Below are 62724 nucleotides of genomic sequence, written 5' to 3'. Positions count from 1 at the left end.
CTCCCTTCCTTCAACCTTCCCCTCCCCCTTCCCCCCCTTCCCCTCCACCTTCCTCCCCCATCCCCCCTCCCCTTCCTCCCCTCCTCTTCCCCCACTCCCTCCTCCCCTTCCCCCCTCCCTGCTCCCCTTCCCCTTCTCACTCCCCTTCCCCTTCTCCTTCCCCTTCCCCACCTCCCTCCTCTCCTTCCCTTCCCCTTCCCCCCTCCGCTCCCAGACCCTCCCCCCTCCGCCCCTACCCCCTCCCCTTCCCACTTCCCCTCCCGCTGCCCCCTCCACTTTGCCCCTCCCCCCTCCCCTTCGCCCCCTCCCCATCCCTCATCGCCTTACCCACTCCCCACTCCCCCCATCTCTTCCCCTTCCCCCCTCCCCTTTCCACTCACCTTCCCCCTCACCTCCCCGCTCCCCCACCACCTCCCCATCCCCCCACACACCTCCCCTCTCCCCATCCCACCACCCCCCCTCCTCGCCCCCCTCCCCCTAACCCCGCCCCCCTTTCCATTCCCCTTCTCCCCTCCCCCCTTCCCTTCTCCCCAACCCCTCCCCTACCCCCTTCCCCCCTGCCACCCTTCCCTCCTCCCGTTCCCCTCTCCCCTTCCCACCCTCCCCTTCCGCCTCCCCTTTCCCCCTCCCCCCTCTACTTCCCTCTTCCTCCTCTACTTCCCCCTCCCCCTCTCCCCTTTCCCCATCCACCCTCCCCTCCCACCCGCGCCCTCCCCTTCCCCCCTTCCCCTTCCCTCCTCCCCTGCCCCCAGCCCTTCCCCTCTCCCCATCCACTTCCCCCCTCCACTTCCCCCCTCCCCCCCTTTCCCCTCCACCCTCCCCCCTCCCCGCTGCCCCCTTCCCCCCTCCCACCTTCCCTGCCCCCTCCTCCCCTCGCCGCTCCCCTTCCTCCACCTTCCTCCCCCAACCTCCCCCTTCCTCCCCCTCCCCGTTCCTCCACCCTCCCCCCACCCCCTTCCTCCCCTTCCTCCCCCTCCCCCTTTCCTCCCCCTCCCCCTCCCCGCCCTTCCCCTCCGCCTTCCTCGCCCCGCCCCTCCCCTTCCTCCCCCCTTCTCCTGCCCCATCCTCCCCCTCCCTCCTCCCCTTCTTCCCCCTCCCCCTCCTCTTCCCCCTCCCTCCTCCCCTTCCCCTCCTCCCCTACCCCTCCTCCTCCCCCTCCCTCCTCCCCTTCCCCCCTCCCTCCTCCCCTTCGCCTCCTTCCTCCCCTTCCTTTCATCCCTCCCCTTTCCCTCCTCCCTCTCATTCCCCTCCTCCCTCCTCACGTTCCCCTCCCCCTCCGCTCCCGCTCCTCTCGCAGACCCTCCCACTCCTCACTCCGTTCCTCCCCCTCCCCTTCCCTCCTCCCCTCCCCCCCTCCCCTTCCCCCTCACCTTCACCCTCACTTTCCCCCCTCCCCCTACCACCTCCCCATCCCCCCTCCGACTCCCCTTACCCCCTTCCCCCCCATTTCCCCCTCCCCTTCCCCCCTCTCTCCTTCCCCCAACCCCGCTCTCCTTCCCCCTCCCCCACGTCCCCTTGCCTTCCCCTCCCCTGCCCCCCACCTCCCCTTCCCCATCTCCCCACTCCCCTCCCCCCCCCCGACCGCCTCCACTTCCTCCCCTCCCCCTCTCCCCTTCGCCCCCTCCCCTTCACCCCCTCCACTCCCCTTCCCCCTCACCCACTCCCATTCCCCGTTCCCTTCCCCCTCCACTCCTTCCCCCCTCCCCCTCTCCTTCCCCCTCCCCCTCTCCCCTTCCCCCCTCCACCCTCCCATTCCCCCACCTCCCCTTCCCTGCCCCCTTCTCCCCTCCTCCTCCCCTTCCCCCTCCCACTCTCCCCTTCCCCCCTCCCCCTCTCCACTATCCCCTTCCCCCTCTCCCCTTCCCCCCTCCCCCCTCCCCCTCCCCCTCCCCTCCCCTTCCCCCTCCACTTCCCCCCCGCCTCCCCCTCCCCTTCCCCGCCTCCCAACTCATCTTCCCCTCCCACTCCCCCCTCTCCCCACTGCCCCCTCCCATTCCCCCCTCCCCTTCCCCCTCCCCTCCCCTTCCCCCCTCCACTTTCACACCCGCCTCCCCCTCCCCTTCCCACCTCCCAACTCCCCCGTTCCCTCGCCCTCCCCCTCCCCCTATCTCCCTCCCCACTCCTCCCTCCCCCTCTCCCACTCCCCCTCCCCCTCCCCCTTCCCCCTCCCCCTTCCCCCTCCCACCCTCCCCCCTCCCCCCCTCCCGCCACCGCCTCCCCCTCCCCCATCCCCTCTCCCCCATGCCTCCCCCTCCCCCTCCCTCCTCCCCTTCCCACCATCCCCACCCCCTTCCACCTCCCCTTCCTACCCTCCCCCGCCCCTTCCCCCTCCCCTTCCCCCTCCCCCTCCCCCTTCCCCCTACCCTTCCCCCCTCCCCCTCCCACTCCCCTTCCCCCTTCCCCCTCCCCTTCCTACCCTCCCACGCCCCTTCCCCCTCCACTTCCCCGTCCCCCCTCCCCCTCCCCTTCCCCCTCCCCCTACCCTTCCCCCTCCCCCTCACACTCCCCTTCCCACCCTCCCCATCCCCTTCCCCCTCCCCTTCCTACCCTCCCCCGCCCCTTCCCCCTCCACCTCCCCCTTCCCCGACCCCTCCCCCCTCCCCCTCCCCTTCCCCCTCCCCCCTCCACCTCCCCTTCCCCCTCACCCCTCCCCTTCCCCCCTCACCCCTCCCCTCCCCTCCCCCCTTTTCCCCCCTCACCCCTCCCCTCCCCTCCCCCCCTTCCCCCCTCCCCGTCCCGTTCCCCCTCTCCTTCCCCTTCCCCCTCCCCTTCCCCTCCTCGACCCTCCCCTTCCCCTCCTCCCTCCTCCCCTTCCCCTCCTCCCCCGCCTTCCCCTCCTGCCAGCCTCAAGTTTGCCCCCTCCCCTTCCCCTCCTCCCCTCTCCTGTCCTCTCCTGTTCCCCGCCCTCCCCGGTCCCTCCCCCCACGACAATGTTGGATGGAACGAATCATATTTTTAATCTCTCAAAATTGAACAGGTTTTGACTTTGCTTTGGTTTTTCTGAGCAAATGGAGCAATTTTAGCACCAGGGTAGTGGCAGAAACCATTGGAATAGAGGTTATTAACTACTAAGCTATTTTAGAAATATTGTGGTAGATAAATGGCTGCTTTTACCATCAGATTTTAACCACCAAGCTTCCTCCCCTTGCCCACACATTATGTGGGTATATATAAATATATATAAATCCTTGCGAATTCTGAGAGATTTCAACTTGGAAAGTGTTCCTGGCGTTTGAAGGCCAAAGAGGCGTTAATGTTGGAGTCAAAGTAGAATGGTGGAAGTAAAGCTTTCATTCCTCCTTGAGGTTTTGGGGCCTCGGCTTTCAGTGATTTGGATATAAATCTTTACTGCTTCATCCACATTTGCAGACTAGGTTAGGAGCAACCACAAATTGGGATCATATGATGGAGTTGCAAAGAGGGGACAATCCAGTGAGTGGGCAAAGCTGTGGCAAATGTAGTTCAGTGTGGAGAAGTGTGAGGCCACCCACTTTGGAACTGAGAAAGGCAAATCTAAGTGTTTTCGACAAGACAGATTAGTTGTGGAGGAGCAAAAGAGATTTGAGTTTCCATGTATACAAATAACACGATATTACTGCGCTGTTACAAAAGATAATGGAATATGCTCAGAGGAAGATGGCATTTACCTCAAAATAGATTGGGATGAAAAAATGAGGAAGTTGTACAGAGCCTTGGCCAAACCTCAGCTGGAATACTGCCTTTGGTTCTGGGCAACGAACCTCAGGAAAGTAATATTGGTCTGGCACTGGAATGCTCTCTGGTCTCAGTGTCAGGTTATGAGATCATATGTTCCATAAATTTGGCTTTCATTCCGTTGAGTTTAGAGTATTAAAGAGTGATCGAATTGAGGTGTTTACAATGATTAGGGGATTTGATAGGGTAGATACAGAGACTAATTTCTTTTGAGGGAAATCTGGGTCAAGGGGGCACATCTTAAAATTAAAACAAAGTTAGTTAGGATTGAAAGTGATGGCTATTTCGTTCCACTTGGAGGAAAGGTCTGCCCCAAATGGCTATGGGTGTTAAATTTTCTGAATGGACTTTTTTCTTTGTTGGGTGCACTATCAAGTGATATGAAGCAACAGCAGGCATGATTTAATTGAATAAACAGATGGCTGAGGTTGCATGGCCTACACCTTTTCTCTCCCTTTTTAAAGTTGAAACAGCATCTTAGTCACCAAGTGTTAAATATCCTGCATCCGTATAACAGGCGGGGAATTCCTGTCAACCTTACATTAAAAACAGTGATGTCCTTAAATGTGTCACATCTATGATTGAAGAGTATGTTGACAACTATTGGCACAAAAGATTACACATGTGTAGTTACCAAAATAAATTAAAAAATACTAATATGCTGTGTAATCTACCACGGTCTTGGTAGAGTATTTACATAACAGTAGATTTCAAAGTTTATGTTTGGAATCAACTTTAAATTAAAATAATGGCCTTCTGCATGAATTGCAATTTTGAATCTTAGTTCAATAACATGCTGTACGTAGGGCATGGTGGCACAGTAGTTAGGGTGGCAGTGTGGCAGTGGTTAGCACTGCTGCCCCACAGCGCCAGGGACCCAGGTTCGATTCCCGGCTTGGGTCACTGTCTGTATAGAGTTTGCTCATTCTCCCCGTGTCTGCATGGGTTTCCTCCGGGTGCTCCGGTTTCATCCCGCAGTCCAAAGATTAGGGTTAGGTGAATTGGCCATGCTAAATTGCCCCTTAGTGTCAGGGGAACTAGCGAGGGTAAATGCATGGCATTATGGGGATAGGGTCTGGGTGGGATTGAGGCCGGTGCAGACTCCATGGGCCAAATGGCCTCTTTCTGCACTTTAGGATTCTATGTACTAATCTTCACCACAAAAGTGATGCACAATCCCCAAAATAATTTGTACGGTGCTGTTTATTCTGAAGTGATTGCGGATTTGAAATTGACTGCAGTAACTGCTCTTTTAAAATGGTTTGGAAAGTAAGAGTAACTCCTCGCACAAAACAATTCACTTTTAATTCTTAGCTATTGGCATCGTCGTACGGAACAGGAAGAGGATGAAGAGTTACTGTCAGAAAACAGCAAGACAACCGATGTCTGCACAAGGTTTGAAGAATCCCCATCATGTGTGTAAAGCCATTTTATTCATTATTTCATACATGAGTTAATGTAGCTCAGTTTTCACTACCTTTTCCCAATTGCTTTCACATTTTCAGTCACCATTCATCGATGTGCAGTGTTCAATTTTGTCAAAATTAGACTTGTGGGACATTTGAGACTGTTGTAATTAATCTCCAAAAACAGCACCTCCCGTTCTCCTGGTTTAATTGGCTGTGTTTATTGGCATAAGGGGTATTTTTAATGGAACAATCTACTGATGCTGAAATACACCACGGACTCACTCCAGCCTAACTTGTAACCTGACATAATATTTTCTGACTGGATACTGTCGATATTGAGTATTTTGAGGTTAAATTCAGCATGAATAAAATGCAGGGTAAAGCTGAAAGATTTCCCTCATGCCAGTGTGACATGTGTTTCATATATCAGCCTTTCACCTTGCTCTTTGTTTTGTTCAGCTTTGCCCTCTCAACCAGTGCTCACAAATAACTGAGTTGAAACTGCTCCAACTTATTTTTCATGGGGTCCTAGCAGCCATTTTAACATGTTAGTGTGCGCCACATGAAAAGGAACCATCTGTTTTCATGAGGAATAATTGGATTATCATACAGATTGCGTCCATGTAACATGCTGTCCTTTTGGTGTTGAGAATCATGTATAATCGCTTCCTTACCATATGAAATGGTGAGCTGAATGATCTGTTCTCCCAAATGGCATTTCCCCAATCAAAGAACGAAGGAATGAACAGCACAAGACAGGCCCTCCAGCCCTCCCAGCCTGTGCCAATCATGATGCCCTTACTAAAATAAAGAAAGAACCTTCTGTCCTTATTTGTGTCTGTATCCCTCTATTCGCTCCCTATTCATTTACCCGTTGAGATGCCTCTTAAATGTTGTTAATGTGCCTGCTACCCCCACCTCCCCTGGTAGTGCATTCCAGGCACCCACCACTCTGTGAAAAACTTCCCCCACACATCTCCCTCAAATTTTATCCCTCTCACTTGAACCTGCGCCCCCTTGTAATTAACAGTTCCACCCTTGGAAAAAAGCTTCTGACTATCCACACTGCTTATGCCTCTCATCATTGTGTCCACCTCTATCAGGTCTGTCTTCAGCCTCTGTCTTTCCAATGAAAACAATCCTAGTTTATTCAACCTCTCCTCGTAGCCAACGCCCTTGAGACCAGGCAACATCCTGGTGAACCCTCTTTGCACTCTCTCCAAAGCTTCCACGTCCTTCTGGTAGTGTGATGACCAGAACTGCACGCAAAGCTCCAAATACTCATAACATATTCAAAATCCCCGTAATGTCCATGCAATGATTTCTTACAAAGCAGTCAAAGCCCAGTAAACTGGTTCCTCACCATCATTCCTTCTCTCTGCCCTCCCAATCTTCCTCATACTTGCCTTAGTGAAGTTTAGGTGCTCGGTTTAACAGTTTATGTTTCTGTCTATACTTTGGCCTTGTTTTATTGGTCAATTTAACTGCTATAGAATGGCAGTGGTCGTGGTGAAAATCACCACCTTTGTTTTGGAGCCTGCGTCTGAACGCTGACATTCTTTATGCAAACATTGAGACCCTAATACCAAATGGATTGTACTGCTTGCTTTTTGTTGCCTCAAGCTATCATGGTGCTTTCAGTTCAGTGGTTCCTGAAACAGTAATACTTTTCCTTTTGGTCATGGCATTGATTTCATTTCCCCTTGAGTTGTATTCTGTGCAGACTCTTGCAACGTTTGAAGGCTCTAAATGTTTGGGGTCGCTTCCACAGATGTAAAAGGAGGGAAACTCCGCGACTATCCGATCCGTGGACTGAATTGGCTGATTTATTTATCTGAGAATGGCATTAATGGTATCCTGGCAGATGAAACGGTATGAATACACCTTGATTGTCGCCATAACAATTGTTTGGTGTTGGTATGTGAGATGTTGAGTTTAAAGGATTTAATAAGATAAATGGCTCTGTAGTGTACTGGTTATCACGTTCGCCTAACGTGAAAGGTTCCCGGTTCAAAACGGGGCAAAGCATTCATTATATGTATTCAAGAGGCGGATAGGTAAAGCACTTGGGTTGAATGGGATCAAAGGTTATTGGGGGGGGGGGGAGCAGGATGAGGCTATTGAGTCGGATGATCCGCCATGATCGTAATCAATGGTGGAGCAGGCTCGAAGGGCCAAATGGCCTCCACCTGCTCCTATCTTCGATGTTTCGAAATAGGGAACAAGTATCTTCTCCCGGATGTTCGAGGGTGTACCATTCAAAGATTAGCGAAAACCTGGAACGTTTGTTTTCTCCTCCTTCCTGACAAAACCTAGCTTTTTATTTTATAAAACACTTGAGACATGGTTAGTCTGGACATGTCAAAACTGAGACGAAGGTTTTTGATGGATTAGTGTGAAGGGAAATGTAATCAAGGCAGATAAATGGAGTTACGATGTAGATAAGCTATGATCTAATTAAATTGCAGAACAAACTTGATGGGCCGAATGGTTTCTTCCAGTACATTTCAGAAATGCTTTAGGAAAACACTGATGAAAAAACAGTCTTTGATTCTCAGAGAATTAATTGTTTTCCTTTGTTTAACAGGGTCTCGGGAAGACTTTGCAAACTATTGCTCTTCTTGGGTGTATGAAACATTGTAGAAACATTCCTGGACCTCACATTGTTCTAGTCCCCAAGTTTACGCTGCACAAGTGGATGCTTGAGTTCAAAAGATGGATATCGACTCTTCGAACTATTTGTTTAATAGGTGACAAGGATCAAAGGGTAAGAACTGTGTTTTATGTTCCCAAAAATACTGTTGGAAAATACAGCTGATGCATGGAGTTTAATTTGAAAATGCATTGCACGTTGTGGAAGTAATCCGTGCAGTGCTTGTTGGATCTCCTGCCACATGTTGGCCGACTCCAGTGGGAAAGTACAACTACCCTTGCTGCCCCAGCATCGGAACAAGAAAAAACAGTCCAGGGCTGGAACATCTTGAAGTGGTGGCACAGTGGTTAGCACTGCTGCCTCACAGCAAGAGTTTTAACAACACCAGGTTAAAGTCCAACAGGTTTATTTGGTAGCAAATGCCTTTCGCTTTCGGAGCGCTGCTCCTTCATCAGAAGTCTCACAGTCCAAAGAAGTGCAGGTTAGGTTGATTGGCCATGCTAAATTAACCCTAGTGTCAGGGGGGCTTAAATGGATAAATATGTGGAGTTATGGGAATAGGGCCTGGTTGGGATTGTGGTCAGTGCAGACTCGATGGGCCGAGTGGCCTCCTTCTGCACTGTAGGGATTCTATTCTATTCTATTCTATTCTAACTAATACAGTCCCATAGATCCTGCAGTTAAAATTCTGCATCTATAAGCCACAAGATTCCGATGGACTGAGTCCGCTCCAGTAATAGGAGATCTTCTGGACTACAGAGAGGGAGAGCTGGAGAAAGATCGAGGAGGCCATGAAATAGAAGGAAAGGGAGAGAGGGGGTGAGAGAAAGACAGAGCGAGCTCCAGACAGAGAGGGATTCTATGGTTTGGAGAATAGGGCCTGGGTGGGATTGTGGTCGGTGCAGACTCAATGGGACGAATGGCCTCTTCCTGCACTGTAGGGATTCTATTGTTTGGAGAATGGCCAAGAGCCAATTGCCCTTTGGCCGCTCTCCACCTTTGCCTGTCCTGCCCTTGACGCTGCTCACTGCTGGCGGGGCTGGAAAATCCCAACATCAGTATTTTATTCAGCTAAATTTGTCTGATTAATGCCTGTGATCAGATCTGTTTCTGCTGCATCCCAATTGTATTCTAGAAAAATAACTTTCTGGTGTTTGGAAAACTGAAATGTAACCCACTTCTTACTTTATCAGGCAGCTTTCATCAGAGATGTCCTCCTTCCTGGAGAGTGGGATGTCTGTGTGACGTCGTGTGAAATGCTCATCAGAGAGAAATCTGTTTTCAAAATATTTAATTGGCGATATCTGGTTATAGATGAAGCCGAGAGCATCAAAAATGGGAAATCCAAGGTAACTGTGTTTTCCCTTCATTTTCTCTGCTCTCTTCCCCATCCCGTCCATTACCACCAGAGTTAATGGCTACCATTGTAGTGAATGCTACATTTTCTGCCTCATCGTCAGGTGAATTGGGGAGAAACGCAGGCTTGATTTGTAGCATGGGGGCATGAGCAGGGGGCGACATGGTAGCTCGGTGGTTCGCACTGCTGCCTCACAGCGCCAGCGACCCAGGTTCGATTCCCAGCTTGGGTCATCGTCTGTGTGGAGTTTACACGTTCTCCCCGTGTTTGCGTGGGTTTCCTCCGGGTGCTCCGGTTTCCTACCACGGTCCAAAAAAATTGCTGGTTACGTGCGTTGGCCGTGCTAAATTCTCAGTGGACCGAAGTGTGGCGACTAGGGGATTTTCAGAGTAACTTCATTGCAGTGTTAATGTAAGCCTACTTGTGCCACTAATAAATAAACTTTAAAACTTTGTAAACCATGTGTCACATTCTCGGTTATATATCATGGAGTGAGGTTATTTTTGAGCAAGGTGCAGTTATGTGTGGGACCAGACAGAAAATGAGGCACAGAAGTTTGCTGCACACTGTTCCCCTGGAGAGGGGAATGCAAAGACGGGGTAAGACGGAGTGGCAAAGAACAGTAAAACAGAATTCAGTGTGGATGGAAGTGACTGTTCTCTGGTGAATGAGATAACGAAGGACAGGAAGATTGGAACAAAAGGTTGGAGCGAAATCCAGGAATAGAGATTTTGAAATGCAGGAAAATGATACATTTTGAGTACGAATGGTTAATATAATTGTTATTTGCTGCTTTCACTGTTCCTTCGCACTTCCATCAAAGCTTTAAGAGCTAAATTAAAAGGGTTATTTATTGTCACAGATGGAATGCGAATCTTGAGGAAAAGAGCGCTTTAATCTCACAATCCAATGCATAGAACATAGAACAGTACAGCACAGAACAGGCCCTTCGGCCCACGATGTTGTGCCGAACTTTATCTGAAACCAAGATCAAGCTATCCCACTCCCTATCATCCTGGTGTGCTCCATGTGCCTATCCAATAACCGCTTAAATGTTCCTAAAGTGTCTGACTCCACTATCACTGCAGGCAGTCCATTCCACACCCCAACCACTCTCTGCGTAAAGAACCTACCTCTGATATCCTTCCTGTATCTCCCACCATGAACCCTATAGTTATGCCCCCTTGTAATAGCTCCATCCACCCGAGGAAATAGTCTTTGAATGTTCACTCTATCTATCCCCTTCATCATTTTATAAACCTCTATTAAGTCTCCCCTCAGCCTCCTCCGCTCCAGAGAGAACAGCCCTAGCTCCCGCAACCTTTCCTCATAAGACCTACCCTCCAAACCAGGCAGCATCCTGGTAAATCTCCTCTGCACTCTTTCCAGCGCTTCCACATCCTTCTTATAGTGAGGTGACCAGAACTGCACACAATATTCCAAATGTGGTCTCACCAAGGTCCTGTACAGTTGCAGCATAACCCCATGGCTCTTAAACTCCAACCCCCTGTTAATAAAAGCTAACACACTATAGGCCTTCTTCACAGCTCTATCCACTTGAGTGGCAACCTTTAGAGATCTGTGGATATGAACCCCAAGATCTCTCTGTTCCTCCACAGTCTTCAGAACCCTACCTTTGACCCTGTAATCCACATTTAAATTAGTCCTCCCAAAATGAATCACCTCACATTTATCAGGGTTGAACTCCATTTGCCATTTTTCAGTCCAGCTTTGCATCCTATCTATGTCTCTTTGCAGCCTACAACAGCCCTCCACCTCATCCACTACTCCACCAATCTTGGTGTCATCAGCAAATTTACTGATCCACCCTTCAGCCCCCTCCTCTAAGTCATTAATAAAAATCACAAAGAGCAGAGGACCAAGCACTGATCCCTGCGGCACTCCGCTAGCAACCTGCCTCCAGTCCGAAAATTTTCCCTCGACCACCACCCTTTGTCTTCGATCAGACAGCCAGTTACCTATCCAATCGGCCAACTTTCCCTCTATCCCACACCTCCTCACTTTCATCATAAGCCGACCATGGGGGACCTTATCAAACGCTTTACTAAAATCCATGTATTTGACATCAACTGCCCTACCTTCATCAACACACTTAGTTACCTCCTCAAAAAATTCGATCAAATTTGTGAGGCACGACATGCCCTTCACGAATCCGTGCTGACTATTCTGGATTAATCCGCATCTTTCTAAATGGTCGTAAATCCCATCTCTATGGACCTTTTCCATCAATTTACCAACCACTGAAGTAAGACTAACCGGTCTATAATTACCAGGGTCATTTCTATTCCCTTTCTTAAACAGAGGAACAACATTCGCCATTCTCCAGTCCTCTGGCACCATCCCCGTGGACAGCGAGGACCCAAAGATCAAAGCCAAAGGCTCTGCAATCTCATCCCTTGCCTCCCAAAGAATCCTAGGATACATCTCATCAGGCCCAGGGGACTTATCGACCTTCAGTTTATTCAAAACTGCCAGGACATCCTCCCTCCGAACATCTATTTCCTCCAGCCTATTAGCCTGTAACACCTTCTCTTCCTCAAAACGATGGCCCCTCTCCTTGGTGAACACTGAAGAAAAGTATTCATTCATCACCTCGCCTATCTCTACTGACTCCATACACAAGTTCCCACTACTGTTCTTGACCGGCCCTAACCTCACCCTGGTCATTCTTTTATTCCTCACATAAGAGTAAAAATCCTTGGGGTTTTCCTTGATCCGACCCGCCAAAGACTTCACGTGTCCCCTCCTAGCTTTCCTAAGCCCCTTTTTCAGCTCATTCCTTGCTAACTTGTAACCCTCAATCGAGCCATCTGAACCTTGTTTCCTCATCCCTACATAAGCTTCCCTCTTCCTTTTCACAAGATATTCCACCTCTTTTGTGAACCATGGTTCCCTCACTCGGCCATTTCCTCCCTGCCTGACAGGAACATACCTATCAAGGACATCCAGTATTTGTTCCTTGAAAAAGTTCCACTTTTCATTAGTTCCTTTCCCTGACAGTTTCTGTTCCCAATTTATGCCCCCTAATTCTTGCCTAATCGCATCATAATTACCTCTCCCCCAATTGTAAACCTTGCCCTGCCGTACGGCCCTATCCCTCTCCATTGCAATAACAAAAGACACCGAATTGTGGTCACTATCTCCAAAGTGCTCTCCCACAACCAAATCTAACACTTGGCCCGGTTCAATGCAGACAATCATTTTTTAAGTTAAAGTTTATCAGTGTCACAAGTAGGCTTACATTAACACTGTAATGAAGCTACTGTGAAAATCCCCTGGTCGCCACACTGTGGCGCCTGTTCGGGTTACACTGAGGGAGAATTTAGCACAGCCAATGCACCCTAACCAGCATGTCTTTCGGACTGTGGGAGGAAACCGGAGCACCCGGAGGAAACCCACACAGACATGGGGAGAACATGCGGACTCCACACAGTTACCCAAGCCGGAAATCAAACACTGGTCCCTGTTGCTGTGAGGCAGCAGTGCGAACCGCTGTGCCATATTCAACCAAATTACTCCAGGGGTTCAGAAACTTCTGGTAAAGTTATTGCACCATCAATTATTGAGGCTCGATAGTTAACCTCTGGGTTTTAACACTAGTGGAAGAGTGGAGTGGAAATATTTGAATTGAAAATCAAAGATCAGATCTGTTTATTCAGACCGTAGAGTGCTCTTGTTTTAAAAGCTTTTTAACCAGCTGTCCCTTCCACAACCATTGCTTTTTAACCAGCTGTCCCTTCCACAACCATTGCTTTTTAACCAGCTGTCCCTTCCACAACCATTGCTTTTTAACCAGCTGTCCCTTCCACAACCATTGCTTTTTAACCAGCTGCTCCTTCCACAACCATTGCTTCGATTTGAAAGAAATGCCATTCAATTGTGGACGGCTCTGGAAGTTTCCATATTCCCGTCTGGCAAGTTATAGATAACCGTTTGTAATCTTCATGTTCTATTACTACACTTGCTTTTTGCTTCCTAATGCAAAGCATTTGGTGCCACTATATCTGAATTAATTGGAGAAATGACAGACACGAATAAACACCTAAAAGATCAGCGAACTTTTAAATGCAGTCTGAATCTACAGTTGTGCCAGCAGTATGATTCGAACTTGTACCCAGTTTGTACAGTCATGTTTTTAAATCTGCTAAATTTACAGCACTCTGAAATAGTGAGAGAATTCAAAACAACAAATGGATTATTGCTCACGGGTTCACCACTTCAGAACAACCTACACGAACTCTGGGCTCTGCTCAACTTCCTCCTCCTGGATGTCTTCAATTCGTCTGCAGTAAGTAATGAGAAAAGCAGCTTGACAGTGACAGTACCGTTTGTCTAAGGTTCAATTACAGTGTTTCAACCTATTTCTTTTTGGAAGGCATGAGAGAATGCTGCAAAGTTGTGTCTTTTTCATTTTTGAAGCGAGTGTCGGGGAAGCTGTCCAACTTGCTGGAGGGTGTTGTGTGACACCATTGTTCCTTGCATTGGGAGCAGCCAGGGAGTTAAATGGCCGCAGTCTGTGTATTAATTCGTCCACCTGCTCACATTTTGTGAGCACTATATTCACCATATGTGTGCCGATGCAGAGTCCAATTGTTGATGTCTGCTCCTCTAACCCTTCAAACTGCTATTGACCATTCCTGATGCTCAGTGTCACATCTGCCTTACACTGCGAAGCGGATTTAACATGCTTGATGTTTCCTTGAGCAAAACTGTCACCTTGTGTCACAATTCTAAACTTACATTAAAAGCTTGCTGGGGTGAGAGCTTACTTTATCCATATCTATCTCAATCCACAAATTAGCTATCAGAAGTATTTTAGTATTTCTTTTTTTTTTGTTAAAGTAAGAAAAGCTATGTTTCTAACTGAATGCCTAACTGCCCATTCTTCCTGTGTGGGTGTCCTGTAGCTTGTTACAGAGATGGGAGTAGGTGGTCCAAGGGAAAAAATGATTTTTTTCCATGTTCAATTGCTCACCTGCCGACCAGCTGAAACTGATTTGCAATTGTTATGAGCAGCTGGGCATCTGTTTTATGATATCATTTGTGAACGATCTAATTTGGATGCTACCTTTTTAAATTGCCATTCTTGTTCTTCTAGTGATAAACAATGTAATAATTGAAACCATTGGATGAGGCGTTGATGGAAGGAACACAATATGCTAAAACGTTTGGGGTTGGCATGACTAGAGCCACTTGTTGTTCTTTGCAGGACTTTGATTCTTGGTTTGACACAAACAACTGCTTCGGGGACCAGAAGCTGGCTGAGCGATTGCACATGGGAAGCTTCTTATCTTATCTGTATTCTGATGCTGGGACGTCATTAAAATGCAAAGTTATTTTGGGCCCATCGCCCTCAGAAATATTATTCACAAAGTTGTATATTTGTGTGATGAAGTGATGTGCCTTGAGAGTGTTTGGGGCTAATTTGAAGAAGCAGCAAGGTTTCTTTTCTTCATTTACTGGGTGTGGATGTCGTTGACTAGACCAGCATTTATTGGCCATCCCATGTTGCCCTTCAGAAGGTGGTGGTGAGCTGCCTTCTTGAACCACTGCAGTGCCTGAAGTTCTAGGTACATCCACAGTGCTGTTAGGGAAGGAGTTCCAGGTTTTTTGACCCAATGACGGTGAACAAGCAGCGATATGTTTCCAAAGTCAGGATGATGAGTGACTTGGAGGGAAACCTCCAGGTGGTGGTGCCCCCAGGTACCTGCTGCTCTTGTCCTTCTAGGTGGCAGTGGCTGAGAGTTTGGAAGGTGCTGCCTAAGGAACCCTGGTGAATTCCTGCAGTGCATCGTGTAGATGGTACACACGGCTGTCACTGTTCATCGGTGGTGGAGGGAGTTTGTGGAAGGGGCAGCAATCAAGTGGGCTGCTTTGTCTTGGATGGTGTTGAACTTCATGACTGTTGTTGGAGCTGCACTCATCCAGGCAAATGGAGAGTATCCATCACACCCCTGACTTATGCTTTGTATCTGGTGGAGAAGCTTTGGGGAATAAGGAGGCGAGTTACTCACCGCAGGATTCCTGGCCTTTGACTTGCCCTGGTAGATTTAGAACTGTTAATTCATTGATTAAAAATGTGATGGCAAAAACTGAGGATCTATATTCTACTAACTCTTTATCCCGAGCAGTGTTAAATTTTGAGTTACTGCGTGTGAATTACAAATTAATTTGACTTTTATGAAGTGATAAAGAACATAAGAACATAAGAAATAGGAGCAGGAGTAGGCCATCTAGCCCCTCGAGCCTGCCCCGCCATTCAAGAAGATCATGGCTGATCTGAAGTGGATCAGTTCCACTTACCCACCTGTTCCCCATAACCCCTAATTCCCTTACCGATCAGGAATCCATCTATCCGTGATTTAAACATATTCAACGAGGTAGCCTCCACCACTTCAGTGGGCAAAGAATTCCAGAGATTCACCACCCTCTGAGAGAAGAAGTTCCTCCTCAACTCTGTCCGAAACTGACCCCCCTTTATTTTGAGGCTGTGCCCTCTCGTTCGAGCTTCCTTTCGAAGTGGAAAGAATCTCTCCACCTCTACCCTATCCAGCCCCTTCATTATCTTTTAGGTCTCTGTAACATCCCCCCTCAGCCTTCTAAATTCCAAATAATACAAACCCAATCTGCTCAGTCTCTCCTCATAATCAACACCCCTCATCTCTGGTATCAACCTGGTGAACCTTCTCTGCACTCCCTCCAAGGCCAATATATCCTTCCGCAAATAAGGGGACCAATACTGCACACAGTATTCCAGCTGCGGCCTCACCAATGCCCTGTACAGATGCAGCAAGAGATCTCTGCTTTTATATTCTATCCCCTTGCGGTATAGGCCAACATCCCATTTGCCTTCTTGATCACCTGTTGCAACTGCAGAGTGGGTTTTTGCGTCTCATGCACAAGGGCCCCCAGGTCCCTTTGCACAGTAGCAAGTTGGAATTTCTTTCCATTTAGATAATCAATTTGCTATTATTTCCTCCAAAGTGAATAACCTCGCATTTGTCAACGTTATACTCCATCTGCCAGATCCTCACCCACTAACTCAGCCTGTCCAAATCTCTCTGCAGACCTTCTATGCCCTCCACACGATACGCTTTTCCATTTATCTTTGTGTCGTCAGCAAACTTTGTTACCCTACACTCAGTCCCCTCCTCCAGATCGTCTATATAAATGGTAAATAGTTGAGGCCCCAGTACCGATCCCTGCGGCACGCCACTAGTTACCATCCGCCAACCAGAAAAGTACCCACTTATTCTGACGCTCTGCTTCCTGTCGGATATCCAATCCCCAATCCACGTGAACACCCTACCCACAACTCCGTGTGACCCAAGCTTCTGCAGCAACCTTTTGTGAGGCACCTTATCAAACGCCTTTTGGAAATCCAAAAACACCGCATCCACCGGTTCCCCTCCGTCAACCGCACCAGTCACATCTTCATAAAAATCCAACAAGTTCGTCAAGCACGACTTTCCCCTCATGAATCCATGCTGCGTCTGCTTAATCGAACCATTCTTATCCAGATGGCCTGCTATTTCTTCCTTAATGATGGATTCCAGCATTTTCTAGTTCCACCACTTCTTGCAGACATGACTTACCTGCGATCCACTGGAAACTAAAAGGTCTGAAAATTGATAAATCTCCGGGCCCAGATGGGCTACATCCTAGAGTTCTAAAGGAGATAGCTGAAGAAATAGTGGAGGCGTTAGTTATGATCTTTCAAAAGTCACTGGAGTCAGGGAAAGTCCCAGAGGATTGGAAAATCGCTGTTGTAACCCCACTGTTCAAGAAGGGAACAAGAAAAAAGATGGAAAATTATAGGCCAATTAGCCTAACCTCAGTTGTTGGCAAAATTCTAGAATCCATCGTTAAGGATGAGATTTCTAAATTCTTGGAAGTGCAGGGTCGGATTAAGACAAGTCAGCATGGATTTAGTAAGGGGAGGTCGTGCCTGACAAACCTGTTAGAGTTCTTTGAAGAGATAACAAATAGGTTAGACCAAGGAGAGCCAATGGATGTTATCTATCTTGACTTCCAAAAGGCCTTTGACAAGGTGCCTCACGGGAGACTGCTGAGTAAAATAAGGGCCCATGGTATTCGAGGCAAGGTACTAACATGGATTGACGATTGGCTGTCAGACAGAAGGCAGAGAGTTGGGATAAAAGGTTCTTTCTCAGAATGGCAACCGGTGACAAGTGGTGTCCCGCAGGGTTCAGTGTTGGGGCCACAGCTGTTCTCTTTATATATTAACGATCTAGATGACGGGACTGGGAGCATTCTGGCCAAGTTTGCCGATGATACAAAGATAGGTGGAGGGGCAGGTAGTATTGAGGAGGTGGGGAGGCTGCAGAAAGATTTAGACAGTTTAGGAGAGTGGTCCAAGAAGTGGCTGATGAAATTCAACGTGGGCAAGTGCGAGGTTGTACACTTTGGAAAAAAGAATAGAGGCATGGACTATTTTCTAAACGGTGACAAAATTCATAATGCTAAAGTGCAAAGGGACTTGGGAGTCCTAGTCCAGGATTCTCTAAAGGTAAACTTGCAGGTTGAGTCCGTAATTAAGAAAGCAAATGTAATGTTGTCATTTATCTCAAGAGGCTTGGAATACAAAAGCAGGGATGTACTTCTGAGGCTTTATAAAGCACTGGTTAGGCCCCATTTGGAGTACTGTGAGCAATTTTGGGCCCCACACCTCAGGAAGGACATACTGGCACTGGAGCGGGTCCAGCGGAGATTCACACGGATGATCCCAGGAATGGTAGGCCTGACATACGATGAACGTCTGAGGATCGTGGGATTATATTCATTGGAGTTTAGGAGGTTGAGGGGAGATCTGATAGAAACTTACAAGATAATGAACGGCTTAGATAGGATGGACGTAGGGAAGTTGTTTCCATTAACAGGGGAGACTAGGACGCGGGGGCACAGCCTTAGAATAAAAGGGAGTCACTTTAGAACAGAGATGAGGGGAAATTTCTTCAGCCAGAGAGTGGTGGGTCTGTGGAATTCATTGCCACAGAGGGCTGTGGAGGCCGAGACGTTGAGCGTCTTCAAGACAGAAATTGATAAATTCTTGATTTCTCGAGGAATTAAGGGCTATGGGGAGAGAGCGGGTAAATGGAGTTGAAATCAACCATGATTGAATGGTGGAGTGGACTCGATGGGCCGAATGGCCTTACTTCCGCTCCTATGTCTTATGGTCTTATGGTCTTATGGAATTAAGTGGTGGCGCTATTCGTGTAACGAGAATAGTTTCTGCCCAGTCCAGCTGCATCCCACTTAGAATGGATTAGAAATGTTAAAGGGCACAAAGCTAAATGAACATTTACCAGGTGTTCTTGCATTCAGTAAATAGTGCCTGAAGTAAACATGGCATTTAAGGTTCAGTAATAGGCAACTTAGAAATTGATGAGACGAATAGATAATTATTGCCTTTCAGTCGATGGAGGCAACTACCACAGCTGTTTTTAATTAGGGTGGACATTTTAGCCAGATCTGAATAATTTGAATCACTTCAGATATTACATAATATGGTGAAGGGGTAGAGATTTCTTCCGCTTCATTTACTCTCAATTATTTTTTCTGTGGCCATATATTGAACTCCTCAGTTGACCTTGGTAACAAGGCCCATTAAGCATCCCCACGGGCTGTTCCAATTGCTGATCCCGACCTTGATAAGAGCATTTCAATTGATGCTGGATCTCCAGTAGAACTGCTTCCTGATCAGGAAGACTTGCTAAATTAAAGTGTTTTTATCACATTTTGGGAGGTGCAGGGTAAGGGAAATAGAATAATTTGTATTTGCTGAAATGTCTATCCACTATTTGAGAAGCTGAAATGGGTTGGGAGAGAGGAGGAATGGTAGGTTACAATTACTCGGATTTATCTCCTCTTCTGTTCACACTACAAGCTCCATTTCCTAACCATTCACTCCAAACCTCTGTCTGGTTCCTGTCTGTCTGAGGCTTCACCAAACTCTTTGCAATTGTGATCTCCTAATTGAGCCAGAACTACATTTCCAACCCCATATTCTCAATATTACCAATACCACCACCATAATATCGCCCGCCCTTGTTCACACCCTTAATTAGCACGAGGTTTTCCTAAACAGCCTCCCACCTTGCACCACGTGGAAGATTCAATTCATCAGAACTGCTGCTGACATGAACCAAGTTCTGTCCACTGCTCCATTTGTGCATCGTTGATGGTCAACCTCCAGCTGTTTAGCCCAAAGCACTGGAATTATTTCCCTAAATCTCTCTGCCTCTCCAGCTCATCCTTATTTAAGACACTGCTTTAAAAACTCCTTGGTCACCTCTTAATGTTTTTTTGGTAGCTCGGTGTCAAATTTGTCTGATAATTGTCCCTGTGATGATCCTGTAGACATCTTATGATCATAGAATCCCGACAGTGCAGAAGGAGGCCATTTGGCCCATCAAGTCTGCACCAACCCCACATATTTACCCCGCCAATCCCACTGACACCAAAGGTTTATTTAGCATAGCCAATCAACCTGACCCGCACATCTTTGGAATGTGGGAGGAAACTGGAGCAGACACGGGGAGAATGCACAAACTCCACACAGAGAGTGACCCGAGGCCAGAATTGAACCTGGGTTCCTGGTGCTGTGAGACAGGAGTGCCAACCACTGTGCCACCATGCCACCTATGTTAAAGGTATTGTAGAAATGTACATTGTTGGGGAATGAGGGAAGTGAATTTAAGGTTACTGTATTTCTTTCTCATAAAGGGCTGGATTCCAAGGTCTGATCTGTTATGTTGCAGAATAAAGCTGTTGACAATCTAATCTGAAGTTGTAGGTGTTTTCATCAAGCGAACATTCAGCCCACACCTGCAGATGTGCTTCAACCCATGGCTTGTTCAGCTGTTTTTGTTGAACCTGTGCTTCAGTCCACAGAACTGTTCAGTGCAGCTTTTGTAACATTGCATTATTTTGCTTGACCTTCTTGGGCATCATCAGTGTGTAAAAAGCATGTATTCTCACCTGAATTAGGTATTGAGACCCTTCCTCCTCCCACATATTAAAGCTGAGGTAGAAAAGAGCCTGCCGCCAAAAAAGGAAGTCAAAATGTATGTGGGCCTGAGCAAAATGCAACGGGAATGGTGAGTGCACAACTTGTGAATCTTAATGTGTTGCATTGTGAAGTACGGCATCATCTTGCAACAACTCATTGAAATTGTGCTGCACTTCAATCAACAATTAGAGCATTTGTAGAACTAAGGGAATAGATTCACCAGTGTAAGCGAGTGTGATTTTACCCAATGCATCAATAATAGGCTGACTCCCTACTATTGACCATCTTGCTTCCGTCTGATCTGTAAGATTTTTGTGTTTGGAATTCTAACTTCCCTCAATCATTTCCATTATGTTTGCCCGAAACAGAAGATCATCATTGAATTCAGACTGGACGATTGCCATTCAAGTGTGATTATTACAGTGCTTTCAAACTACTTTGCTCTCAGCTTTGGGCTTTCTTCTTTCAAACCCCAATGCAGCCCATTATTGATACCCACCTGATCAGGTACTAGTGAGGTGTCCCCTCCAAACTTATTAACCAGGTCTATCCAGTTGGTCAAGTAGAACGCTGCAAAGCCCTTCAAAATGAGACTGCACCCGATGTAACACAATGTCATTGCCTCACGGTGATGCCAGGATCGCTGCCATAAATATAAAATAGTCACTCATAAATCAAACAGGAATTTAGGAGAAGATTCAAAAAAGAAAGTGGCAGAGTGGTTAGTGTGGAACTCACTACCACAAGGAGAGGCATGACATTGATGCATTTTAGAGAAGTTTGTTAAACATAGAATGGAAAAAGAAATCGAAGGTGTGAGGAGACTCTGATCATGAACACTGATCTGGAATTGTTGATCTAAACGGCCTGTTTCTGCGTTACAAATACTTAATCCCAGATTACTTCATATTGCTCGCATCCAAATGACATGAAAAGGAATATTCCCATCCCTTCAAACCCTGGCCATTTGGGATGAATTGTGCTTTATATCAAAGAACAAAATGTTGAGTGTGTATTTGTCGTATGATATGGGTTTCTATATCTGTGAGGCTTAGATGGAGCACCCTGTTCCCTGGTCGGTGAGAGGGGTTGGAATGTGGATCCTAGACTTTGTCCGAGGCACCTCGAGAACAAAGCATTCATTTTAGGTTGTAATTGCTTTCTGTTGAGCTCCATTAAAAAAATGAATTTATCTCCAAGTTGGTGTGATGAGTTTTAATTCTGGCCTTGCTGACAGGTCCACCAGGATATTAATGAAGGATATTGACATCCTGAACTCCTCAGGGAAAATGGACAAAATGCGTCTATTGAATAGACTGATGCAACTGCGCAAGTGCTGCAACCACCCCTATCTGTTTGACGGAGCTGAACCTGGCCCACCTTACACCACTGACACTCACCTGGTAGTTAACAGTGGCAAAATGGTGGTACTGGACAAACTGCTGCCGAAAGTGAAGGAGCAAGGTCAGCCGCAGGCCTGGTCAAGGCTTTTGTTTCCCTTTCTGTCTTTCAATCTTTCTATAGGAAGGAGACATGGAGTGATTTGATAGTTTCGTGGATACTTGAGTAGCTCGGATGGGGTTGGGGCGGGGGGGGCAACATAAGGCATAAGGCCCAAATTAACGATTGCCAGGCCGTAAAGGGAAATTAATTGAAAATATTCCAAAATGTGTTAGAAATTAATATGCAATAAACTCTGGAATCAGCAATGGTAGGACAGGCAAAGAAGCTTCCTGGGATATCCTTGAGGAGATAACCAAACTAAAACGCAATGCAAATTAGCTTTTTAGAATATGTTCAACAGATCTGTTATTAGAGAGTAAATATAGTAATAAAATTCACGCTTTGTGAAATAGATGACATTGTCACAATGGATTAAGAATTAGCTTAATGTTAAAGTTCCTTCTTTGGGAGGATGTAGGTTTGGATTCAGATTCGATTGGAAATTCAAAGAGCATGCCAGTCACTCGAACTCGAATCCATGACCAAATTAATTGAGACTCTGAAGACCAGGAGGAATTGAACAAAAACTACTGTGTAGTCCGATCCATATATAAGGAAATCCGGTGGAATGGAAAATCAAACATCCTGGTATATAGATTGGCTGTAAACAACCGCCTGCATGGATATTTGTGCATTTCCGAGTGCGATGTCAGACTTTCTCATGCTCTGGAGCAGTACTGTACCTGTGCTGCAGACTGATCAAATATAGAACAGGATTTTTAGTCAATGAAAGGGGTTTGTGATGTTTATCCTTCGTAAGCATGCAAGGATTTCCACGATGATGTTGGCAAAAGAATTTGAAAATGATGACTGATGACACCATGGCAGCATTTGACCTGTGCAGCAAGGTACAGCAGATTGCATGCTGTGATGTTTTGGGTTACAAATCAGCACAGGTTTTAATGAGTTAAAAACTGCTGAAAATACTCAACTAATCTGGTAGCATCAGCGAAGGGTCAACTATGACTCTTCAGAACTCCCCTCTCCACAGATGCTGCCTGACCTGCTGAGTATTTCCAGAACTTTGCTTCCATCTATTTAGCTTTTATTTCACAAGTTTTAGTGACTGTTTAAAACAATAGTGTGTCTTGATCTGAAATCGCATCCTGTTTTAGTCATTCTGGCCTGCCACACGCCATCCACTGGGGCTGGGGGCTCCCAAAAACTGGCCGATTTAGCATCAAATATTCTTCATGAGGAGAGTTGGATCACAGGCCTCTGCAATGCTTGATGGGCCCCATCCTCCTTCCGGGGGAATAGTTACAGGAGCCAAATACTCTGAAAATTGGGGGCTAACGTGTTGGGAGAAGGTGAATGGAATAATTACATGGTTTGGGATTGCAGCTATTTTTTGATTCGGGTTTAATTTTAGCTGCCCAATCTGCAGCACCGTCTGGAATCCACCTGGAATATAAACCCTTTGAAATCATTCCCATCAATCAAGGCAGCTGGGTCACATGGGCAGTCCACATTGGATGAATTATAAAATTGGAGTTGGTTATGTGTGTTCACTTATGCCTCCTGGACTATAACTAGTTTACTAGATTACTCTACATCCTGCTTGTTCCCACTGAAATTTGGTTTCCATTAGCCACATCAGTAGATGTATGTTTTTGAAGCATTTGTGTATCTGCGCTGTGTTCTTGGCTACCGATCAACCGATTACCCTGATGAATGATCTTCTTTTCCACAGGTTCTCGGGTGTTGATCTACAGCCAAATGACCAGGTTGCTGGATATCTTGGAAGATTATTGTATGTGGAGAAACTACGAGGATTGTAGACTGGATGGACAGACACCGCATGAGGAGAGACAAGTATGTTTTTTTGCCCTGTGCTTTCAAAACTGAGTTTGTTTGAGGAACGTTCTCACCTCTTAAATTGATCTGAGGCTCTATTATCTAAGTAAGAATTCCAGACTTAAGGTTACAAAAAATACTCAAGGTTTTCAAACAAGAAATATGAATATTCAATTTGAATCTGGCATCTATTTGTATTTTTAAAATTGAAATTTTCCAACAATTAGTAAAAAGATTGGTCACAATCGTTTCTTCAATTCTGGCTTAACTTTTCTCTCTCATCCCTCCAGGATTCTATTTCTGCTTTCAATAGTCCTGGGAGCTCAAAATTTATCTTCATGTTAAGCACACGCTCTGGGGGTCTTGGTATAAATCGAGCCACGGCAGATGTAGTAATCCTATACGACTCAGACTGGAACCCTCAGGTAGACCTCCAAGCTATGGTAAGTTAGTGACCGATTAGTTATTTGTGTTCTGAAACCCACGTACTGTTGAATATATAACTATCGTAGCTGGTTTTAACATCCAAGTGCACTGATCAAGCGACATTTGGTATTTTACTGCCACTGATACCCCCTCAAATCTTCCGTGTGTTGCTCCCATGGTTTCTTTAAAACTCCGCTCGACTGAACTGGTGGAAATATTTCAGCAAAGGCCTATAGTTTGCTTCTCTTTATTTGAATGGAGCGTGCGGTTGTTTTCAGAATTGGCGTGGTGTGATTTCAGTTGACTGGGAATCTTGTTTCTCCTCACCAATTAACTTCCAAATCCAATTGAGAGTTTGGAAATGAAATCCATTTTAAGTTTCAGTAATGCTGAGGTGTCACTGTCAGGAACTGCCTTCCGTGATTCAGTTTTACACAAAACAACTGATGCACGGATTTTAATAAGTGCTTCGTGATTGCCTCGTGTACCAAGGGCTTATGAATTCAAATCTCACTCATTTGCGAAGTTTGAATTAAAGTTTATAGTGAGCAGCAAAAGGGAGCAGGGCTCCCCAATTAAGAACATAAGAACATAAGAAATAGAAGCAGGAGTAGGCCAGCTAGCCCCTCGAGCCTGCCCCGCCATTCAGTAAGATCATGGCTTATCTGACGTGGATCAGTACCACTTACCCGCCTGAACCCCATAACCCTTAATTCCCTTACCGATCAGGAATACATCCACCCGCGCTTTAAACATATTCAGCAAGGTAGCTTCCACCACCTCAGTGGGCAGAGAATTCCAGAGATTCACCACCCTCTGGGAGAGGAAGTTCCTCCACAACTCTGTCTTAAACCGACCCCCCTTTATTTTGAGGCTGTGTCCTCTAGTTTTAACTTCCTTACTAAGTGGAAAGAATCTCTCCGCCTCCACCCTATCCAGCCCCCGCATTATCTTATAAGTCTCCATAAGATCCCCCCTCATCCTTCTAAACTCCAACGAGTACAAACCCAATCTCCTCAGCCTCTCCTCATAATCCAAACCCCTCATCTCCGGTATCAACCTGGTGAACCTGCTCTGCACTCCCTCCAATGCCAATATATCCTTCCTCGTATAAGGGGACCAATACTGCACACAGTATTCCAGCTGCGGCCTCACCAATGCCCTGTACAGGTGCATCAAGACATCCTTGCTTTTATATTCTATCCCTCTCGCAATATAGGCCAACATCCCATTTGCCTTCTTGATCACCTGTTGTACCTGCAGACTGGGCTTTTGTGTCTCATGCACAAGGACCCCCAGGTCCCTTTGCACGGTAGCATGTTTTAATTTGTTTCCATTGAGATAGTAATCCCATTTGTTATTATTTCCTCCAAAGTGTAAAACCTCGCATTTATCAACGTTATACTCCATTTGCCATATCCTCGCCCACTCACTCAGCCTGTCCAAATCTCTCTGCAGATCTTCTCCGTCCTCCACACGATTCACTTTTCCACTTATCTTTGTGTCGTCTGCAAACTTCGTTACCCTACACTCCGTCCCCTCCTCCAGATCATCTATATAAATGGTAAATAGTTGCGGCCCGAGTACCGATCCCTGCGGCATGCCACTAGTTCCCTTCCTCCAACCGGAAAAACACCCATTTATTCTGAATCTTTGCTTCCTGTCGGATAGCCAGTCCCCAATCCACTTTAACACACGACCCCCAACTCCGTGTGCCCTAATCTTCTTCAGCAGCCTTTTATGGGGCACCTTATCAAACGCCTTTTGGAAATCCAAAAACACCGCATCCACCGGTTCTCCTCCATCAACCGCCCTAGTCACATCTTCATAAAAATCCAACATGTTCGTCAAGCACGACTTTCCCCTCATGAATCCATGCTGCGTCTGATTGATCGAACCATTTCTATCCAGATGCCCTGCTATCTCCTCTTTAAGAATGGATTCCAGCATTTTCCCTACTACAGTCGTTAAGCTGACCGGCCTATAGTTACCCGCCTTTTGTCTCCTTCCTTTTTTAAACAGCGGCGTAACATTAGCCGTTTTCCAATCAACCGGCACTACCCCAGAATGCAACGAGTTTTGATAAATAATCACTAACGCATCCACTGTTACCTGTGACATTTCTTTCAATACCCTGGGATGCATTCCATCCGGACCCGGCGACTTGTCCACCTTCAGTCCCATTAGTCTACCCAGCACTGCCTCTCTGGTAACATTAATTGTATAAAGTATTTCTCCTGCTGCCAACCCTCTATCGTTAATATTTGGCAAACTATCTGTGTCCTCCACCGTAAAGACCGACACAAAAAACTTATTTAAAGACTCAGCCATATCCTCATTTCCCACTATTAACTCCCCCTCTCGTCCTCCAAGGCTCCAACATTCACTCGAGCCACTCTATTCCTTTTTATATATTTATAAAAACTTTTACTATCATTTTTTATATTAATTGCTAGCCTAGCTTCATAGTCTATCCTTCCTTTCTTTATCGCTTTCTTCGTCTCTCTTTGTTGTTTCTTAAATTTTTCCCAATCACTTGTTTCTCCACTATTTTTGGCCACTCTGGACGCAGCTGTTTTTATTTTAATACTCTCCTTTATTTCCTTCGTTATCCACGGCTGGTTCTCCCTTTTCTTACAATCCTTGTTTTTTGCTGGAATATATTTTTGCTGAGAACTGAAAAGGATCTCCTTAAAAATCCTCCACTGTTCCTCAGCTATCCTACCTGCCAGCCTGCTCTCCCAGTCTACCTTAGCCAATTCATCCCTCATCCTATCATATTTCCCTCTGTTCAAACAGAGGACACTGGTTTGGGACCAAACTTTCTCCTCTTCCATCTGAATCAGAAATTCGACCATATTGTGGTCACTAGACCCAAGAGGGTCCTTCACAATAAGATCCTTAATTCTACCTACCTCGTTACACAATACCAGATCCAAAATAGCTCGTTCCCTCGTCGGTTCCGTAACATGCTGATCAAGGAAACTATCCCGACAGCATTCTAAGAACTCTTCCTCCATTCCACCCTTACCGACTTGAGTCTGCCAGTCAATGTGCATGTTGAAGTCCCCCATGATTATTGCCGTTCCGTTTTTACACGCATCCCTTATCCGCATGTTTATAGCCCTCCCTACCTCAACATTATTATTTGGGGGCCTAAATACCACACCTACTAGTGTCTTTCTCCCTCTACTATTCCTCATCTCTACCCATAATGATTCCACGTTTTGTTCCTCAGAGCCTATGTCATCCCTCAGTACTACCCTGATATTATCTCTTATTAATAGCGCGACCCCACCACCTTTTCCTTCCTGTCTATTTTTCCTAAACGCCTGATACCCCTGGATATTCATCTCCCAGTCCTGGTCACCTTTCAGCCACGTTTCTGTAATGGCCACTCGATCGTACCCACTTGTGCTGATTTGCACCATCAACTCATTTACCTTGTTCCGAATGCTTCGTGCATTCAGGCAAAGTGTCTTTATTCCAGCTTTTATCTGGACCCGCTTTGATGAGTCGCGAACACCCTCTCCCTCTACTCCCTTATCTGAATTACCGCCTTCATTCACTTGCACCCTCTCCTCTACCATTAATTTTGTAATTCCCCTTACCCCTGCATCCTTCCCCCCATCAATTAGTTCCTTGATCCTAGTCAACTCTTCTAGCTCCCCTCCCCCCAAACCTATCTAGTTTAAATACTCCCCAGTAGCCTTAGCCAACCTACCGGCCAGGATATTGGTCCCCCTGTGATTCAAGTTCCACCCGTTTTTTGTATACAGATCACCCCTGCCCCTAAAGAGGTCCCAATGGTCCAGGAACCTGAATCCCTGCCCCCTGCACCAGTCCCTCAGCCACACATTCATCTTCCACCTCACTCCATTCCTGCCCTCACCTTCCCGTGGCACAGACAGTAATCCTGAGATTACTACCTTTGCTTTCCTCTTCCTCAGCTGTCTCCCTAATTCCCTGTACTCCCTTTTCATGACCCCTTCTCCCTTCCTACCCACATCAGCGGTTCCAATATGTACCGCTACCTCAGGTTCCTCTCCCTCCCACCTCAGGATTTCCGGGACGCGACTAGCAACATCCTGGATCCCGGCCCCAGGGAGGCAGACCACCATGCGAGACTCCCGCCTACCTCCGCAGAAACGCCTGTCTGTCCCCTTCACCATCGAGTCCCCGATTAATACCGCCTTCCTCCTCTTTTCCTTAGCCCTCTGAGTTACAGGGCTGGACTCCACTCCGGAGACACGGCCACTGCTGCTTCCCCCAGGCGGGCTGTCCCCCCCAGCAGTACTCAAGCAGGAGTACTTGTTGTGCAGGGGCATATCCACTGGGGTGCTCTCAACCACCCTAGCCTTACCCTTCCTGGCCGTCACCCACTTGGCCTCCTCCCGTGGCCCTGGTGTGACCACCTGATGATAGCTCTTGTCTATCACCTCCTCATTCTCCCTCATCAGCCTAAGATCCTCGAGCTGCTGTTCCAGCTCCCTAACACGGTCCCTCAGGAACCGCAGCTCGACACACCCCTCACAGATGTGGATGTCCGGGAGGCCAGATGCCTCCAGGACCTCCCACATCCTACACTGGGAACAACACTCTGGTTTCACACTCATACTGGACACTTTATGTCAAATAAGACAGTGAAAAGTTAATAAGAATGTAAGGAAACAAAAACTCACCCCTGCTCGTCCAAGCTCTGTGAGCCAAAGCCCTGACACGTCACTCAACTTCCCACTCACTCTGCTGCCCGCTACGATGCTGCCCGCTGTATACTTTGGTGCACTTTTAAACCCTCCAAAAACTTCCCCTGGCCACTCCTGGCCCTACTTCCGGTTTTGAAAAAAACCTCCGATTTTAAACCCAAAATTAACTGAAAAAATAAATAATTAATTAAAGTCAGAAAACCAACTCTCTTACCCTCAGCCTGCTCCTGGGAACAGGAATTGTTCAGCTGCTTCACTAATATGCTTCAGGGAAGGGCATCTGTCAGTACTTGACTCCAATCCACAAACACAGTGGAGATTCTAATTCCCCTCCAGTGTGCAGTGGCAAGTTTTTCAATTGCTTCATTGATCCACCAGCCAGTTACTGGATTGCAATCAATGCATCTGAGAAATAATTAAATAGGTCCAGGTGCTTCCTTTGTTTTCTCTGCCCTCAGTGGGCAGAGAATTCCAGAGATTCACCACCCTCTGAGAGAAGAAGTTCCTCCTCAACTCTGCCCTAAACTGACCCCCCCCCCTTTATTTTGAGGCTGTGCCCTCTAGTTCTAGCTTCCTTTCTCAGTGGAAAGAATCTCTCCACCTCTACCCTATCCAGCCCCTTCATTATCTTCAATGTCTCTATATCATCCCCCCTTAGCCTTCTAAATTCCAAAGAGTACAAACCCAATCTGCTCATTCTCTCCTCATAATCAACACCCTCATTTCTGGTATCAACCTGGTGAACCTTCTCTGCAGTCCCTCCAAGGCCAATAAATCCTTCCGCAAATAAGGGGACCAATACTGCACACAGTATTCCAGCTGCGGCCTCAACAATGCCCTGTACAGATGCAGCAAGACATCTCTGCTTTTATATTCTATCCCCCTTGCGATATAGGCCAACATCCCATTTGCCGCCTTGATCACCTGTTGCACCTGCAGACTGGGTTTTTGCGTCTCATGCACAAGGACCCCCAGGTCCCTTTGCACAGTAACACGTTGTAATTTTTTTCCGTTTGGATAATAATCCAATTTGCTATTATTTCCTCCAAAGTGAATAAGCTTGCATTTGTCCACCTTCAGTCCCGTTAGTCTACCAAGCACTGCCTCCCTGGTAACATTAATTGTATTGAGTACCTCTCCTCCTACCAACCCTCTATCGTTACTATTCGGTAAACTATTTGTGTCTTCCACCATGAAGACCGACACAAAAAACGTATTTAAAGTTTCAGCCATTTCCTCATTTCCCACTATTAAATCCCCCCTCTCGTCCTCCAAGGGTCCAGTATTCACTCGAACCACTCTATTCCTTTTTATATACTTGTAAAAACTTTTACTATCATTTTTTTACATTTAGAGCTAGCCTAGCTTTAGAACCTATCTTTCCTTTCTTTATCGCTTTCTTAGTCATCCTTTATTGTTTCTTACAGTTTTACCAGTATATTTCGGTGCTTCGAGGTATTAACTTTAAATGGCATCGTTGAACCTTTGGGGTCCCATGAGAAGTGTAAATCATTCCCAGCCTTCACTCCAGAACTTTATCTTGCATTCTTTTCTCCGACTGAGTTATGGCACGGATGTTAAAACTTTGTGTTGGGGATTGTGAATGCATTGGATATTACCTCAGTAACCTGTTCTTTTTCAAATACTGCATAACATTTTAAAATTAAACTTCAATATTTTCACAGGTAACTTGTCTAATCGCCAATGATTTAAAAATGAATTATCATTACAATAGATTAGGACCTACCACCTGGAACTGTGCAATCTGGCATATGTGTTCCTGACTTTTGTTGAAATAGTCTTTAAAAATGCAGAAATGAACATTAAAACCCTCTGCAATCTTCCACAGAGTGTGAACAGCCAGTTAAAGTACGCTGTGCAACAAAGTGGGCTCAATAGTTTCCACTATCGCCCTTGTGTGTCTATTTATTAATATGTGAACCCGTCTCTTGCATTACTACAAGTTTAATGCCCTCCATACCAGGATGTTGCCTGGTATGGAGGGCATTAGCTATGAGGAGAGGTTGGAGAAACTTGGTTTGTTCTCACTGGAGCGATGGAGGTTGAGGGGCGACCTGATAGAAGTCTACAAGATTATGAGAGGCATGGACAGAAGGGATTGTCAGAAGCTTTTCCCAGGGTGGAAGAATCAATTACTATGGGGCACAGGTTTAAGGTGTGACGAGCAAGGTTTAACGGAGATGTATGAGGCAAGTTTTTTACATAGAGGGTGGTGGGTGCCTGGAACTCGCTGCCAGGGAAGGTAGTGGAAGCAGATATGGTCGTGAGTTTCAAGGGGCATCTCGACAAATCCATGAATAGGATGGGAATAGAGGGAAATGGTCCCCGGAAGGGTAGGGGGTTTTAGTTCAGTCGGGGCAGCATGGTCAGTGCAGGCTTGGAGGGGCCGAAGGGCCTTTTCCTGTGCTGTAATTTTCTTTGTTCTTTACAATTTCTTAACATCGAGACTGAATTCTTTCAGGACGGTTAGTCGATCAGAATCTCAATAAGCTGGGGAAAGATGAAATGCTGCAGATGATTCGTCACGGTGCTACCCACGTATTTGCTTCTAAAGAGAGCGACATTACAGACGAAAATATTGATGCTATATTAGAGAGGGGTGAAAGAAAGGTAAAACTAACATCAGGAACGGGAGTGCCCCTTGCTCTGCGATTCCAATCCTGCAACTTCATGGCTCACCTGTTCAATACTCTTCTTACAATGCTGCTGAAACATTTTCATCGGCACAATAAGTCTCACTTAATCTGCATCTCAGAAAGTTCTGCAAACTGAGTATCAAAAGCTCATTGCATTAAATGCATTGTCCTGTGATGGTTTTGTTCAGTCTCTTTTACTTCATACCATTGTCATTGTGCCAAGAGGAGATGATTAAACAATTGGATTCAACCCTTAATTTCAGCTTTGGAATTGTTTGTGTTTTACAGCAAAATGTTTTTTTTTTAAAGCCTTTATTCTGGGTTTTGACAAAACGATTGAAATGAGTTCATCTGTCTTGGTGAAGTTAGGGCCATTGAATCAATCTTGCGATGCTAATGTGAAGTGTTTAGCTGGCAGCTAATACCCAAGTACAAATGTATATTCTGAAATGGTTGTCATCGGCTTCACATATCAATATCTTTGGCGCGAAACAAATAATTTTGGTGTTTATATACATTGCATCACTGGAACTAGTTTTCTATGTAATAGGAATTACACTATCTAAAAGCTAAGCTAAAGTACCATTATTTGAAATCTCCTTGGTTTTAAATACGATGCTATTGCAACTTCTGAAGGCCTGTGGAATATGAACAATGACTTAGAGTCATAGAGGTTTACAGCATGGCAACAGGCCCTTCGGCCCAACTTGTCCATGCTGCCCTTTTCTTTAAAACCCCTAAGCTGATCCCAATTGCCCACATTTGGCCCATATCGCTCAAAAGCCATCGTACCCATGGAACTGTCTAGTACTTGTGTGGAACACCAGTCGAGACAAAATTTTGTCATAGAAACATGGAAGGTAAGACAGGAGGAGTCCATTTGGCCCTTCGAGCCGGCTCCGCCATTCATTGCGATCATGGCTGATTGTCCAACCCCATAGCCTAATCCTGCTTTCTCCCCATAACCTTTTTATCCCATTCGTCCCAAGTGATAGATCGAGTCACCTCTTGAATGCATTCGATGTCTTGGCATCAACACCTTCCCGCGGTAATGAATTCCACAGGGCTCACCATTCTTTGGCTGAAGAAATGTCTCCTCGTCCTAAATGGTCTACCCCGAATCCTCAGACTGTGACCCCTAGTTCTGGACACTTCCACCATCAGGAACATCCTCCCTGCATCCGCCCTGTCTCGTCCTATTAGAATTTAATAAGTCTCTATGAGATCCCCCCTCATTCATCTGACCTCCAGAGAAAACAATCCTAACCTGGTCAATCTCTCCTCATACGTCAGTCCATTTTACCCACTGCACTAAGCTTTGATCTCAGTGAGAAGTCCCACAACACCAGGTTAAAGTCCAACAGGTTTATTTGGTATCACGAGCTTTCGGAGCGCTGCTCCTTTCTCAGGTGAGTCACCTGATTAAGGAGCATGATAGCCATGATGTGGAGATGCCGGCGTTGGACTGGGGCGGGTCTGGTAAGAAGTCTCACAACGCCAGGTTAATGTTAATCAGGTGATGAAGGAGCAGTGCTCCGAAAGCTCATGATACCAAATAAACCTGTTGGACTTTAACCTGGTGCTGTGAGACTTCTTACTGGATAATATAGTGTCATCTCTTAAAGAAATCAGTTGCCGTTTTAGTTGAATTTTGAAGTTGCCAAAATGGCACAAGGTGTTTGGCCCCAGAAAATTCAGTTCTAAAATATAACCTGCCACCGCACGGTGGCACAGTGGTTAGCACTGCTGCCTCACAGCGCCAGGGACCCAGGTTCGATTCCCGGCTTGGGTTACTGTCTGTACGGAGTCTCCCTGTGTCTGTGTGAGTTTCCTCCGGGTGCTCCGGTTTCCTCCCACAGTCTGAAAGACGTGCTGGTTAGGGTGCATTGGCCATGCTAAATTCTCCCTCAGTGTAACTCGAACAGGCGCCGGAGTGTGGCAACAAGGTGATTTTCACAGTAACTTCATTGCAGTGTTAATGTGAGCCTACTGATGATACTAATAAATAAACTTTAAAACTTGACAAAAAGTGAACGCTAACATTTTGCTCAAACTCTGATTAACTATTTTTTAAAACTGCTGATTAATTTTATTTCTTTCGAATGGGAGATCATGGCCAACTTTGAGCAATGCATTTTCTTCCAGTCAGCTGCAACATTCTTGCCTCGAGGTTCGATGATGATCATAGAAACTCTACAGTGCAGAAGGAGGCCATTCAGCCCATCGTGTCTGCACTGACAGCAATCCCACCCCAGGCCCTATCCCCACAACCCCACACATTTACCCCGATAATCCCTCTAACCTACACATCCCTGGACACTTTGGGCAATTTAGCATAGCCCATCAACCTGACCCCCACATCTTTGGACTGTGGGAGGAAAGCGGAGCACAGGGAGGAAACCCATGCAGACACGGGGAGAACGTGCAAATTCCACACAGACGGCCACTCAAGCCAGGAATCAAATCCAAGTCCTTGGCGCTGTGAGACAGCAGTGCTAACCACTGTGTCACACCGTGCCACCTTAAAGTTATTGGACAGGGTGCATTAATGACGATGTACTGATGACACCTTTTCTTTGCCAGGGATGTGGGTAGCAGTGACAGGGCAGAATTTATGCCCCAGCATTGCGTGTCCCGAGCATTAGGTGTCAAATCCAACGCTTTGGTTTCGGGACTGTGTAAGGGCATTGCTTCCTTACTCTGAAGGACATTAGGTTGGGTTTTTACAGCAAAGTGACAACTTTTCATGGTCATTATCTGATACCAGCACCACACCTGATCGGATTATGCAGAAAATGTCATCGCCACTGACCTCGAGGAGGGCTACCCGTAACTCACTGTGGCGTGGATCGGCTCTCTGTGGCAGTGCTCCGAAAGCTGGTGATTCCAAATAAACCTGTTGGACTTTAACCTGGTGTTGTGAGACTTCTTACCGAGCAAAGGTATTGGACCTGGATGCAACAGGAGCCAAACATACATCAACACTTTGGCCCATGTGGGGATCGAACCTGCGACCTTGGTGCTATTAGTGCCACCCTCTAACCACCTGAGTGAACCGGCCAGAAAGGAGCCAAACGTTTTTAGCTGTTTAGCAGCGAAAGTGTTTGAAGACCATTTCACACCTCATTAGACCGTCCTCGGTGGAGTGTCTGCAGTTGTTAATGTCAATGAATAAGCAATTGATGAGGCAATTGAGCAACATTGGATAGAGCTGGGATTTTGACACCTTGTTAAATTTACTGCTCTGTGGAGGAGTTGACTGTTTTCCAGTGATACACCTGGTTATTGGTACTTCCATTCGACCATAAAAAGAAATCAACTCGAGTATCTGTCTCTGCCCCCACGACTTGCCTGGGTTTGCAAAATCTCACTAACTGTCCCAGCTGGAGAAAATTCACACCTCTTTAACCTTTGCTTAACCTCCTCTCCACTCACATTGTCTGCACCTGTAAAGACTTGATTACCTGTTAAGACTCGCATTCCAACCATTATCTTGTAACTGAGTTTGTGTCGATATGCGCCCTGTTTGTGAAACAACTCCTGCACTCACCTGATGAAGGGGCAGTGCTCCGAAAGCTCGTGCTACCAAATAAACCTGTTGGACATTAACCTGGTGTTGTGAGACAACTTACTGTGCCCACCCCAGTCCAACGCTGGCACCTCCACATCATCTCTGCCCCTTTTCACATTCAGTGTTACTTTCAGTCCTGTAGCTATTAAGTGCCGGGCCCAATGTGCATGGAGTACCTGGCAAATGGGAATTCTATTAGGGACCAGTCCCAACATCCATCCCATAGGTGGCACCATATTTCAAATATGTTTCCAACCTTTTGGCCAAATTTCTCTGGCTGTTCACGTCCCGCTCCCACTGCCAGTGAGAATGGGGAATTTGGCACTCAGCCAAGTCCTCCATTCACAGCAGCAGGACTGGAGAATCCGAGGAACGGTGAAGATTGGAGAATCCAGCCCTTTGGCTTTTGCCACATTCTCCGCACAGCCCACCATCAAACCTGCCACAGGCGACTTGGGAGAATTCCACCCTTGGTTTAAGAAATGGAGAATTCTGCCCCAGGTCCTCGCACTGACCCTTGAGGTGCATCACTCAGCATTTCTCCGCACCATGACATATCTCCTCTCACCATTACTCCTTCTTTCCTGGCCTTCAACCAGTTTCTTACCTATTTACTGGGGTGCCCTTGAATCCTTGCAGTTTTGAGTTTAATCATAGAATCCCTAAAGTGCAGAAGAAGGCCATTCGGCCCATCTAGTCTGCACCAACCACAATCCCACCCAGGCCCTGTTCCCATAACCCCATATATTCACTGTTAATCCCCTGGCACTAGGAGCAATTTAGCACGGCCAATCCACCTAACCCGTACATCTTTGGACTGTAGCAGGCAATCAGAGCACCTGGAGGAAACCCACACAGACACGGGGAGAATGTGCAAACTCCACAGAGACAGTGACCCAAGACTGGAATCAAACCCGGGTCCCTGGCGCTGTGAGGCAGCAGTGCTAACCACTGTGCCACCAAGCCGTCGTAATGACTAGGCTTCTATGTAGAACATTATCCAATGATATTCCGCATCATAGGGCCTCCCATATTTTACTGGGGTTGTTCCTTCCTCAGAGGCACTGAGGATCCTGGACCTTACGTTCTGGAATTCCCTCCCTAAGCCATTCCTGGAGAAGACAGATTTTTCCCCCTTCAGTCAGATTGAGCCATTGCACACTGCATAAGGTGGGTGTCCAGGTAAATGCTCTGCATCAGTGACAAATTTGGAGAATGTGAGGCATTGCATTGCAACTTCTGAAATACAACATTGTTAATGTCTTACAGGCATTTTCCAGCTTCAATTATCACCATGAAACCTCATGTGATACCTGTGCTCTCAAACAAGATCCTCAAAACCCTCCTGTTCCTCTACCTTTACACTCACCTGATGAAGGAACAGCACTCCGAAAGCGCATGATTCCAAATACACCTGTTGGTCTTCAACCTGGTGTTGTGAGACTTCTTACTGTATCTTTACACTGACCAAGCACACCCTCCGCTGGCCTTTACTGACATAACAGCTACATAATGCTGTCGCAATCCCAATGCTTGTTACAATGAGCTGCATTTACATAGCATCCATAACATAGTAAAACATCTTAAAATGCTTCACAGGAAGGTTACCAAGGAAGATGTGACAGAGTCACCGAGTAGGACAGATGACCATAATCTTGATCAAATAAATAGGTTTTTTTGCAGTGACTTGAAGGAGACAGTTGAAGAGGCAGAGAAGTTTAAGGAGAGAATTCCAGGCCTTACACCACTCAGATCTTTTGGTTGGGGATGGGAGTCTCTTTGAAAAGAAAATGATTTGGACACCATTGTGGCATTTAAAGGGACCATCCTCCTGAAAAAAGAGTGTATTGCAAATATGGTTTCATGGACTGATCCAAAGGAGACGCATCAGGGCCCAGGATTTCTCTCCCAGATCCTGACCTTACGGCCGAGGTGGCCAAAGGGGATCAGAACGCTGCCCGTTCATCAGCTGAGTCTCAACTGATGAAGGGGCAGCGCTCCCAAAGCTCAGTGATACCAAATAAACCTGTTGGACTTTAACCTGGTGTTGTGAGACTTCTTACTGCGCCCGGTCCAGTCCAATGCCGGCATCTCCATATCAGAGCCAAAGGTGTGGCAGAGAAATCAAAATCAGGAAAGCACAAAAGATACGGCACAGAAATATCAAAGGGTTGTCGAGGCTGAGGAGGTCACACAGATTGTGAGGGCTGAGACAATGGAGGAATTTGAACATTTCAAATTCAGGTCTGGTTGAATGTTGGCCAGTGGTGACAGACTTGGTGTGAACTATGATGATGTGAGAAGGATTGCAGCACTTTCTTTGGAATGTTGTATCAGTATTTTGGACCTCAGGTTTGCTGCTTCTGGCCTTCCGTATCTGTTGTCATTGGGGATTTTGTTGAAAGGCCCGGGACTGCGATTAAACAGAAACCTCACAGGAATCAAGGACTCTGGAATACTATGAATGGCATTCACCACTTGCCTGGAGTGGCTGAACTGTTCCACTGAAGTGGGTGGCACAGTGGGTGGCACTGCTGCCCGGGTTTGAGTCCGGCCTCGGGTGGCAGTCTGTGTGGAGTTTGCACGTTCTCCCATGGTCTGCCTGAGTTTCCTCCAGGTGCTCCGATTTCCTCCCACAGTCTAAAGATGGGGGGGTTAGATGGATTGGCCGTGCTAGATTGCCCTTGGTGTCAGGGGGATTAGAAGGGTAAATACATGGGAACAAGGCCTGGCTGGGATTGTTGTTGGTTAAAGCTCAATTGGCCGATTGGCCTCCTTCCGCACTGTGGGGATTCTATGATTGTATCGAGTTAAAGAGGACTAATGTTCAGTTTTATGTGCAGAAAATGAGATGTGACCCAAGATCTGTAGGTTACGGGGATTCGCAAGGTTAATGCTTGGGGCAACGGGGATAGGGCAGATTCTGGGTCTGGGTAACATGCTCGTTTGGAGAGTCAGTGCAGACTCGATGGACCAAATGACCTCCTTCTGCACTGTCGGGATTCTATGCTGAGCAAAGTTGCCAATTGATAGCAAAAGGAAGAATCTTCTGGCTCTATCCTTGCCCCGTTCATGAGTGGAAATATCCCAGTTTGTCATGAATGGCACCAGATAATCTGTCACCCAGATCCACATCAAGGCAGGTGAGAGACCACCTGCAGTGGGAAAGGCTGTGGTCCGGAACAAGTGAGGGGGATAGGGAAAGAAGTGGAATGACAAAGGGGAATGGATAGAGAGAAAGATACATTTTGACAGCAAAGGTGACCAAGGAATTAATAGAGAAAGGGAAACAATAATAGAAGATAGAGATGATGAAAAAAAGACAGATGTACAGACAACCAGGGACAAGCAGAAAGAGGGAGCAAGTCAGATCCACAGGAAAATACACAAATAGAGGCAGAGAGAGAGAGTGAGAGACCGTGCAAAAGGCAAAGGGACCAAATGACAATAAACGTTTTACGAAATGTGAGACAGAGTTGGGAAGAAAGAAAATATAATTAAAATGGAGGGAGTGAATTGTAAAACAAAAGATTTGATTTGATTTGATTTATTATTGTCACATGTATTAACATGCAGTGAAAAGTATTGTTTCTTGCGCGCTATACAGACAAAACATACTGTGATAGAGAAGGAAAGGAGAGAGTGCAGAATGTAGTGTTACAGTCACAGCTAGGGTGTGGCCAATTCTATGAAAAATTGCATTAGGGCGTTGTTAGAGAGTTTTAAAGAGTTAGAATGAGGTTTTAGAAGCATAGAACAACAGTAAAATTCTATGAGATCCCCCCCCTCATTCATCTGACCTCCAGTGAAAACAATCCTAACCTAGTCAATCTCTCCTCATACGTCAGTCCATTTTATCCACTGCACTAAGCTTTGATCTCAGTGAGAAGTCCCACAACACCAGGTTAAAGTCCAACAGGTTTATTTGGTATCACGAGCTTTCAGAGCGCTGCTCCTTCCTCAGGTGAGTCACCTGATTGAGGCCGTTAGGCGGGCATTTAATGACCACCTTCGGGCCTCATGCTGTCACTGCTGGTATTCACCCAATGGTGGATGGGGGAACTTGTCATGTGGGGAGCCTGAAAAGTAAGCATTGATCACTCTCACACTGTCAGGTTGCTTGTGGGTTCCTGGATCGGGAGGGGGGAAGGCGGAGGTGGCTTATTTAAAGGCTCTGAAGTGTCTTATCAAAGAACCAGACATTAGGAAAGGGGAGCCGACTGAGAGCCACCCATCTGTCCTTGCTGCCAAATCCACTCCTCTGCCCCACAATCCAATTCCCGCCATCACTCACCTGGATGCCCAGGCCTCTGCTATGGCACTGCATTGGTTGTAATCTGCTAACATTCCCTAGCTTCAGGAAAGGCCCCAGTGGACTGGAAACTGCAAAATGTAACAGCTCTACTCCAGGAAGGAGGGAGTGAAGCAGCAGGAAACTGGAGGCTTAGACTCCCTGGGCGGAAATCTCCCACCCAGGTCTGTGTCCCATGGTGAGAGGAGAGGAACATGGTGTGTTTCCCGCTCTCGAGCTGGCGGGAAACCACGCCATATCTTCCAGCTCCCAACTCATTAATTATGCACCCAGGGGTTTAGCACCATATTCTATGGCAGGGCAAGTCTGATAGTGCAAGAACCACTATCATATCTGGGTACCATATTCTTTCTTCTGAGAAAGAAGATGGATGTCCAGGAACACTCTGAGGCAGACAAGTGGATTTCGTTGCTGACACTGAAGCTCATCTAATTTTCTTTTATCGCTCACTCTCCCTTTAATTGTTTCTTCCCGGTCTCCTACTCTTTCCGTCTCACTCTCTTCCTTTCACCAACCTGTGTCCCCTCCACTCCCCCTACCCAGTATCCCCACTATTTCCCCATCCCCTCTATTCTCCTGCTCTGCTCCGCACTCTGTCACCATTATTCACCCCTTCTGCACCACAACTATCCCCTCTATTCTATCCTGACCCCTCCATTCCCTTCTCTGTTCCCCCTCACTGTTCCCTCCATTAACACCCATCTCCACTATTTCCCCATCTCTATACATTGTCCCTCTAATCTAATTCCCCATCCCGCTCACCCCGTATCCCCCCTTCATCCTCATTCCCGCTGTCCCATATCTCCCCGCCCTCTCATTCCCCATGTCCCAATCACTCTCACCCCCATTTCATCCTATTCCTTTATTCCCCATATCCCCTCTGCGCTTATTTAATTTGCCATTTTTCAGCCCATGTTTCTAGTTGGTCCCTCTGCAAGCTTTGAAAACCTTCCTCACTGTCCACTACACCTCCAATCTTTGTATCATCAGCAAATTTGCTGATGCAATTTACCACATTATCATCCAGATCATTGATATAGATGACAAACAACAATGGACACCACACCGATCCCTGCGGCACACCACTAGTCACAGGCCTCCACTCAGAGAAGCAATCCTCCACAATCACTCTCTGGCTTCTTCCACTGAGCCAGTGTCTAATCCAATTTACTACCTCCCCATGTATACCCAGCGACTGAACCTTCCTAACTAACCGCCCATGAGGGACCTTGTCAAAGGCCTTGCTGAAATCCAGGTAGACAACATCTACCGCCTTCCCTTCATCTATTTTCCTGGTAACCGCCTCCAAAAACTCTAATCGATTGGTCAAACATGACCTACCACGCACAAAGCCATGTTGACTCTCCCTAATAAGTCCCTGTCTATGCAAATTATTTGTAGATCCTATCCCTTATCACACCTTCCAATAACTTGCCCACCACCAACGTCAAACTTACTGGCTTATAATTTCCCGGATTTCTTTTGGAACCTTTTTTAAACAACGGAACAACATGAGCCACCCTCCAATCATCCGGCACCTCCCCCGTGAATACTGACATTTTAAATATGTCTGCCAGGGCCCCTGCAAGTTCAACACTAGCTTCCCTCAAGGTCCGTGGGAATACCCTGTCCGGTCCTGCGGATTTATCCAATCTGATTTGCCTCAAGACAGCGAGCACCTCCTCCCCTTTAATCCGTAAAGGTTCCATGACCTCCCTACCTGTTTTCCCTATTTCCGTAGACTCTATGCCCGTTTCCTCAGTAAATACGGATGCCAAAAAACCATTTAGTATCTCCCCCATCTCTTTTGGTTCCATACACAGTCTACCACTCTGGTCTTTAAGAGGACCAATTTTGTCCCTCACTATCCTTTTGCTCCTAACATATAGAAGCTCTTTGGATTTTCCTTCACTCTGGCTGCCAAAGCAACCTCATGACTTCGTTTAGCCCTCCTGATTTCCCTCTTAAGTAGCTTCTTGCCCTTTTTATACTCCTCGAGCATCTGATCTGTTCCTTGCTGCCTGTACATTTCATACAACTCTCTCTTCCTCTTAATCAGTGTTACAATCTCCCTCGAGAACCAAGGTTCCTTATTCCTATTTACTTTGCCTTTAATCCTGACAGGAACATACAAACTCAGCACTCTCAAAATTTCTCCTTTGAAGCCTCCCACTTTCCATTTACATCCTTACCAGAGAGCAGCCTGTACCAACCCACACTTCCCAGATCCCTTCTCATTTCATTAAATTTGGCCTTTTTACAGTTCAAAACTTCAACCCGAGGACCAGATCTATCCTTATCCATGATCAGGTTGGAACTAATGGCATTATGATCACTGGATCCAGAGTGTTCCCTCACACTGACATCCATCACCTGCCCGAACTCATTTCCCAATAGGAGATCCAATATCGCATCCTCTCTCGTTGGCACCTCTATATACTGATGTAGACAATTCTCCTGAACACATTTTACAAATTCTACCCCATCTAAACCTTTAACAGTATGTGAGTCCCAATCTATATGTGGAAAATTAAAATCCCCTTCTATCACAACTTTGTGTTTCTTGCAGTTGTCAGCTATCTCTCTGCTGATTTGCTCCTCCAATTCTCGCTGACTATTGGGTGGTCTATAACACAACACCATTAATGTGGTCATACCTTTCCTGTTTCTCAGCTCCACCCATAGGGCCTCTGTAGACAAGCTCCATAATCTATCCTGCCTGAGTACCGCTGTAACATTTTCCCTGACCAACAATGCCACACCCCTCACCTTTTATCCCTCAGTCTCTATCCCGCCTGAAACATTGGAATCCTGGAACATTGAGCTGCCAGTCCTGCCCCTCCTGTAGCCAAGTTTCACTAATGGCTATAATGTCATATTTCCATGTGTCGATCCACGCCTTCAGCTCATCTGCCTTCCCCACAATACTCCTGGCATTGAAATAGACACACCTCAAAAGGTTATTTCCACCACACTCTACCCTTCCATTTGTGATTTTGCTTGAACTAACCTGTCTTTTGACCACTGCTCCACTATCTGCTCTGGCACTGTGGTTCCCATCCCCCTGCAAATCTCGTTTAAACGCTCCCCAATAACACTAGCAAACCACCCTGCAAGTATATTGGTCCCCTTGTAGTTCAGGTGTAACCCGTCTCTCTTGTACAGGTCCCACCTGCCCCAGAAGAGGTCCCAGTGACCTAGAAATCTGAAACCCTGCCCCCTGCACCAGTTCCTCAGCCACGTGTTCATCCGCCCGAGCATCCTACTCTTACCCTCACTGGCACGTGGCTCAGGTAGCAATCATGTGGCTCTGTCCATGTGGCTATCTAGATAAGTCTTAAATGATCCTAGCGTGTCTGCCTCAACCAGCTTGCTTGGTCGAACATTCCAGGCCCCCACCACCCTCTGTGTAAAATACATCCTCCGTATATCTGTCTTGAACCTTGCTCCCCTTACCTGAAGTTGTGACCCCTTGTGTTTGTCATTTCTGACCTGGGAAAATGCTTCCAACTGTTCACCCTATCTATGCCCTTCATAATTTTGAAAACTTTTATTAGGTCGCCCCTCAACCTCCGTCTTTCCAGTGAGAACAACCCTAGTTTACCCAATCTCTCCTCATAACTAATACCCTCCATCCCAGGCAACATCCTGGTAAACCTCCTCTGTACTCTCTCCAAAGCCTCCACGTCCTTCTGGTAGTGTGGCGACCAGAACTGGACGCAGTATTCAAAATGCGGCCGAACCAACGGTCTATACATCTGCAACATCAGACCCCAACTTTTATACTCTGTGCTCCGTCCAAGAAAGGCAAGCATGCCATATGCCTTCTTCACCACCCTCTCCACCCGTGCTGCCACCTTTAAGGACCTGTGGAGTTATGGACTCAGTGCCCAGCTCCCTGTCACTGGAGAACAGTCTCAGTCACAGCCCTCTGGGATTCCTGATTTACAGAATTAAACAACTAAATAAGCAAATAAATAAATGTTGGGAGGCTGATTTTAAAAAGCCTCCAAGGAATGGACACAGCTTGTTCCCAGTTTAAAGAGGGGAGTTTATCTCTTTCTGTCACTGACATGTTCTCCATTCAGACTCAGAATATCGTGTCTTGTGCTGCCAAATAGACCTGTTGACCTTTAACCTGGTGCTGTGGCCCCGCCCACCATCTCACACCGTCACAATGCGCGGCTGATTGATGGCAGCTCCGGACCAATAGGAGGAGAAGGGGGCGGGACTGGAGGACCGAGCGGGAGGGGCTGGTCCTCCAACCAATCGGAGTGAATGAGGGGCGGGGCTGGGAGTGGAGCATGCGCAGTGTGCGGGATGGCAATGGGTGATCTGATGTTGGTGAGTGGAATGGCGGCTCGGGGGGAGCGATGGATCCGGCGGGTGGGCGGAGAGGATTCATAACCAGGTTTGTGTAAAGCGGAAACTCAGAGAATGAAATCCCCGGTTCCCCGTTTGTACCCAGCGGGAGCCCAGTATTGTTCCCCGTTTCTGCCCCGAGTTCACCGCCGCCATGTTTACAGCGGGGCTGTGCGCCTGCACCGCCGCCGTCTTTGTGAGGGGCAATGTGAGGAGAGCGCATGTGCAGCGCCATCTTTGTGAGGGGCAATGTGGGGAGAGCGCATGCCAAGTGCCATCTTGGTCTGGGTTTGACCAACGGGCAGAGGTTAAAGGTGAGAGTGTTTCAGAGGGGATGTGGGGACTGAATGTTGAGCAGACTGTGTTGGAAATCTGGAACTCGCTGCCTGAGTGGCTGCTGGAGGCAGGGACTCTCTGATTGAAGAAGCTTCTGGACAAACACATCAACACACAAGGTATCGTCGCTGATAGTCCAAGTACATTGATTAGACTCAATTGGTATTGAGGGGGCAAGTTGTGAGGGAAAGTGGGGCAAGGGGCCGCGGGGAGGGGTTGAAGGGTGCGAGAGGTTGTGGGGAGGGGGTGGGTGGGGGGATGAGGGGTGGCGGGGGAAGGTAAGTTTGCTGATGACACAAAGGTTGATGGATTTGCGGAGAGCGATGAGGGCCATCAGAGGATACAGCAGGATATAGATCAGTCCAAGACTTGGGCAGACGCGTGGCAGATGGAGTTTAATCTGGACAAATGTGAGGTAATGCATGTTGGAAGGTCTAATACAGATAGGAAATGTACAGTAAATGGCAGAACCCTTCAGAGTATTGATAGGCAGAGGGATCTGGGTGTACAGGTACACAGGTCACTGAAAGTGGAACGCAGGTGGAGAAGTTAGTCAAGAAGGCATAAGGCATGGTCGCCTTCATCAGCCGGGGCATTGAGTTTAAAAATTGGCAAGCCATGTTACAGCTTTATCGAACTTTAGTGAGACCGCACATGGAATATAGTGTTCAATTCCGGTCGCCACACTACCAGAAGGATGTCGAGGCGTTGGAGAGGGAATAGAAAGATTTACCAGGATGGTGTCTGGTCTGGAAATTAGCCACCCACCATTCATGTGTTTATTTCTATGATTCAGGAATCCCAGTGGGTTGTGACTGAGGCTTTTTTCCAAAGAGGGGGAGCTGAGAACTGAGCTCACACTGGAGACTCTGTGTCTTCCCCACCCCCACCCGCACATCCACCCCCCCACCCCCACACCCACCCCCACACCCCCCCCACCCACCCCCCCACCTAACCCCACCCACCCCCCACCTACCCCCACCCCCCCACCACCCCACCCCACCACATCCCCCCACCCCCACACACCCCTCCACACACCACCCCCCACCCCACCCCAACCCCCACCCCAGCCCCCCCCCACCACCCCACCCCACCACTCCCCCCCACCACCCCACCCCACCACCTCCCCCACCCCGCCCACCACACCCCCCACCCCCCCACCCCCCCCCCACCCCACCCCACCACCTCCCCCACCCCGACCACCACCCCACCCCCACCCACGAGGGAAGGGCCGTGGATATTGTCTATAAGGACTTTAGTAAAGCGTTTGACAAAGTCCCTCATGGTAGGCTGGTGAAAAAGGTTGGATCTCATGGGATAAAGGGGGAGGTGGCTCGATGGGTGGAGAACTGGCTTGGTCACAGAAGACAGAGGGTGGTAGTCGAAAGGTCTTTTTCCGGCTGGAGGCCTGTGATTAGTGGTGTTCCGCAGGGCTCTGTATTGGGACCTCTGCTGTTTGTGATTTGCATAAACGATCTGGAAGAAGGTGTAACTGGGGTGATCAGTAAGTTTGCGGACGACACGAAAATGGCTGGACTTGCAGATAGTGAGGAACATTGTCAGAGGCTACAGAAGAATATAGATAGGCTGGAAATTTGGGCAAAGAAATGGCAGATGGAGTTCAATCCCGATAAATGCGAAGTGATGCATTTTGATAGAACTAACGTGGGGGGAGCTATACGATAAATGGCAGAACCATAAAGGGTGCAGATACGCAGTGGGACCTGGGTGTGCAAGTCCACAGATCCTTGAAGGTGATGTCACAGGTGGAGAAGGTAGTGAATAAGGCATATGGCATGCTTGCCTTTATAGGAAGGGGCATAGAGTAGAAAAGTTGGGGTCTGATGTTGCAGTTGTACAGAACGTTGGTTCAGCCGCATTTGGAATACTGCGTCCAGTTTTGGTCGCCACACTACCAGAAGGACGTGGAGGCTTTAGAGAGAGTGCAGAGGAGGTTTACTAGGATGTTTTCTGGTATGGAGGGGCTTAGTTATGAGGAGAGATTGGGTAAACTGGGGCTGTTCTCACTGGAAAGACGGAGGATGAGGGGAGAATTAATAGAGGTGTATAAAATTATGAAAGGCATAGATAGGGTGAACGGTGGGAAGCTTTTTCCCAGGTCAGTGGTTACGTTCACGAGGGGTCGTAGGTTCAAGGTGAGGCGGGGAGGTTTAACACGGATATCAGAAGGACGTATTTTACACAGAGGGTGGTGGGGGCATGGACTGCGCTGTCAGGCAAGGTGGTGGAGGCGGGGACACTGGGAACGTTTAAGACTTATCTCGATAGCCACATGAACGGAGTGGGAATGAAGGGATACAAAAGAATGGTCGAGTTTGGACCAGGGAGCGGCACGGGCTTGGAGGGCCGAAGGGCCTGTTCCTGTGCTGTATCGTTCTTTGTTCTTTGTTTTGTTCTTGAGCATTGATAAAGATAGATCTGGTCCTCGGGTTGAGATTCTAAACCGGAAAAAGGCCAAATTTGAAGAAATGAGAAAGTATCTAAAAAGTGAGGACTGAGACAGGCTCTTCTCTGGCAAGGATGTGATTGGTAAGTGCGAGGCCTTCAAAGGAGAAATTTTGAGAGTGCAGAGTTTGTCTGTTCTTGTCAGGATTAAAGGCAAAGTGAATAAGAATAAGGAACCTTGGTTCTCGAGGGATATTGGAACTCTGATGAAGAAGAAGAGAGAGATGTGTGACATGTATAGGCAACAGGGAGCAAATAAGATGCTTGAGGAGTAAAAAAAGTGCAATAAACTACTTAAGAAAGAAATCAGGAGGGCGAAAAGAAGATATGAGGTTGCTTTGGCAGACAAGGTGAAGTATAATCCGAAGAGCTTCTACAGGTGTATTATGAGCAAAAGGATAGTAAGGGATAAAATTGGTCCTCTTGAAGATCAGAGTGGTAAGCTATGTACGGAACCAAAATATATTTACTAAGGAAACGGGCATGGAGTCTATGGAAATAAGGCAAATAAGTAGGGAGGTCATGGAACCTATACAGATTAAAGGGGAGGAGGTGCTTGCTGTCTCTAGGCAAATCAGAGGAGATAAATCCCCAGGACCGGACAGGGTATTCCCTCGGACCTTGAAGGAGTCTCGTGTTGAAATTGCAGGGGCCCTGGATGATATATTTAAAATGTTGGTATCCACGTGGTGAGTTGCTGGATGATTGGAGGATAGCTTATGTTGTTCCGTTGTTTAAAAAAGGCTCAAAGCGTAATGCGGGAAATTATAGGCCGGTAAGTTTGACGTCAGCAGGAGGTAAATTAATGGAAGGAGTACTAAGAGATAGGATCTACAAATAATTGGATAGACAGGGACTTATTAGGGAGAGTCAACATGGCTTTGTGCGTGGTAGGTCATGTTTGACCAATCGATTAGAGTTTTTCGAGGAGGTTACCAGGAGAGTGGATGAAGGGAAGGCAGTGGATGTTGTCTCCATGGAATTCAGTAAGGCCTTTGACAAAGTCCCGCATGGGAGGTTACTTAGGAAGTTTCAGTCGCTCGGGAAACATGGAGAGGTCGTAAACTTGCTTAGACATTGGCTCAATGGGAGAAGCCAGAGAGTGATAGTGGAGGATTGCTTCTCTGAGTGGTGGCCTGTGACGAGTGGTGTGCCACAGGGATCAGTGCTGGGTCCATTGTTGTTTGTCATCAAAATCAATGATCTGGATGATAATGTGGTAAATTGGATCAGCAGATTTGCTGACGATACAAAGATTGGAGGTGTCGTGGACACTGAGGAAGATTTTCAAAGCTTGCAGAGGGATTTGCTCGCAAAATGGGCTGCAAAATGGCAGATGGAGTTTAATGCAGACAAGTGTGAGGTATTGCACTTTGGAAGGACAAACCAAGGTGAACATACAAGATAAATGGTAGGACACTGAGGAGTGCAGTAGAACAGAGGGATCTGGGAATGCAGATACTTGATACATAAAAGTGGCGTCACAGGTAGTTAAGGCCGTAAAGAGTGCTTTTGGTACATTGGCCTTTACAAATCAAAGTATTGAGTATAAGAGTGGTAATGTTATGGTGAGGTTGTATGAGACATTGGTGAGGCCGAATTTAGAGTATTGTGAGCAGTTTTGGGCACCTAATTACAGGAAGGATATTAATCTGAGTGGAGGCCTGTGACTAGTGGTGTGCACAGTAAGAAGTTTAACAACACCAGGTTAAAGTCCAACAGGTTTATTTGGTAGCAAAAGCCACACAAGCTTTCGGAGCTCTCAGCCCCTTCTTCAGGTGAGTGGGAAATCTGTTCACAAACAGAGCTTATAAAGACACAGACTCAATTTACATGAATAATGGTTGGAATGCGAATACTTACAACTAATCAAGTCTTTAAGAAACAAAACAATGTGAGTGGAGAGAGCATCAAGACACGCTAAAAAGATGTGTATTGTCTCCAGACAAGACAGCCAGTGAAACTCTGTGGGGGTTACAAATAGTGTGCCATGAACCCAATATCCCGGTTGAGGCCGTCCTCGTGTGTGCGGAACTTGGCTATCAGTTTCTGCTCAGCGACTCTGCGCCGTCGTGTGTCGCGAAGGTCGCCTTGGAGAACACTTACCCGAATATCAGAGGCCGAATGCCCGTGACCGCTGAAGTGCTCCCCAACAGGAAGAGAACAGTCTTGCCTGGTGATTGTCGAGCGGTTTTCATTCATCCGTTGTCGCAGCATCTGCATAGTTTCCCCAATGTACCATGCCTCGGGACATCCTTTCTTGCAGCGTATCAGGTAGACTGGTGGTGTGCCACAGGGATCGGTGTTGGGTCCATTGTTGTTTGTCATCTATATCAATGATCTGGATGATAATGTGGTAAATTGGATCAGCAAGTTTACTGATGATACAAAGATTGGAGGTGTAGTGGACAGTGAGGAAGGTTTTCAAAGCTTGCAGAGGGATTTGGACCAACTAGAAAAATGGGCTGAAAAATGGCAAATGGAGTTTAACGTGGACAAGTGTGAGATATTGCACTTTGGAGGGACAAACCAAAGAAGAACGTACAGGGTAAATGGTAGGACTCTGAAGAGTGCAGTTGAACAGAGGGATCTGGGAATACAGGTTCAGAATTCCCTAAAAGTGACGTCACAGGTGGATAGGGTCGTAAAGAGTGCCTTTGGTACATTGGCCTTTATAAATCGGAGTATCGAGTATAAAAGTTGGAGTGTTATGGTAAGGTTATATAAGGCATTGGTGAGGCCGAATTTGGAGTATTGTGTACAGTTTTGGTCACCTAGTTACAGGAAGGATGTAAATAAGGTTGAAAGAGTGCAGAGAAGGTTCACAAGGATGTTGCCGGGACTTGAGAAGCTGAGTTACAGAGAGAGATTGAATAGGTTGGGACTTTATTCCCTGGAGCGTAGAAGATTGAGGGGAGATTTGATGGAGGTGTATAAGATTTTGATGGGTATAGATAGAGTGAATGCAAGCAGGCTTTTTCCGCTGAGGCTAGGGGAGAAAAAAACCAGAGGGCATGGGTTAAGGGTGAGAGGAGAAAAGTTTAAAGGGAATATTAGGGGCGGCTTCTTCACGCAGAGAGTGGTGGGAGTGTGGAATGAGCTGCCGGATAAAGTGGTAAATGCGGGGTCACTTTTAACATTTAAGAAAAACTTGGACGTCTTCATGGATGAGAGGGGTGTGGAGGGATATGGTCCAAGTGCAGGTCAGTGGGACGAGGCATAAAATGGTTCGGCACAGACAAGAAGGCCCAAAAGGCCTGTTTCTGAGCTGTAATTTTCTATGGTTCTATAGTTCTATAAGGTTGAAAGAGTGCAGAGAAGGTTTACAAGGATGTTGCCGGGTCTTGAGAAACTGAGTTGCAGAGAAAGGTTGAATAGGTTCGGACTTTATGCCCTGGAGCAGAGACAAATGAGGGGAGATTTGATGGAGGTGTATAAAATTGTGATGGATATAGATAGAGTGAATGGAAGCAGGCTTTTTCCAGTGAGGCGAGGGGAGAAAAAAACTAGAGGATATGGGTTAAGGGTGAAGGGGGAAAAGTTTGAAGGGAACATCAGGGAGGGGGCTTCTTCACACAGAGAGTGGTGGGAGTGTGGAATGAGCTGTCAGATGAAGTGGTGAATGCGGGCTCACTTTTACCACTTAAGAAAAACTAGGACAGGTACATGGATGAGAGGGGTGTGGAGGGATATGGTCCAGGTGCAGGTCAGTGGGACGAGGCAAAAAAATGGTTCGGCACAGGCAAGAAGGACCAAAAGGTCTGTTTCTGTGCTGTAATGTTCTCTGGTTCTCGGTTCGAACAGACTGGGAATAGATCGGGGCAAGCTTGGAGGGCCGAAGGGCCTGTTCCTGTGCTTTATTGTTCTTTGTTCTGAGCCCACACTGGACACCCGCCCCCCCACCCCCCCCCCCCGCAAATCCTGTGTCTCATCCCACCATCTCACTTCAACCCACACCTCTGTTTTGCTGTCAATGTCTGTATTTCCCTTACCACCGCTCTAGATTTCTCATACCATTAACTCAGTAAATCCTGCCCTGATTCCATCTACCAAAATGCATCATCTCGCATTTATCTAAATTGAACTTCATCTGCCATTTGTCAGCCCACTGGCCCAATTGATCAAGATCCCGTTGCAATCGGAGATAACCTTCACTGTCCACTATGCCACCAATCTTGGTGTCATCTGCAAACTTACTAACCATGCCTCCTAAATTCTCACCCAAATCAATGTCACACGGGACATGGAGAAATCAGACATTGGTATAGTTAATGCTCGTATTTAGCATCATGCTTCAACGCCGCTACCTTTCCCTGACCTGAAATAGATGCTCTATTCAGAAATTATTTAACACTCGGGTATTCCTGGAGGAACAGACGGACGGTGCACAGTGAAACTTTATGCTGTTGATGGCAGCCTAGAATCAGAAAGATTGAAGGAACTCACAAGGTCAATCCTATTTTTGATGTGAGTGGGGTGAGAGAGAGAGTGTTGAGGTGAAGGGGAATTTTGAGGTGAGAGAGTCAGTGTTGAGGTGAGGGGTGTTGCTGTGGACGGTGGGAGTTGAGGTGAGAGGCGGTTACTGAGGTGAGAGGGAGTGTGTTGGTGTGAGGAGGGAGCTTTCAGATGAGAGGGGAACAACATGGTGTTATATCAATACACACTGATCCAATAAACACTCCCAGGATATTTACTGCAGGGATTAGGTGTGAAGTCAGTCTGTCCCCTCACGCTGCCAGCCAGAGTGCAGAGGGAGCGGTGACAGCCCTTAAACACGGAGCAAACATCATCTGCAACATCCCATCAAACACTCCAATGTCAGCGACAGAGGTCCAGTGTCACTCCCACCCCATCTTAACTGTGTGACCAGGCTGTCTCATGGCTGCTAAAGTGTAGGTTCAACTTAGTCAGGCAACCTTCAGGCTCGATGTCCGTAAGCTTGCGCCCATCAGACATTTACAAGGATAAGCTGCCTCTACACTCCCATCAAATACCCTCATTGTAGATGCAGCACAGGCCCAGATACACAAACTATCTCCCTCTGCACTGTCCAAACACAAATCTCCAGTGCAGGTATAGCAGAGGGTGAGATACACAGTGTGGACAAGTGAGAGGGGGAGAGCGTTGAGGCGAGAGGGGGAGAGTGTTGAGGCGAGAGGGGGAGAGCGTTGAGGCGAGAGGGGGAGAGCGTTGAGGCGAGAGGGGGAGAGCGTTGAGGCGAGAGGGGGAGAGCGTTGAGGCGAGAGGGGGGAGCGTTGAGGCGAGAGGGGGAGAGCGTTGAGGCGAGAGGGGGAGAGCGTTGAGGCGAGAGGGGGGGAGAGCGTCGAGGCGAGAGGGGGGAGAGCGTCGAGGCGAGAGGTGGGGAGAGCGTCGAGGCGAGAGGGGGGGAGAGCGTCGAGGCGAGAGGGGGGGAGTGTCGAGGTGACAGTGGGAGAGCGTCGAGGCGACAGGGGGAGTGTTGAGGTGACAGTGGGAGTGTGGAGGTGAGAGGGGAATTTTGTGGTGAGGGGTGAGGTTCTGTAACACACTGGTTGGCGCTGCTGCCTCATGGCGCCAAAGACCCGGGTTTGATTCCAGCCTCGGCTCACTCTCTGTGTTGAGTGTGCACGTACTCCCCTGTCTGCGTGGGAATCCTCTGTGTGCTCTCATTTCCTCTCACTCTCCAAAGATGTGGGAGTTAGTTGGATTAGCCATGCTAACTTGGGAGACGGGCAACGTACAGGACAGGTACTGGACGGGGTTAGATACAGAGTAAATTTCCCTCATCAATGTCCCCATCAAACACTCCCAGGACGTGTACAGCATGGGGATAGACACAGAGTAAATTTAAGACTGTGCCCATCAAACATTCACACGGTAAAATTCCCTCTGCACCACCCAGAACAGCTACAGCATTGGCCGGGGTGGGGGGGTAGATACATAATAAACCTCTCTCTCCAGTGTCCTCATCAAACACTCCCAGGATACCCAGGATAGGGACAGTACGTGGTTAAATGTAGAATAAATCTCCCTCTATAATGTCCCCATCAAACTCTCCCAAGACAGATGCAACTAGTGTGAGTTCAGATGCAGCTCAGGCTGAGATTTCCAGAAACCTCCCATCACACTGTTTCACCAAGAACTCCAGTGAAGGTGTAGCAAGGGTGAGATGCACAAAAAATGTCCACATACACTGCCCAAACACTAAAGACCTGAGCAGGAGCAGCACAGGGTAAGGTACACAGAAAATCTCTCTACACTGTCCCATCAGGAACTCGAGTGCAGGTGTAAGAGAGATGCATATAGTTGTACGCTCCCGATATATTAAATAGACTGGAGGTGCAGGCTCGAGCTGCAAACCGCCTAATACTTCTCCTATTTCTATATGGATGCTGGAAAGAAACTTTATTCCCCATCTCTTCATGTACTGCAGCTTTCCTGGAAGTTTTTGACAGGGGCAGAGGGAGCTTTACTCCGTATCTAACCCCGTGCTGTACATGTCTTGGGAGTGTTTGATGGGAAAAAAATCCCAGATATGGGTGAAGCAAAGTTCAATACAGATACGTCTCCTCTTGATACTGCCCACTGAAACACTCCCAGAACAGTTACACACGGGATTGCAGACAGAGCAAAGCTCACTCTGCAGTGTCCCATTGAATAGTTCACTGCAAAGGGTGTTTACTCTGTGTCGAACCCCATTCTGAACCATGTTTCTGTATTTGCCATTGGGTTACTGTAAATTGTGCTTCCATTGAACATTCCAAGGATAGGGACAGCACTGGGTAAAGTGTATGGTCTTGCTGCACTGCCAATTCAAACAGGCTGATAAAAGGGACGTGTATCTTCTGTATCAAACACGTTTCCATCACAACCATGAAGTAATCCCAGGGCAGCCTCACTGATATTGATATTTTCCATTTGTGCTTTTATAATAACGGTCTTCTGTTAATTTGTTGTTATAGTTTGTGAAATACTCCTTCAGATCTTTCCGAAATACAGTTCAGACACTTTGGAATTTGAATGAATTAATTGCAAACATTTTCTGTTGTATAGAACATAGAAAAGCTACAGCACAAACAGGCCCTTCGGCCCACAAGTTGCGCCGGTCATGTCCCTACCTACCTTGGCTTATATATAGGCTTACCCAGAACCCTCAATCCTATTAAGTCCTATGTACTCATCCAGGAGTCTCTTAAAAGACCCCACCGAGTTTGCCTCCACCACCACTGGCGGCAGCCGATTCCACTCACCCACCACCCTCTGAGTGAAAAACCTACCCCTCACATCTCCTCTGTACCTATTCCCCAGCACCTTTAACCTGTGTCCTCTCGTAGCAGCCATTTCAGCCCTGGGAAAAAGCCTCTGTGAGTCCACCTGATCTATACCACTCAACATCTTGTATACCTCTATCAGGTCACCTCTCATCCTTCATCTCTCCAAGGAGAAAAGACCGAGCTCTCTCAACATATCCTCATGAGGCATGCCAACCAATCCAGGCAACATCCTTGTAACTCTTCTCTGCACCCTTTCAATAATTTCCACGTCCCTCCTGTAATGAGGGACCAGAACTGAGCACAGTACTCCAAGTGGGGTCTGACGAGGGTCTTATATAGCTGCATCATTATCCCCGGACTCCTAAACTCAATCCCTCGATTGATGAAGGCCAGGTGAAAACTGAATCAGTTAAGTAAATCAGATTGATCAACTGATTGCAATCAATGCCAAATGGGGAATCATTGTCCTGTGTAGAAGTGAGAACCCGTTCCATATTGTGATTGTTTGCAGTATTGGGACAGTGAGATGACCCGATCCAACACAAGAACACTTTGCCATATCTCCCAGTAACAGTGAGTCTGTGTGTCAGCGTTAACCAAGCGGGGTGACATTCCCGGAGGTGCTGACATCTCACGCAGAGTGAAAACCAGAATTCAATTGGTGGGGACTGCCTTGTTAAATTCAGCTGGGGATTTATTGAGGGAATTTGTGAAAATGCATGTGGAGAACTTATACAATCTAATTGAAAAACATTTCGAAATCCGTTTCTCGAACTGACTGTACAGAACAGAAGAGGTACATTTATAGAGATCTCAAGGTGAATAACATTAATTGCAGTCACTGAACACCAGCAGTAACTTTTTAATGCATATCATTTTATACATGTTTCACATGCAGTGAATATATTTATTTTAATTCCGGTCTCTGAGCAGTCAGATATTGATACAGATAATTCTGATATTTAGCACCATGCTCCCACACTGCCACCTCTGCTTGACCTGAAATAGATGCTCTGTTCCGCAATTATTTAAACCAAGTGTATTCGTGGAGGAACAAACTTACATTCTGCATTCAAACTTTATGTTGTTGAGATCAGCCCAGGATCAGAATGATTGAAGGAGCTGAAGGTTTTTGAGACAGTTTGTGTGACGCTGCTGCTGTGTTGCCTTTATTCGTTTTGTAACGTTGGGGTCGCAGGGAATCAGTAGCGACAATAAGAGTGAGGTCAGTGCTGTATCTGTTTGTCAGTTGGTAATAAGAATGAAGTCGGTGATACACCTGGAAGGTAAAGGCAGTAGGGATGAGGTTAGCCATGCACCTGGATGTGTCTTGACAATCAGAGCAATTCAGTAATGTATTTGTGCAGGTTGTGAAAGGAGAGTGCGGTCACTGCTGTTCCTAAATACCTGGTTCCAATAAGAATCAGGTTATTTCTGCATCTGCAGGGATAGGTGTAGCATAGAGGAAACACAAGATAAAACTCCATCTGCAATTTCCCCAGCAAACACACCCAGGGCAGGGACAACGGGCGGATGTTTGGGTTGTGTGGAGTGGGGGGGCTGTGTGTGGTGGGGGGAGTGGGAGGGGGGGTTCCTACAGAATAAAAGTTACGCTACACTGTCCTTGTACATCTCTCCAGGAGCAGGTACAGACCAGTTGGACACAGAAAACTGCCTCTGCACTCTTCCATCAACCTTTACTGCGCAGAGACAATATTAGATCTCTTCGCATTCCCAAAAAAACAGCACGGGGTTATATTCAGAGTGAAGCTCCCTCGACACTGACCTATCAAACACTCCCAGGACACGTACAGCATGGGGTTATATACAGACTAAAGCTCCCTCCACACTGTCCCCCGTCAAACACTCCCTGGGCAGATACAGCATGGTGTTAGATACAGAGTAAAGCTCCCTCTACACTGTCCCCATCAAACAGTCCCAGGACAGGTACAGCACGGGGTTAGATACAGAGTCGAGCGCCCTGAACACTGACCCCATGAAACACTCCCAGGACAGATACAGCATGGGGTTCGATACATTCTAAAGCTCCTCTTGCACTATCTCAACCACATGCTGTCAGGACCAGTAAGGTACATGTATAGATAGAGTCATAGAGGTTTACTGCATGGAAACAGGCCCTTCGGCCCAACTTGTCCATGCCGCCCTTTTTTTTTTAAAACCCCGAAACTTATCTCAATTGCCCGCGTTTGGCCCATATCCCTCTATACCCATCTTACCCATGTAACTTTTTCAATGCTTTTTAAAAGACAAAATTGTACCCGCCTCCACTACTACCTCTGGCAGCTTGTTCTAGACACTCACGACCCTCTGTGTGAAAAAATTGCCCCTCTGGACACTTTTGTATCTCTCCCCTCTCACCTTAAACCTATGCCCCCTAGTTTTAGACTCCCCTACCTTTGGGAAAAGACATTGGCTATCGAGCTGATCTGTGCCCCTCATTATTTTGTAGACCTCTATAAGATCACCCCTCAGCCTCCTCCGCCCCAAGAGAAAAAAGTCCCAGTCTATCCAGCGTCTCCTTGTAACTTAATCCATCAAGTCCCGGGAGCATCCGAGTAAATCTTTTCTGCACTCTTTCTAGTTTAATAAAATCCTTTCCATAATAGGGTGAACAGAATTGCACACAGTATTCCAAGTGTGGCCTTACCAATGTCTTGTACAAATCCAACAAGACATTCCAACTCCTGTATTCAATGTTCTGACCGATGAAACCAAGCATGCTGAATGCCTTCTTCACCACTCTGTCCACCTGTGACTCCACTTTAAAGAAGCTATGAACAAGTACCCCTAGATCTCATTGTTCTGTAACACTCCCCAGCGCCCTACCATTAACTGAGTAAGTCCTGCCCTGGTTCAATCTACCAAAATGCATGACATCGCATTTGTCGAAATTAAACTCCATCTGCCATTCGTCAGCGCACTGGCCCAATTGATCAAGATCATAAGAACATAAGAACATAAGAAATAGGAGCAGGAGTAGGCCATCTAGCCCCTCGAGCCTGCCCCGCCATTCAATAAGATCATGGCTGATCTGACGTGGATCAGTACCACTTACCCGCCTGATCCCCATAACCCTTAATTCCCTTTCCGATCAGGAATCCGTCCATCCGCGCTTTAAACATATTCAGCGAGGTAGCCTCCACCACCTCAGTGGGCAGAGAATTCCAGAGATTCACCACCCTCTGGGAGAAGAAGTTCCTCCTCAACTCTGTCTTAAACCGACCCCCCTTTATTTTGAGGCTGTGTCCTCTAGTTTTAACTTCCTTACTGAGTGGAAAGAATCTCTCCGTCTCCACCCTATCCAGCCCCCGCATTATTTTATAAGTCTCCATAAGATCCCCCCTCATCCTTCTAAACTCCAACGAGTACAAACCCAATCTCCTCAGCGTCTCCTCATAATCCAAACCCCTCATCTCCGGTATCAACCTGGTGAACCTTCTCTGCACTCCCTCCAATGCCAATATATCCTTCCTCATATAAGGGGACCAATACTGCACACAGTATTCCAGCTGCGGCCTCACCAATGCCCTGTACAGGTGCATCAAGACATCCTTGCTTTTATATTCTATCCCCCTCGCAATATAGGCCAACATCCCATTTGCCTTCTTGATCACCTGTTGTACCTGCAGACTGGGCTTTTGCGTCTCATGCACAAGGACCCCCAGGTCCCTTTACACGGTAGCATGTTTTAATTTGTTTCCATTGAGATAGTAATCCCATTTGTTATTATTTCCTCCAAAGTGTATAACCTCGCATTTATCAACGTTATACTCCATTTGCCATATCCTCGCCCACTCACTCAGCCTGTCCAAGTCTCTCTGCAGATCTTCTCCGTCCTCCACACGATTCACTTTTCCACTTATCTTTGTGTCGTCTGCAAACTTCGTTACCCTACACTCCGTCCCCTCCTCCAGATCATCTATATAAATGGTAAACAGTTGCGGCCCGAGTACCGATCCCTGCGGCACGCCACTAGTTACCTTCCTCCAACTGGAAAAACACCCATTTATTCTGACTCTTAGCTTCCTGTCGGATAGCCAGTCCCCAATCCACTTTAACACACTACCCCCAACTCCGTGTGCCCTAATCTTCTTCAGCAGCCTTTTATGGGGCACCTTATCAAACGCCTTTTGGAAATCCAAAAACACCGCATCCACCGGTTCTCCTCCATCAACCGCCCTAGTCACATCTTCATAAAAATCCAACATGTTCGTCAAGCACGACTTTCCCCTCATGAATCCATGCTGCGTCTGATTGATCGAACCATTTCTATCCAGATGCCCTGCTATCTCCTCTTTAATAATGGATTCCAGCATTTTCCCTACTACAGACGTTAAGCTGACCGGCCTATAGTTACCCGCCTTTTGTCTCCTTCCTTTTTTAAACAGCGGCGTAACATTAGCCGTTTTCCAATCAACCGGCACTACCCCAGAATGCAACGAGTTTTGATAAATAATCACTAACGCATCCACTATTACCTCTGACATTTCTTTCAATACCCTGGGATGCATTCCATCCGGACCCGGGGACTTGTCCACCTTCAGTCCCATTAGTCTACCCAGCACTGCCTCTCTGGTAACATTAATTGTATTAAGTATTTCTCCTGCTGCCAACCCTCTATCGTTAATATTTGGCATACTATTTGTGTCCTCCACCGTGAAGACCGACACAAAAAACTTATTTAAAGACTCAGCCATATCCTCATTTCCCACTATTAACTCCCCCCTCTCGTCCTCCAAGGGTCCAAAATTCACTCTAGCCACTCTATTCCTTTTTATATATTTATAAAAACTTTTACTATCATTTTTTATATTAATTGCTAGCCTAGCTTCATAGTCTATCCTTCCTTTCTTTATCGCTTTCTTAGTCTATCTTTGTTGTTTCTTAAATTTTTCCCAATCACTTGTTTCTCCACTATTTTTGGCCACTCTGTACGCAGCTGTTTTTATTTTAATACTCTCCTTTATTTCCTTCGTTATCCACGGCTGGTTCTCCCTTTTCTTACAATCCTTGTTTTTTGCTGGAATATATTTTTGCTGAGAACTGAAAAGGATCTACTTTAAAATCCTCCACTGTTCCTCAGCTGTCCTACCTGCCAGCCTGCTCTCCCAGTCTACCTTAGCCAATTCATCCCTCATCCTATCATATTTCCCTCTGTTCAAACAGAGGACACTGGTTTGAGACCAAACTTTCTCCTCTTCCATCTGAATCAGAAATTCGACCATATTGTGGTCACTAGACCCAAGAGGGTCCTTCACAATAAGATCCTTAATTCTACCTACCTCGTTACACAATACCAGATCCAAAATAGCTCTTTCCCTCGTCGGTTCCGTAACATGCTGTTCAAGGAAACTATCCCGACAGCATTCTAAGAACTCTTCCTCCATTCCACCCTTACCGACTTGAGTCTGCCAGTCAATGTGCATGTTGAAGTCCCCCATGATTATTGCCGTTCCGTTTTTACACGCATCCCTTATCTGCTTGTTTATAGCCCTCCCCACCTCAACATTATTATTTGGGGGCCTATATACCACACCTACTAGTGTCTTTCTCCCTCTTCTATTCCTCATCTCTACCCATAACGATTCCACGTTTTGTTCCTCAGAGCCTATGTCATCCCTCAGTACTACCCTGATATTATCTGTTATTAATAGCGCGACCCCACCACCTTTTGCTTCCTGTCTATTCTTCCTAAACGCCTGATACCCCTGGATATTCATCTCCCAGTCCTGGTCACCTTTCAGCCACGTTTCTGTAATGGCCACTAGATCGTACCCACTTGTGCTGATTTGCACCATCAACTCATTTACCTTGTTCCGAATGCTTCGTGCATTCAGGCAAAGTGTCCTTCTTCCAGCTTTTATCTGGACCCGCTTTGATGAGTCGCGAACACCCTCTCCCTCTACTCCCTTATCTAAATTACCGCCTTCATTCACTTGCACCCTCTCCTCTACCATTAATTTTGTAATTCCCCTTACCCCTGCATCCTCCCCCCCATCAATTAGTTCCTTGATCCTAGTCAACTCTTCTAGCTCCCCTCCCCCCAACCTATCTAGTTTAAATTCTCCCCAGTAGCCTTAGCCAACCGAGCGGCCAGGATATTGGTCCCCGTGTGGTTCAGGTTCCACCCGTTTTTTGTATACAGATCACCCCTGCCCCTAAACAGGTCCCAATGGTCCAGGAACCTGAATCCCTGCCCCCTGCACCAGTCCCTCAGCCAAACATTCATCCTCCACCTCACTCCATTCCTGCCCTCACCTTCCCGTGGCACAGGCAGTAATCCTGAGATTACTACCTTTGCTTTCCTCTTTCTCAGCTGTCTCCCTAATTCCCTGTACTCCCTTTTCACGACCCCTTCTCCCTTCCTACCCACATCAGCGGTACCAATATGTACCGCTACCTCAGGCTCCTCTCCCTCCCACCTCAGGATTTCCGGGACGCGACTAGCGACATCCTGGATCCCGGCCCCAGGGAGGCAGACCACCATGCGAGAATCCCGCCTACCTCCGCAGAAACGCCTGTCTGTCCCCTTCACCATCGAGTCCCCGATTAATACCGCCTTCCTCCTCTTTTCCTTAGCCCTCTGAGTTACAGGGCTGGACTCCACTGCAGAGACACGGCCACTGCTGCTTCCCCCAGGCGGGCTGTCCCCCCCAGCAGTACTCAAGCAGGAGTACTTGTTGTGCAGGGGCAAATCCACCGGGGTGCTCTCAACCACCCTAGCCTTACCCTTCCTGGCCGTCACCCACTTGGCCTCCTCCCGTGGCCCTGGTGTGACCACCTGATGATAGCTCTTGTCTATCACCTCCTCATTCTCCCTCATCAGCCTAAGATCCTCGAGCTGTAGTTCCAGCTCCCTAACACGGTCCCTCAGGAACTGCAGCTCGACACACCCCTCACAGATGTGGATGTCCGGGAGGCAAGAAGCCTCCAGGACCTCCCACATCCTACACTGGGAACAACACACTGGTTTCACACTCATATTGGACACTTTATGTCAAGTAAGACAGTGAAAAGTTAATAAGTGTGTAAGGAAACAAAAACTCACCCCTGCTCGTCCAAGCCCTGTGAGCCAATGCCCTGACAGCTCACTCAACTTCCCACTCACTCTGCTGCCCGCTACGATGCTGCCCGCTGTATACTTTGGTGCACTTTTAAACCCTCCAAAAACTTCCCCTGGCCACTCCTGGCCTGACTTCCGGTTTTGAAAAAAACCTCCGATTTTAAACCCAAAATTAACTGAAAAAATAAATAATTAATTACAGTCAGAAAACCCACTCTCTTACCCTCAGCCTTCTCCTGGGAACAAATCCCAGATCCCATTGCAATTCGAAATAACTTTCTTCACTGTCCACTATGCCACCAATCTTAGTGTCATCTGCAAACGTGCGAACCATACCTCCTATATTCTCATCCAAATCATTAATTTAATGACAAATAACAGTGGACCCAGCACTGATCCCTGAGGCACAGCACTGGTCACAGATCTCCAGTTTGAAAAACAGTTCTCTGCAACAACTCTCCAGCTTCTGTCAAGAAGCCAGTTTTGTATCTATTTAGATGGATCACCCGAGATCCCGTGAGGTTTAACCTGATGCCACAACCTTACATGTGGTACCTTGTCAAAGGCCTTGCTGCAGTCCATGTAGACAATATCAACGGCACTGCCCTTATCTACCTTCTTGGGAGAGGGGGGGAGTGCGGGTGCGAGGGGGGGGTGGAGTGCGGGTGCGAGGGGGGGGTGGAGTCCGGGTGCGAGGGGCGGGTGGAGTGCGGGTGCGAGGGGGGGGTGGAGTGCGGGTGCGAGGGGGGTGGAGTGCGGGTGCGAGGGGGGGGGTGGAGTGTGGGTGCGAGGGGGGTGGAGTGCGGGTGCGGGGGGGTGGAGTGCGGGTGCGAGGGGGGGTGGAGTGCGGGTGCGAGGGGGGGTGGAGTGCGGGTGCGAGGGGTTGGTGGAGTGCGGGTGCGGGGGGGGTGGAGTGCGGGTGCGGGGGGGGTTGGAGTGCGGGTGCGAGGGGGGGTGGAGTGCGGGTGCGGGGGGGGGAATGACGGTGCGAGGGGGGGTGGAGTGCGGGTGCGAGGGGGGTGGAGTGCGGGTGCGATGTGGGGGTGGAGTGCGGGGAGAGGTGGGGGTGGAGTGCGGGTGCGAGGGGGGGTGGAGTGCGGGTGCGGGGGGATGGAGTGCGGGTGCGAGGGGGGTGGAGTGCGGGTGCGAGTGGGGGGTTGAGTGCGGGTGCGAGGGGGGGTGGAGTGCGGGTGCGGGGGGGGTGGAGTGCGGGTGCGAGGGGGGGGGTGGAGTGCGGGTGCGAGGGGGGTGGAGTGCGGGTGCGAGGGGGGGTGGAATGCGGGGGGGTGGTGGAGTGCGGGTGCGAGGGGGGGTGGAGTGCGGGTGCGAGGGGGGGTGGAATGCGGGGGGTGGTGGAGTGCGGGTGCGAGGGGGGTGGAGTGCGGGTGCGAGTGGGGGGGTTGAGTGCGGGTGCGAGTGGGGTGGAGTGCGGGTGCAGGGGTGGAGTGCGGGTGCGAGGGGGGTGGAAGCGGGGGGGGGTGGAGTGCGGGTGCGAGGGGTTGGTGGAGTGCGGGTGCGAGGGAGTGGTGGAGTGCGGGTCAGGGGGGGGTGGAGTGCGGGTGCGGGGGGGTTGGAGTGCGGGTGCGAGGGGGGTGGAGTGCGGGTGCGGGGGGGGGGGGGAATGACGGTGCGAGGGGGGGTGGAGTGCGGGTGCGAGGGGGGTGGAGTGCGGGTGCGGGGGGGTGGAGTGCGGGTGCGAGGGGGGGTGGAGTGCGGTTGCGAGGGGGGGTGGAGTGCGGGTGCGACGGGGCGTGGAGTGAGGGGGGAGTGCGGGTGCGAGGGGTGTGGAGTGAGGGGGGGGGAGTGCGGGTGCGAGGGGGGGTGGAGTGCGGGTGCGAGGAGGGGGTGGAGTGCGGGTGCGAGGGGGGGTGGAGTGCGGGTGCGAGGGGGGAGTGCGGGTGCGAGGGGGGGTGGACTGAGAGGGGGGGAGTGCGGGTGCGAGGGGGGTGGAGTGCGGGTGCGATGTGGGGGTGGAGTGCGGGGAGAGGTGGGGGTGGAGTGCGGGTGCGAGGGGGGGTGGAGTGCGGGTGCGGGGGGATGGAGTGCGGGTGCGAGGGGGGTGGAG

At 47.8% G+C, this 62724-nt stretch overlaps 1 protein-coding gene across 1 annotated transcript; it reads left to right on the top strand.

Moving 5' to 3' along the window:
• Positions 1-5028: 5028 nt before the first annotated feature.
• LOC144487959 (SWI/SNF-related matrix-associated actin-dependent regulator of chromatin subfamily A member 5-like) lies at positions 5029-33870 on the top strand (the record flags this gene model as incomplete). The annotated part of the gene is made up of 13 exons (XM_078206003.1): positions 5029-5129; positions 6895-6995; positions 7711-7890; positions 8970-9125; positions 13311-13442; positions 14364-14430; positions 20163-20274; positions 21424-21650; positions 23383-23504; positions 23777-23929; positions 30354-30504; positions 31101-31249; positions 33859-33870. Coding segments are annotated over 13 exons (1663 nt in total), but the record flags the coding sequence as incomplete, so codon positions are not given.
• Positions 33871-62724: the final 28854 nt, after the last annotated feature.

Source organism: Mustelus asterias, unplaced genomic scaffold, assembly GCF_964213995.1.
Source record: "Mustelus asterias unplaced genomic scaffold, sMusAst1.hap1.1 HAP1_SCAFFOLD_1164, whole genome shotgun sequence".
Lineage (NCBI taxonomy): Eukaryota > Metazoa > Chordata > Chondrichthyes > Carcharhiniformes > Triakidae > Mustelus > Mustelus asterias.
This window is presented reverse-complemented; position numbering and strand designations above follow the sequence as displayed.